At 36.1% G+C, this 62,057-nt stretch overlaps 2 protein-coding genes across 2 annotated transcripts; one reads left to right on the top strand and one right to left on the bottom strand.

Moving 5' to 3' along the window:
- Window positions 1–3,206: 3,206 nt before the first annotated feature.
- On the bottom strand, window positions 3,207–47,873 carry adgra3 (adhesion G protein-coupled receptor A3). The gene is made up of 19 exons (XM_026268332.1): window positions 46,782–47,873; window positions 39,314–39,385; window positions 31,420–31,491; window positions 26,911–26,982; window positions 25,583–25,654; window positions 25,123–25,283; window positions 22,414–22,627; window positions 19,722–19,886; window positions 17,817–18,018; window positions 17,514–17,663; window positions 15,730–15,891; window positions 14,669–14,851; window positions 13,691–13,898; window positions 11,891–12,099; window positions 10,661–10,785; window positions 9,412–9,535; window positions 9,077–9,222; window positions 7,830–7,925; window positions 3,207–5,037 (listed from the first exon to the last, which is right to left on the bottom strand). The coding sequence occupies exons 1-19, from the start codon at window positions 47,000–47,002 to the stop codon at window positions 3,588–3,590; spliced, it is 4,104 nt and encodes a 1,367-aa protein (XP_026124117.1). The 5' UTR covers window positions 47,003–47,873; the 3' UTR covers window positions 3,207–3,587.
- Window positions 47,874–50,744: 2,871 nt separating this feature from the next.
- On the top strand, window positions 50,745–54,558 carry gba3 (glucosidase, beta, acid 3). Its single transcript, XM_026268331.1, has 5 exons — window positions 50,745–50,978; window positions 51,275–51,499; window positions 52,217–53,025; window positions 53,149–53,272; window positions 54,092–54,558. Exons 1-5 carry the CDS (start codon window positions 50,903–50,905, stop codon window positions 54,286–54,288), a joined length of 1,431 nt encoding a protein of 476 aa, XP_026124116.1. The 5' UTR covers window positions 50,745–50,902; the 3' UTR covers window positions 54,289–54,558.
- Window positions 54,559–62,057: the final 7,499 nt, after the last annotated feature.

Below are 62,057 nucleotides of genomic sequence, written 5' to 3'. Positions count from 1 at the left end.
ATATTTAAAATTATTATAATTTTTTATTAATAATAATATCATTCATTATAATAATATTCATTTACAAGGTAAATGTAATGTAAGTGTGAGTTCAGGGTCAATCAAAAGAATGTATCAACATTATCACGAGGTAAACCATCGTAGAATATAATATTCAAATCAAAAAAGAAAAAGAAAAAAAAAGACAATGCTGTGTAAAGAATTCTGAATTTGAAACAAATCAGAATTAGTGGTGTAAAAGAAATAACAGTCATCGGCATAAAAATGTACAGTAGAATTCAGGCACATTTGAGGTCATTCGTTGGAAAAAGTAGTTGTCCCAGGGTGGAACCTTGAGGAACACCTTTTCAACAATTACATAATTAGACTGAAAACCTAAGTAAACAACATACTGATGCCTGTTATGAAGAGAAGCCAAAGATGGACATTTTTTCAGATAAACCAATAAAATGTATCTTTAACTCATTAAACATTCTATTAGAATTGCTTAAAAATAAGTTTCTCAAAAATGTGTTCTCTAATAGACCGAATAATAGAAACTGGACAATAATTATTCACATCAGTGCAAGCCAATGGCAATAAATTGAAACTGAGCATTGCACAACAAATGATCACATGTATCATGAGTTCACCATCAATTCCAGCATGCTACACGCTTGCTTTAAACTGATGGTGATCTAACTCCAGATCTGTACACTTGTGCTCACAATCCCATCCCATCATGTGTTTTGGGAGCAAGACCTCCATAATAATGGTGTCAGGTCTCCAGAATTATTGTCTTTGACCCCTGGCCCATGTTTTGCTTGAGGAGCTGGATGAGAGAACATGGTGTAATTTATCCTCATCATTTATTAATTCCACATCCATTCATTTCCCAGATCAGATCCATGATCCTGATCCACCATCCGCCTCCATATCGGCATCCTGCTTCTGCAAATCTCAAATCATCAGGGTGCATTAAAGAATTATAACAGCAAGAACAAATGGGTCTGCTTGTCATCAGACGCTCTTAAAGAGAATCATAATATCACAGCAAATATGATTCGAGTACAGTATTAACTATGCATTAACTATGCATTAAAGAGGAGGAAGCTTTCATGTGAAATCTGATTATATGTCTGCTACATCACGCCTAATTAGTCAACTGTAGGTAACTGTATGTTCATTTCTACACTTAAGTCAAGCTAATACTATCAGGCACAGATGGGAAAGCATAGAAGATATCAATCGTCATCTCTGAGACAAGCCTTAAACACACTACCAGATGCTTCTAAAGCACATTTGCCAAAAGTCAAAATATGCAAATAATTAAATGCTGACATATTCTGATATATGCAGATCTGGTGAGCTATATGTACCTTTTTTTCAGGAATCTTTGATAAATATAAAGTAAAAATGGACAGAATTTATTTAAAATAAAAATATTTTGCAACAACATGAGTTATAAAAATCTAAGTAACTTATCTTAACTAAATAAAAATATAGTTTTTTTTTTGTTTTTTTTTAGAAAATTGGTACAGTAGTGTATATTGTTACAAAAGTATAAATTATGTTTTTTTTTATTTTTTTTTATTGCTTTCAACTCATCAGAATTCTGAAAAAAATATCACACTTGTTGCAAACATACATATATATAAACATATATATGAAGAATTATTTTATACACACGATATAAAATAATTCTAATATGTTGATTTATTTATATATATATATATAATTCAATTCTGATTCCTTAGAAAAATTATGCCTATATATAGAAAATGTTATGCTTTATTGAATAATATTATTAAAATGACATTGAATCATTATTCATCAATCTTAACATTCATATTTACATCCTAGGCAGGTACTTTCTCATGACCAGAAGAAATCTGCGTATTGTGAAAGCAATAATCTCAATTTTCTTCAATGTCTGGAGCACTATTGATACACTGCCTAATTGAACAAAGAGAACCCCCTGTGGACTTCATTAGTACCCCTCAACTCACAAAGTATTGGCTGTTAAAAGACAATGCTAAAAGTTGCATTCTGATACACTATTTTTAGCTACAAGTGTGTGCAAGTAAGGCATTATTCTATTTTCTATAACTCGATCCTGTTTTACTCTGCCGGGAAGGGCTCGAGAGTCTTGTGGCAAGTTAGACAAGAAGGGGGTAGAAAAGGTGAGGCTGCACTACAGCAATTATATTCCCATCACCACTAATGATGACAGGCAGCCCGACCTGAGAGTCAGCCATCAATCACTGCGTGGGCATCCAGCTCTGGAGGCAGTGCCCTACAATTTCTTGCCCATCGAACTGGTTCCAGCAAAGTGGAGAAAAAAAAAAAAAAAAAAAGATATGCCAGATATGCACCTCAATTATAGCCTCTATGAAACAGACATAATGGCACAATGTGATCCCAATTACTCCAAACCCGCAAGACCTGGAGGAAACTCTCAGATGAACACACCTCTGAACTTAGAGTCGAGATGAAGTGGACTGCCTAAAGATTTTTTTTAATGATGGCCACAATTATGTGAAAACACAGAAGATACGAGATTCAGCCAACATATACTCAAAGGGCAGCATGTCATGCATCTTCACACACAATGTCAGAATGACATACAAAATTGGTGTAAAGGATGCAAATATAGACCATTTTGAACATTATTCTTTCTGGAACTAGTTTTTAAAACCATTCGGACAGAAATAATAAAATAAGAGGAAGCTCTCATATGTACTCACCTTTGAACTCGGAGATGAGATTAAGTGAGCTGCATATATATATATATATATATATATATATGAACAAAACAAATACTTTTAGGGCCTTTTGTTGAAAACTAATCAAAATCATCAAATAGGCTTCCAATTACTTAAAACCACCATTGCTAAAGGAAGCTCTCAAATGTTGGGGTCTGAACTCCCCTTTGAACTCAAGAGTTGAGATGAGTTAGGTTGCAAAAAGAGATGTTTTATTATTTAATGGCTGCAGCTGAATTAAAATCTTGTTTAATACAGCATGTGAAAACACATCTGAATATAAGAGAGTCAAGCCAAAATATTCTCCAAGGGCAGCACCTCATGCATCTTAATGTACAATTCTTTCAGGAACTATTTTCACAAACTGTACCAGATCAAAATCATAAAATAAGCTCCCAGTTACTTGAAACCGCAAGGCAACTCTCAGATGTACTCACCTTTGAACTCAGAAATGAGATGAAATGGGCAGCGTAAAGAGATTTTTTATTATTTGATGCCCGCAATAGAACACAATCTTCTTTACTGTGTGAAAACACATTCGAATATAAAAGAGTCAGCCAAGATATTCTCAAAGGGCAGCGCATCATGCATCTTCACATACAAAACGTCAGAATAAAATACAAAATGGGCTGAAAGGATATAAAAATAGACCATTTGTAGACCGACTATAATGCAGCCAAGTGGTAAACCATATGCATTTGTAGGTATTTTCATAAACTTTAAAACACAAACTCTTTCAGGAACTATTTTTACAAACCGTACCTTTCAGATCAAAATCATAAAATTAGAGATTCACAGTTACAGGTAAAAGTCAGATTTGTGGTCTCTGAGAAGGGAATCTCGCTACACAGTAGTTTCATGGTTCCACAAGCCAGTCTTAATGTTCCCAGAACTCTCCACGTTCAGGGGCGACAGATTCTGTAGCCTCTCAGAGTCTTTGGCAGGACCGTTTTGGCACGCTAGGTTCAACCCGTAGGACTTGGGCTGCACCTCCAGTTCAACAGCGAGGGGCTGTTTTGGACAGTCGTTAGTTTGGCTGGTGTCTTCGGTCCCCGATCCGTCCCCTCTTCCGACTAAGCCTCCATTACTGATGCCGTTCCCCACGTTGTTGCTGATCCCGTGCCCAAAACTGTTATTCGGGCGGACGCCTCCACCTTTGGCGAGGTGGCGTGAGCGGCGGGGCACACTGGTGCTGGCGTCGCTGCTGTCCTGCTGAAGTTGGCTCTGCTGGCGCTCCCGGTAAGCCAAATACGCTGCCCGTCGACTGTTACGGGCCTGCAGGCTTTCGTGATGATGGTGGCGCTTGTGCGAGGCACTTTGCACGCTCCCCTCCACACTGGTGGGAACATCGTATGAATACTCGCGCAAAACCGTGAGCCTACTGGCCCGATGAGCTCTCGCACGGTTCTTGTGGTGTCGCCCTGAATGCCCGTTGATGTTTGCGCTGCCCGTTCCTGACAGATTGTTGTTGTTGACTGAATTGGGCCGATATTGGACCTCAACAGGTGCGATGTGCATCTTGATCTCAATGTCGACTGAATGTTCAGTCAAGCTGTTGTCTAATAACGCCGTCCCATTGGCCGTTGAAGGGGCCGGTTTGCATTGAGCTGCTTCCACTTGCAGATTGGTCAGTTTACAGCCTTGGGTGGAGTTGCGGATGCTTGGTGCACTCTTATTGGTGCACGAAGATTCGGCGCTGCTGGCTGGACACTTTGCAGTTTCACTGTTTCCTCTTGCGGTCAAGACAGAGCCTCCGGCTCCCGCGACTGGTAAAAGCAGGGAATCGATCTGAACAGCGTAGTTGCGGCGAACCAGGCAACAAGCTTGTGACCAATGACGCCGCATGTCCTGACGGTTCACACAGTGGTGCGCCACAAGAAACGCCCCGAGAGCCAAAGCAGTGGCACCAAAGAGGCAGGCGAACACCAAATCTGCCGGATGCTCCTGGGACACTGCAAGAGCTCCAAACACCCACAGAGCGACATAAAACGCAAGAGACCCTGCCACGCCGATGAGCTGGGCCACAAAAGTGTGTTCATTCTCCAGAGCCGACATCGGGACCATTTGCGCGGCATCTGCGGACGAGGACTCCAGGTGGGCCGGTGGGATTTCGGACGCTTCGGCCACAGAAAGGTGCTGCTGCTCCTCAGACTGTTCCTTGAGCTCGAAGCGGCGCTCGGGATGCCGGCGGAGCTGAACGAGGATGCTCAGGAAGTACATGCAGTCCACAAAAACGATGAAGGCTGCCGGGCCATAAAATGCACCAAGACTGGGTTCCCATGCCATCCAGCAGCTGCGGAAAGACAACAGGTGTTTTTTTAAAGTCTATAGAAATTAAACATCACCCTATTTATTTTCTAAATGCATATTGTTGTTCGTAAGTGAGCAATTAAACTGTGTTTGTGATACAACAATTTTGCTGACATAGTTGTTGGATAGTCCAGTGAAAATACAGACTTCTCTCTGATGTATGCTGGACTTCTCCCAAAATTGAGTCCATTTTAACCCGCCCCTTTCTCACAACAACTGCAAGCTCATTCTGAATGTATTGAAGTTCAAAACTCCAATAAACTAAAACACCTTCACAAATACATCCACAAAACAAAAATTGTAATGGTTGATTATTTTCCATAATATAACGATGATTATGGTCACCCTTTATTTTAATCTGCCAATACTTAGGTTAATTACACTATAACAATACGTCAAATTAATGAGCAACATGTGCTTACTATAAGTTTAGGGTTATTTTAAGTATTAGTCACTTGTAATTAAATATTTACTGTTATAACTCTTTCAAATACCTATAAAATATGTATTAAAAAAGTCATTTTAAAATAAAGCATCACAATTATTATTAATGTACATTCATTTTATTTTTATTGCAATATCAGCAAATACTTTATCAATGGCAATAATAATAATCATAATATACTATTCTAAGTGTTCACATTAAACATTCACAAACATTTATCTAGGACTGTTCAATTATAACAAAAAAATAAATAAATGGTTTATTATTTCCAATTATATTATAATAGTGAATTATTTATGTAAATATTATTATTTTTTTTATCCAATCAGCATCAAAGATTATATTGAGGCCAATTACAATAATTACATTAATATTTATTTTATGCCATATCAGTCTCAAAATTTTTATCTATTGCAATAATAATAATAATAATAATAATAATAATAATAATAATAATAATAATAATAATAATAAGAAACAACAACAATTAAACTACTTACAAAATTAGAAGAACTACATAAGATTTGAATGTTTTTAATGTTAATCAATAGAATTGACAATATAATAATGATGTAGTGCTGGTATAGTCTGTTATATTCTTTAAGACTTTAAGTCTACACATCTAAAGCTAGCGGAGAACTTTTTTCTGAGAACTACTTTATTGCGGTTTTAAACTTCAGTAAATCAATGTCACTTTTTCCTACCTGGCAGCATTAAAAAAATCAAAAAGAAAATTTAATTGTGCATAAAATATACACAGAAGAGCGCGAGAACACTCCCATCCCGTTATAAATCACCGCAGCCGTCACTCACCGCAGGTCTGCTCTCCAAAAACTAGTTTTTACATTAAGTATACATAAGCTCTAAAGTTTACACTAGTGGTATCAAGGGCTTCATCTTATCAGAAAAGTAAAACACTTGTGAGGCACTTCTGAGTTCTGTGACGCTCGGCAGACCGTTTTTTCTTTTGTCACGGTAGCGTGAGATTAATTAAACCCCAAAGATCTCAGATGGTCTGGATTTTTAAATTAAACCATGCTGTTACACAATCCAAACAGCTGTCACAAGTGAAAGAAGGGAAGTGGGAAGCCAACACACACACACACACACACACACACACACAAGGTGGGGAGCCCAAAGTAGAGCACCATAATTAGGTTCACACAGCTTCAGAAGAACTAAACTGCTCTCTGCTTTATAAAGTATTATTCTGCACGTTACAGAGCACGGGCATTAGGCTCCAGTGACAGCAGAAGCAATTCCTTGTGACAGATAAAGACTATGAATTGACAGGAAGTGTCCACGGGGGGATTTGAAAAGTGCCTTGAGGCAGATACAGGCTGGATCTGTACAGTCTGTCGTTAATAGCAACGAAGTTAAGGAAACATATTACACCATTGCATTTTGTTTCAAATAGTTTGCATGAATCCAAACACAAGAAGTCTAACTGATGACACAAAATCTGTACATTGCAATGTGTGTTATATATATATATATATATATATATATATATATATATATATATATATATATATATATATATATATATATATATATAACAGCACAAATAAATACAATAGAGTAAATATACAAACAATAAACAGTGATTTTCATTTTATTTTTAGGTAGGTCTAGCATAAGTTTTTAGGTACAGAAATTGAATAAAGTAATCAAATGTAAAACAGCATTACATGTGGGACTGTATAAACTAAAGTTTATTCTTTATTAAAGTTACAAAAGCTTTTTAATCAAGAGCAGTGAGTGATTTCTTTGTTGTTGCTGTTCGATTAAGACACTTTAAAAATCACTTTAAGAGAATGCAGTGATACAGCGGGCATAAGTTCAGCCGGTTATGTCTGCTGTAGGATACTTACCAAGACGAGCATTTTGACATAATTTTTGTCTGAATTTGTCCATTTAAACACAATACTTCAGAGAGAGATTAATATTTGTGCGCATTCTGAGGCGCGGGTTTGCGCACTTCGGATGAGTACACGCACAAATCTTCTCACTTCGCACACGTGCTCACGTCCTCTGGCTCTTAGATGTTTAAACTGGCAAAGCTTAAATGAGTTTAGTTTAAACACATATTAACACATGCTGTTCAGATCTCATCTATGAGCGCGCGATATCAGCACCCAATGTGATGACGGAATAAATGAGTGCTCATATTCCAGAATACGGGATTCACGTTGAACAAAAGTGAATAATTTGATATGATATTATATATATATATATATATATATATATATATATATATATAAATTAAAGCTCTAGCTAGAATTTTATTGAAAGGGATAGTTAAAAACACCTTAAACTCTAATACTTACTAAGGTGCATTGACTTGACTGCCGTAGTTCTTGATGTTAGCTGCAGCTGTTATTCCACACACAATGATGGGTATGCCTCCACCTATTAAGTAGAATCTGTAGAAGTAAAAAACAATGACAGTTACTAAACGTAATTAGTAAGGTATTATATATCCTCATGTTAGAGCATTAATGCTGGAATACACAACATGACTTATAAGAGCTGAACATATTTTAAATACACTAGGTTTCATACACTGGCTCTGACTTTGGCAACTAGTGTCGATGTATAGCCACTTTCCAGACTGCAAATCACAGCTAAAATTGGGCAAAAGTTATGTTGCGTATTCCAGACTTACAAAGGTATATTTCAAAAAAATATATAAATCAAATACTGTCATAACCAGTGTTTGTTACTGGGACTTATATCGATTAAAAATAAATTGAAATGACTGACAAAGCTAAAATAAAATATAAATATTAGATGAAAAACTTAAGAAAACAGAACATTTGAAATGTTGCATTGGCAACTAACTCAAAATAATTTTAAGCACAAAAATTATTCAAAATTACAAAATAAAAGATAAACAAAAATACTATATATTAATATTATTTTATAGCATACAATGACAGATGTACAAACATTACAACTAAAATCTAAATAAAAACTGAAAATATAAAAATGCAAAATATTAATAAATACTGTATAAATGAGGTCATGTGACTATCAATTAAATGCTTATGTTTGTGTGTCATAAGATAGTCTTGAGGCTGGATACTATAATGCTACACAAATAATATTTTAAAACAACTCTAGTCATAATTCACTCATCGTCCATACAATATATACAATGGCTAAAACACTAATATATATTATATATATATATATATATATACACATACATACATGAGGATGAGTAAATGACAATGTTTTTAAGTGAACTATCCCTATAAAGGCACATCATTCTAAAATTAATGTACAATTTTCATAAAACAGCCCTGTTTCTGTTGCATTTTTACTGACACCAAGTGGTCAGCAGGAATAACTCATTTTAAACCAACACAGTCTTGCCTTTTGAGCAATTTAAGTGTCAGAGTAAAGTTTCCTAAAATAGATCACAGCATGTGTGTTTGCTCACATATCGATCATATAAATACAGATATATACCGGCTCACATATTATTCATATAAATGATTAATCATTTATAGCTATTATATGATCTGTTTTACTTATTTGTACATTTGTTCCTCTCCTCCTCCTTCATTACCTCAGCATAGGTCTGGGTGGAGGCGGAGGCTCGTCCAGCTCCTCGTAGCGCTTGGCCTTCCGCGTCACCTGTTTGTAGATGTTGCGTGCCGTTACGCCGGACCACAGTGCTGTAGCCAGCGTGGAGTAATGCAGCACGATCCCCACCTTCAGCACACGACATTCAAAAACATAAGAGCTCTCCACAAGAACAACAAAAATGATAATATTCTCAAAATAGTAATGTAAAGTTGATAGCAGTACTGCAGGTCTGCCTGTCAACTGAGAAACATTTATGAAGATTGTGTAAATATTGTCACCTAAACTCTGTATATGCACAGAAAAGCAGGCACATACCGCTTGACAAACGCTTGCATTGTACGTTTGGTTGATGCCGCCCACAAACACAGCACAGGTGAGGAGCATATGTGAGCACAGGTTAACCAGCATGTGCCAGCACTTCTTACTCACACGCACCGACCTGCCAACACATGAAATATCGCATTAAAACCAGCATATTAACAACTTAAAGGGATAGGTCACCCAAAAATGAACATTTGCTGTTAATTTACTCTCCAGGATGTGCATTAGGTGACTCGTTCGTCTTCTGTAAAATATTTTTTTTTTGACTGAAATCGTGGCTCTTAGTGATTCACTGAATGCAAGTCAATGGCTACCGTCACTTTGGTAGTGAAAGAGCAGGAAACACAAAAGTAATTCACGCGGCTCCTGACGATATACACTAGTCAACATTTGAAGTGGATCAAAACCTTTCATCAAAGTTGTCTTAAAACCGAAAACCTAAATGCGTTTTGTCTTAGGGCAACTTTTTGATCCACTTTAAATTGATTATCACAAATCAAAATGATCGGTCTGTGCAAAAAACTTCATATTACTTACAACATTATCAGATGTGATCCATGGCTTCAGACAAATGGGGTAGGTTTTTCCGCAAAATTAATCTTTCGGACAGTTCGTTACAATGAAACGGGTTCAAATTACCAACTCACCTGTTCATTTACATTAGACGTCACCTATAGGCAGTTATATTAATAAAGCACCCAATAATGACCTATAACGTGAATATTTTACTTAACACCAATAAAGACCTGCTACTGGACTAATGGTGATGATGTTGTAAATACTATTCAATTTCTTGCAAAACCAATTGTTTTGCTTCGTAATAACCCAATGTATCATCAGGAGCCACTGGTACTCATTTTGTTTCAGCAGCTGTGTGTTTTTTTGGTTCTCAAAATGACGGCAGCCATTGATTGCATTCATGAATCACCAAGGATCATGGTTTCAGCTAGAAATCATCTTCAATTTTTCATTAATCTTTCATCCTGGATGGACTGAGAGCTAGGTGTATTAATTTTGTGTTGCCTGCTCTTTGACTACAAAAGTGCCGGTAGCCATTGACTTGCATTGGTTTTGAATCACTAAGGACCACAATTTCAGTAAAAAAGCCTCTTTACTGTTTTACTTTAGAAAAACAAGACACCTAATGTACATCTCAGATGGCCTGAGGGTGAGTAAATAAATTTTTTTTTTTCATTTTATGGTGACCTGTCCCTTTAAAAAGAAACTTGACCCCAGCACTTACTTGTGGTGGTAGATATAACTGACTATGACTGACAGCAGGCAGAGCACCAGGATGATGGCTGTGGCGTAGATAACAGGGTGAAGAGGTTCGAAGCAGTACGCGTCGTTCCCGGTTCTGTTCAGATCCTGTTAGAAAAGAGGATTTCAGTGAATTATATCTGCGAATGCATTTCTACATCAAATAATTTAGATTTGTTTTTTTCTTGTTCCGGAAGATGTGTGAAAAAAGAAACCGAACCGAGAGCTCACGGCACACATCAACCATGAAGGAAAATCAGAAGAAAATTGCACAGCAGATCAATCCAGCAGTAAAAATCCTCCATTACCATCCTGCAGATCCTTATTACTACTTCTGGTCACACAGCAACATCAACAGTATTTCACACACGGACTATCATGTAGTGCATTTATATGTACAGTAAATACTGCTTAGCCGTGTTATTTTCATATTGTTTATATACTATCAAATTATAATTTTTTTTTAAATTAGCTTTTATTTTTATGTTTTCAGTTTACAAGTTAAATGTGGTCTAAGTTTCATCCATTTGCTATGAGCTTGTCATTTTTGTTTTGTACTTACTATTTCCATTTAGTCTCGTTTTTATTTCAGTTTTAATGATTTTAGTGATACTTCAAGGCAGCACTTCTAATATTAAAATATTTTACCACCCTTTATTTTTTTTCCTATTTAGCCTAAATGTATTTTATTTCAGTTTTAGAAATTAAAAAAACTTTACTTTTATTTCCAAATTGTCAATGCAACATTTCTAATTTTATACATTATTTTAAATTAACAAATTATTTTTGAATAATTTAAGAAATTGTCATTTTCTTTATATATATATATAAATTTGTCATTTATATTACTTTTTAATATTTTACTTGTTTGTGCTTTATTTCAATTAAACAATATATATATATATATATATATATATATATATATATATAAATATAAATATAAATATATAAATATAAATATAAATATATATATATATATATATATATATATATATATATATATATATATATATATATATACACACACACAAACAGTTTTATTTAAATTTCCACTCTTAAAATCAATAATGACCACTATGATGTTTCTGTCACCATGGACCACAAAATAAATTGTCCAGCAAAATGTACAACATGTGTGCCAAGTCTTCGAAAGCCCTACAATAGTTTGTTATGAAGAAGAGACTGAAATGCGTGCCTGGTTTGTCTCTCTCACCATCAGTAAAGCGTAGTTATTAAGTGAATGGCAGGACATGGTGGTGAAGTTGTCGTCCTGATGGAGGATGTGGCAGCCGTCGCTCTGCCAGCCGCCCTGTCCTCCCAGCAGACTGAAGTTCCAGAAGGAGGGAACCGCGTCCGAGCCGTGCAGGAAGCGCCGCAGGCTCACGTTCACTGGACTCTGCAGGTTCTTCAGCGGGAAGCCCTCTAAACAACAGCAGGATGGATGCTTAAAGGGTTAGTTCACCCAAAAATAACTCACCCTCAGGTCGCTCCAAACCCGTGAGACCTCCGTTCATCTTCGGAACACAGTTTAAGATATTTTAGATTAAGTCCGAGAGCTCTCAAGATGAACGGAGGTCTTACGGGTTTGGAACGACATGAGGGTGAGTTATTTTGGGTGAACTAACCCTTTAATCAGTTCGTGTAACAACACACACGAGTTCTGGTTGTGGACCATCTTTGATAGTACTCTTAGAAATCAAGGTTATTATTAACATTTATGGTTCCATGAGGAATCCGTAGAACCTTTCCATTCTACAGGAGGTTCTTTGGTGGAAAAGGTTCTTTAAATGTTCTTCAAACTAATGTTTCTTTTAACAAATGTTAATTGAAAGGTTCTTTGGGGAACAATAATGGTTCTTCTATGGCCTTTTCAAACCATTGTTCTTAAAGGTTTATGATAAAAATAGAGTTAAACAATAGAGCCAAGTTAATGTTTAGTTAGGAAGTACACACAATGAATCCATGTGCATCGCTTGTATTGAAAGACACTTTAAAGAGTGCCAGTACTCCAGAGGCAGATCTTAGACATTCGGTCCATATCAGCTTCTTCTAAACTCTGCAGCTTTACAAGGGATTGCGATCTGTTTCTGCTCCGCTTAGGCCTCTCGTTGAAATCAATCAGTTTTCCCCAGCAGCTCCCTGTGCTGTAGTTTGCCGCCCCCTCACACTTCAGCCGCTCTCCGGCAGCATTATTGCTCTGTTCATGACACCATGCCTCTTTACCTGCTTAAAGCCACAATGTGGGTGGGATGTATTATAATAGTGCTGCTGTACAGTAAAGATCAAATCACAAAAGAAGAAAATAAAAAAATATATATATTTTCAATGTTGTAAATAAAACAAAGAATACTAGAGAATGTTTTACCAGAAAATATAATGTTAACTCTTTCCATTTAAAAGTGTCATGTTTAATTCAGTGTGTTAAATGCAAGACGCAAAATCTAATTCGACACCTATTCTGACCTGGTGCAACATTTTCTAGAAAAATGTGCAAAATTTTTGCAGAAGCACTTTTGTGTTTTATTTAAAAACTTGAAGATATAATTAAACCTTTAGTACCCTTGGTTATACTTCTGTACAAGTGTTTTTTTTTTTTAGTATCACTGATACACTAATATAGTTTTTGTTAATGTTTTGAATTAGATTTTATTTCTAAATGCTCTGTTTTAACCTCTAGTCTAGTTCTAAATCCATATTGGTTTTTAATTTGTCCATTGATTTGTTAATTAATGCACTAATTTGCATTAACTGTTGTAGGCATTTAAGAAAATACATTTTTTAGTTTTATACTTATGTTTGAATATTATTTGTTTGTGCTTCGTTTCAGTTTAATATGTTAATTATGAAAGACGAAAGAAAGAAGTTTGTGTGATTTGTGAACTTCATGTGTGGTAATTTGTCTGTATCTTTGACTATTGTATTTTATTTTGCTTTCTAACCAGGTAGAAATATTGTATAACATCAACAATGAGGATCTGTCTGCTCTGTCCCGAGGCGCTGAGTGTGTTCTTACCGATCTTTGTGAGGATCACAGGTGTGACCACACTCCTCCTCTTACTGCCGTCGCTCAGGAGGGTGGAGTTGCCCGTCGGAGGAAACAGTTTGCCGTTGCGGAAAGCCAGCAGGTGTAGCTTATAGACGGCTTCATCAGCCTGACCCGAGCTTCCCAGAGACGAGAAGAGAGACGGGGGAAGCTGCAGAGACGCCTCCACGACAGTGTTCTGCAGACGTGGAGATGCAATAACGTTAATGTCAGAACATGATGGATATATTCCTGCTTCCACAGCTTTATTGGAGTTCTCGCTTTAAAGAAGCGCTCGCTTTATGGGTTATGACAAATCCACTATAGGTACAGGAAGTAGACAGCGATAGACAGTGTTAAGCTGCAACACCGGTTACCACGGCATCGTTTACATTTTTTATAGTAATAAAAATAATTCAATTAGAGAACAGTCACTGCAATTAAAAACTGAATGACCGAACGTGCCAAACGGATCGGATTTTATTTTTGACGTGAGGAGAGTGAGGGGAGACAGACGAGACAAAAGCAATTTATTTAGTTTTGAAACTAAAGGCAAAAACGCCTGTTTGGAAATATTTTGGGTTTCGAAAAGCCTGTTGACTTTTGCCGTTTATCTAAGGTGACTTCTGAACATTTGTTTCTTTTTTAATTGGTTCCAGTGTTTTGATTTTTATCTACATTTTATCTATATATCTAAATAAAAATAGGCTCAGTATATATGACCCAAAGTAACTAGTAACTACTTGAGTAGATTTTTTTTTATCCGATACTCTTTTACTCCTACTCAAGTAACTATTCAGACTAGTACTTTTACTTTTACTTGAGTAAATATTTCTAGAAGTACTTTTACTTTTACTTGAGTACAGTTTTTGGGTACTCTACCCACCTCCGATTATCGGTGCGGTCACACACTAAAAACGTCCTCACCGTCACAACCCTAACAGGAAGGACCAGAGACACAATGCTTACTTTGAGAGCCAGTGCAGACAGGGTGCTGGTCACGTTGCATTTGAAGCTGAGCTGGCGCTCTGGGTTGATGTCGGGGTCTCTGGGTGTGCGCTCCGCCGAAAGCTTCTGGAACAGAGTGCAGGTCATTCCATTGAAGCTGCTGGCCTTGATGGCATGAGCCTCCAGAGCAATGTTGGGAGAGTTCTGCTGAAACAGAGGGTTACAATATCATCCACATGTTACTGTGAACACCGGCTCCCCTTAAACTACTCTCCAACAATCTACACTTTCTTCTTGCTTTTATTCAGCGTGGATGCATTCAACTGGTGAAAAGGGACAGCATTTATAATGTAACAAACATTTATATTAGGTGTTTTAACTATGTACTGTGTAGAATGTACTTATTTTGGTTATGAAGGGTGTGATCTGGTTGATTTGGTTAGGTTTAAGGGCTAGAAGCTGATTTGAAAGATGTAAATACAGAAATTAATTATAGGATTATTTAGATTTCAATGTCAGTACATAGTGGCTAAAGACACTCGATATAAAGTGGGTCTAAGATTTCTGTTTAAAATCAATTAAAAATGAATTACAGATAACACATAAATATGAAGCATTCATAAAAGCCAGAAATGTTTCTTGAGCAGTAAATCCATGTATGATTTCTGAAAGATCGTGTGACACTGAAGAGGAGTAATGATGAAGAAAATACAGCTTTGATCACAGCAATACATTACATTTAAAAATATATTCATATATGAATTAGCTTTTAAAAACCTTTCACAATATTACTGTTTATCCTGTATTTTTGATCACATAATTGCATCCTTTGGAAGCGGAAGTAGTGTTACCTATATTTTGGGTTTTAAAATGGTTTAAAATGTAAAGGGTTCAATAGTATATACACTTTTTCCAGATTTAATGTTATATAAACTGTCCAACTGCTGAAAAAAACAACAACTACTGAATTTATTATTTGTATAATCTGCACACATCTCATCTAAACATACTAACACTATACTGTGTGTGTGTGTGTGTGTGTGTGTGTGTATATATATAAGTGGTTTTCTCACAGTACTCACGGTAGAATAGGCCAGAGCCCCGTTACTGATTCGGAGTAGGGCGATTCTCTGCAGGGACTCAACGATTCGAGAGCAAGCTCGCGCCTCCCTCTGAGCCATCCATAACACTCGCTCATCAGCCAGCATCAGATTACTGGAGATATCCACCATCACATCTCCCAGCTGAGAGAGGAAACACAGTTAGAGACAGCACTGACCATCCCTCCAGGCCCACAAACACACTCCTGAAATCAACTGAACATCACATCATCATCTCATCAACTGAACAACACAATCACATTCAGAAAACTGCTAATGAGTTCATGTTTCCCGGAAGAACTAAAACGTGTTTAGTGGGACGCGTCCGCACATTGCGAATGTTATCAAAAAACAACGCTGCAAATGCTGGATTGATAAAGGCCTGTTCTTTGTCCTAAACAAATTCACATAACTGTCCCAGGACCCAGGTGGCCCGCAGTAACGTGGCTTTGAACAGGTCGTTCTGACTCCGAGACACCCTTTATACACAACAGCACTCAGGAAGGACTTTCATTCACTCAAGCTCTTCCAGTTAAAATAAATATTAGGCACTTTAAGTAAATTTTAGCATAACAGACTTTATTTTTCAACAGTGTGATAATGAAGCTAACACTAATAAAAATTTAGTTTAAAATTTTTTTGAACTTTTTCAGTAATTGAAATAGAGCTGAAATAAAACAATTAAAACTAAAAAATATTTAATTAAATCAGTTACCAAGACAGCATTTCTAGTTTGTTAGTTTTAACTGAAGTACTAAAAATAAAACCAAACCTGAATGAATGAATTAAGCTTTTATTAATTTTATATATTCATTTTCAAAACTGAAAAAAAAAAAAATACATTCTGTGAATTCTGACTAAAAATAATGCAGAATTAAAAATACAAATAAAAATATCTGATGAAAAACTTAAATGAAACCATTTGAAATTACAAATGTCAAGGGCTGCATTGGTAAATAACTGAAAGAAGTTTAAGCTTAAATTAAACAAAATCAGAAATAAAAACTATCATTATATAAAGATTACATACATACTGTGAATGCACATTTGGATTGGAGTTATTTTTCAAAATATAAAATGTAAAGATCGATCACACTTTTAAATTCTCAAACATTTAGAATTCTCCTAAATACCCAAGTTTTGGAAGACCGTGTGAATCCTGGTCTTACACTGAACAGATGAGGATGTCAATAAAATAACAAATGTCTTGATTTTTGGCTAATTGTAATTGTTTTTTTGTCATCTCTAAATTCCCTGGATCTGAGGCCTTATGTGATTTGTGACCCTGCAGCACAAAACCAGTCAAATAAAAACCAGTAAAAATAAAATAAATGTAAAAAAAAACTTATTTTATGTCAAAAATCATTATGGTATTAAGTAAAGATCATGTTCCATGAAGATATTTTGTTAATTTACTACCGTAAATATATAAAAACCAAATTGTTGATTAATAATCTGCATTGATAAGAATTCATTTGGAAAACTTCAAAGGATATTTTCTCGATATTTTGACCTCTCTGATTCCAGATATTCAAATAGTTGTATCTCGAACAAATATTGTCCGATTCTAACAAACCATGCAACAATGGAAAGCTGAATAAATTAGCTTTTGAAAAATTGACACTTAAGACAAGTTTTGTGGTCCACGGTCCACAAGAAGTGTTTATGTGAGAAAAGTGTTAGACTTTTGCATTGCAGTGAGGGAATAAAAAAAGATTATTCAGACCCTGTACAGGCCCTATATGACTTGATTTCATTTAACTCGCCTCTTTATACTTCTCGGCAAACTTGCCGATCTTCTCGATCATCTCGGCTACAAAGATCACATCCACCTTGTCAGAGAAGTTGGGCGCCTCTGCGGTGTAAGCCAACAGCTGCTGCGCCGTCTGGACCGCATTGGTCAGATTCAGAGGCATCTGACGTACGAGAAAAAAAAGAAATAAATGAAGATCAAGAAAATGAGACGGACACAGAAGAATGAAATATCATGTCTGACATAAACCACAAAAAAAAGGTGCATGATGAGGATTAAACACAGAATACTGCACGGCACAGTTACACTTGTCTACCTGATTGATGATAAAAAGCACACGCGTGACGTCTTTCATATATTCACAGCGTGAGTAGTCGTCCTCTTCCCACTGTCCACTGCGGCCACATCGCCTCCACGCGCGCCGGTCTTCTGTCGAGCTGCCCGAGTAAATGCCAGCTCCGCTCACCTGCCGTTTACAGGGCAAGTACGCCGTGATGCCAGCCAGTGTCCGAGGCCATCTGCACACAGACTCGTTCAATGCATGCTCATGCACAACAACAAAAGCACCAATTTGCACTGTAATATGTATCGCTTAGATCTGTTACCACTAGAGTGCAGCGACGAGCTAAACAAATACACTGGTTTGATATCTTCAGCAATGTATACACAACTGATTCACTGATCCAAATCTATCATAATCATATTTATACTGTTTTTAGCTCTTTCAACACCTTTACTAAAGCAAAGTTTAGAATCTGGAAGATTTGTCTGAAAGAAATTACAACTTTTATTCAGTAAGCATGTATTAAATTGACCAAAAGTGACAGTGAATACATTAACAAGTAATACGATTTATACTTCATCTGAAATCTGAATAAATAATCTTTCCATTGATGCACGGTTTGTTAAGATCGGACAATATATGGAAATCTGGAATCTGAGGGTGCAAAAAAATCTAAATATTGAGAAAATCTCCTTTAAAGGGGGGGTGAAATGCTATTTCATGTATACTGAGTTTTTTACACTGTTAAAGAGTTGGATTCCCATGCTAAACATGGACAAAGTTTCAAAAATTAAGTTGTAAGTTTGAAGGAGTATTTCTGTTCCAAAAATACTCCTTCCGGTTTGTCACAAGTTTCGGAAAGTTTTTTTCGAGTATGGCTCTGTGTGACGTTAGATGGAGCGGAATTTCCTTATATGGGTCCTAAGGCACTTCTGCCGGAAGAGCGCGCTCCCGTATAGCAGAGCACTGAGAGCACAACAGACATTCACTGATCAGAGCGAGAGCGTTGCGAAAAGTCACAAAAGAAGTGTGTTTTTGGTTGCCAGGGCAAGACAACCCTGTACAGATTACCAAAAAAAAAAAAAACAGCATTAAGGGACCAGTGGATGGAGTTAATTTTTACAGAGCATCAACGGAGTTGTGCAAGTGTTTGTGTTTGTTCCGTGCATTTCGAAGATACTTGTTTTACAAACATGGCCCATTTTGACGACGGATTTGCGTATCGTTTATTTCTTAAGGATGATGCAATCCCAACGAAAAAGGGTCACGATCGTGTGTTGGAACCGCAGGCGGTGAGTAAAACTGCTTCAAATATCTCTGCCTCCTTGTTAGTGCGTCCCCTCCCATGCCGGAGACCCGGGTTCGAGCCCCGCTCGGAGCAAGTCGTTGCTGCTGCTGCTATCGTTCAGTTTCAGCCTCGGGATCTGATACTGGATCATAAATAAACGTCTGAATCTGACTGTTAGCCATGGTTTGTTTTGAATGATGGGTTTTCCCTCAAGGTAATGTCACAGCTTCCAAACGCTCTCAATGCAAAAGCCTACTGGCGCTCGTGATTCTTTAGCTCCGCCCACATGTCACGCCTCCAGGGGCTCGTGTTTTTCCGGGAAAAATCGGTACAGACTATCTTTCTCTTATGAATATAATAAAACTAAAGACTTTTTGGAGTTATGAAGGATGCAGTACTACTCTATAGGTACTCAAGATTAACAGGATATTGAGTGAAAAACGAGCATTTCACCCCCCCTTTAAAGTTGTCAAAATAAATTCTTAGCAATGCATATTACTATTTGATATATATATATATATATATATATATATATATATATATATATCAAACACAGCCTTGGTGATCAGTAGAGAAGTTCAAAAGCACTGAAGTTTTAGCAGCTCTGAACTGTGCACAGCATCATGTGATCAGATGTTCACCTGACTCACCTGTAGTCCCCTTTGTTGTTTGCGACCCGATCTGGCAGGCAGTATTTGGCAGAGCTCTCCAGGACCACGATGTGGACCGTCCTGGTGTTGTTTCCTCGACTGGTGCGCACGCGACACTCCCAGTCCCCAGTGAACCCCGGCTGGATGTTGGAGATAGTCAAGGCGCTGTGTGAGGACAAGTCAACATTATGAATTCAGAATACTGATTTTTGTATTTCACAGTGTCATTGTCAATTGAAACTAAAAGTAAAACGTTTACAAAACTTCTGAAATTAAGCTGAAAGAATAAATTATATATAGAAAAATTATATATATATATATACTATGAAAACCTAAAATATAAGAAATGTTTTTTTGAAAACTAATTGAAACAAGTCTTATAAATAAATGAGCTGTAATAATTTAACTACAGTTTTTGCTGGATAACATGTCGATTGATCTCAAAGAAAAATCAAGATTACACGTTTATCACTCAGTAATACACACACACACACACACACACACACACACGAACACATATACATACAGTAGTCAATATTTAAAGTGGATCAAAAAGTTCAAAGCTATCCTAAGACAAGAACGGGTATTGTTTTAGGTTTTAGGACAACTTCAATTAACTTTTTTGATCTACTTCAAATGTTGAATACTGTACACACACACACACACCCACACACAAATAGAATTACTAAAATTGAAGCTAAAATATACAAGAAAACAAAAAATATGAATATTTTGAATTAGTTTATATTTTTATAAATACTACAATAGTACAAATACTACTAAAATAGCGCCAGTATTCACACAGATGCTTTGGCAGGATATACAACCTACAGTATTGTTCAAAATAATAGCAGTACAATGTGACTAACCAGAATAATCAAGGTTTTTAGTATATTTTTTATTGCTACGTGGCAAACAAGTTACCAGTAGGTTCAGTAGATTGTCAGAAAACAAACAAGACCCAGCATTCATGATATGCACGCTCTTAAGGCTGTGCAATTGGGCAATTAGTTGAAAGGGGTGTGTTCAAAAAAATAGCAGTGTCTACCTTTGACTGTACAAACTCAAAACTATTTTGTACAAACATTTTTTTTTTTTCTGGGATTTAGCAATCCTGTGAATCACTAAACTAATATTTAGTTGTATGACCACAGTTTTTTAAAACTGCTTGACATCTGTGTGGCATGGAGTCAACCAACTTGTGGCACCTCTCAGCTGTTATTCCACTCCATGATTCTTTAACAACATTCCACAATTCATTCACATTTCTTGGTTTTGCTTCAGAAACAGCATTTTTGATATCACCCCACAAGTTCTCAATTGGATTAAGGTCTGGAGATTGGGCTGGCCACTCCATAACATTAATTTTGTTGGTTTGGAACCAAGACTTTGCCCGTTTACTAGTGTGTTTTGGGTCATTGTCTTGTTGAAACAACCATTTCAAGGGCATGTCCTCTTCAGCATAGGGCAACATGACCTCTTCAAGTATTTTAACATATGCAAACTGATCCATGATCCCTGGTTTGCGATAAATAGGCCCAACACCATAGTAGGAGAAACATGCCCATATCATGATGCTTGCACCTCCATGCTTCACTGTCTTCACTGTGTACTGTGGCTTGAATTCAGAGTTTGGGGGTCGTCTCACAAACTGCCTGTGGCCCTTGGACCCAAAAAGAACAATTTTACTCTCATCAGTCCACAAAATGTTCCTCCACTTCTCTTTAGGCCAGTTGATGTGTTCTTTGGCAAATTGTAACCTCTTCTGCACATGCCTTTTTTTTAACAGAGGGACTTTGCGGGGGATTCTTGAAAATAGATTAGCTTCACACAGACGTCTTCTAACTGTCACAGTACTTACAGGTAACTCCAGACTGTCTTTGATCATCCTGGAGGTGATCATTGGCTGAGCCTTTGCCATTCTGGTTATTCTTCTATCCATTTTGATGGTTGTCTTCCGTTTTCTTCCACGTCTCTCTGGTTTTGCTCTCCATTTTAAGGCATTGGAGATCATTTTAGCTGAACAGCCTATCATTTTTTGCACCTCTTTATAGGTTTTCCCCTCTCTAATCAACTTTTTAATCAAAGTACGCTGTTCTTCTGAACAATGTCTTGAACGACCCATTTTCCTCAGCTTTCAAATGCATGTTCAACAAGTGTTGGCTTCATCCTTAAATAGGGGCCACCTGATTCACACCTGTTTCTTCACAAAATTGATGACCTCAGTGATTGAATGCCACACTGCTATTTTTTTGAACACACCCCTTTCAACTAATTCAACTAATTGCCCAATTGCACAGCCTTAAGAGCGTGCATATCATGAATGCTGGGTCTCATTTGTTTTCTGAGAATCTACTGAACCTACTGGTAACTTGTTTGCCACGTAGCAATAAAAAAATATACGAAAAACCTTGATTATTCTGGTTAGTCACATTGTACTGCTATTATTTTGAACAATACTGTACATTTTTCTTCCTTTTCTTTAAAATGTTACTTTTCTTTTCTGAGTTCTGGTGTTTTCAAGCACAATATTGGTAGATCAAGTGTGAATTTGTGTTTCAGGTATATATATATCGTCATGCTCCAAGGCAAACACAGCTCACAGTGTGATTCACATATATCTAGTGTGCAGAAACGTCATTCTGCAGTCAGTATTGGGTTTGGTATCTCCTTCACGACTGGCTTCTATTACCTGGCTATTAAAGAGCAGTTCTGCACCATGCTTTTCTCGATGTAGATGCCCTGAGTGGCATCAGGCTCCACCATCTTCCCGTCCTGATACCACAGGACCTGCATGTCCTCATCCACGAACGAGGCCATGCACTGAAACGGCAGGCTGTCTCCCTGGAAGACGATCTGATGCTGGGACGGAGTCATCTGGAACGAGGGAAGCTCGAGAGGAGCGTCTAAAATAGAGAAGAAACCCTGTGGTGAGCCACAGATGACTGCTATGTGCAAAAGCTGACATTAACGAGTGATCCGAGAGCAGTTTTATTGTAGTTCTTGCACAAGCTATGGTTACAAAAGTACAAAATCAACATAAAGGGAGGCCCAGACCAAGACTGAAGGTCTTTTAATCACAGGATTACTTTGCTTTTGGCCGAGGAGAGCGTGTCTGTACTAGTAAAAGAACAGGAGATTGATGATTTCAGAAACCAATCATGTATTCTCTTCCACTCATTTAGATTTTAGACTATTAGAAAAAGTGTCATTTTACTTTAAAAGATTAGAGATTTAATGTGTGACTGGTCATGGAAAGCCAAGGTCTGGTTACTCGTATCAGACTACAGGTTGCACAATGTCATTAAAATATAACAAAATAAGGCACTCGTCTCATTTCATCCAGTTTAACAACAATTTAGGCAAAACCTGACCTATTTGTTCATGTGTGCAGTGTTGTTATTGTTAAACCAAACTTAAACTATTAAAACTGTTTTTATGATTTGAGATCAAGCTAAATTACAAGTTAAATGAAAAACCTGAACAAAATTAAAATGTTACCTTAGCAGCTAAATTCGATACAGTAAAAAAAAAAAAAAAAAAAAAAAAGAAAGAAACAAAAAGCTCATTAAAAAATTACAATACAATAAAAAAACTGGTATTTAGCTTTTGGATTAAACAGTGAATGTAAGCATGTAGGCATATATTATGGGTTACAATCGCATTACAATGTAACATTGAAAAAACTAAAAATATTTTTAAAGCAGAAGTTAAAAGTTACTAAACTAAAAATTAAATGAAAATCACAAACTAAGTAAAAGGGATATTTTGATTAACCCTTTACACTTTACAGTTAGTGCTGCCATACAAATACACTTACTTGTAGATTTAAAATTCGACACATTCTACATAAACAAATTATTCACATTTATTGTCCAACTACAAATATTTCAGCAAAATGTATACTTTAGTCAGAGTTATTGCGCTCCTATTTCTTTGAGCTCTGTCTGTTTGGCACAAAGCACTCATTCTAAATGAAGTCTGTGGAGATTAACAGGGAATCGCTAAAGCAGAAACTCATGCACTTCTGACAGCAAAATGGAAATATTTCCATTGTTTTTTTAACATTTACAGCTGGAGAACATACCTGTGCAATGTAAGTAATGCATTAAGGAAAACAGCACATCTCAAACACATTAAACAGCACGTCTCTGTTAGCCTCACACGCAGCCTTTCTGTCAGAGCTTCTAACGGTTTGAACTGAAACTAGAAACTATAGGCTACTAGAGAGAAATAAAACGCAGAAATCATTCAAATGAAAAAAAAAAAGACACGCTATGATTGGTTGAACTCTTCATCTTTATCTGTTGCTTGTTTTGAATACTACACGTTTACAGGCGTCAATAGATTTTAGTTTCAGTATAAAACAGCAGAAGTGGACTGTGATGGTGAGTAGTGCTGCACGATATTGGAAAAAAATTACATTGCCATATTTTATTTTTCTGCGATATATATTGCGATATGAAATCTAATCAAATTTTTTCTGACAAACAAAAATGGGGTGAGCACACTTACATTCTCATTTTAAATTATTTAAACATCGACACCATCGTGTCAATTGATTCAATTGAATCAATTGACTCTCGCGCGCACTCTCACTCTCACTCTCTCTCTTCCTTTCTCTCTCACGCGCGCGCACTCTCTCTCTCACGCGCGCACTCTCTTTCTCACGCGTGCACTCTCTCTCTCTCTCTCACGCGTGCACTCTCTCTCACGTGCGCACTCTCTCTCACGCGTGCACTCTCTCTCTCTCTCTCTCTCTCTCTCACTCGTGCACTCTCTCTCTCACGCGTGCACTCTCTCTCTCTCACGCGTGCACTCTCTCTCTCTCTCACGCGTGCACTCTCTCTCTCTCACGTGCGCACTCTCTCTCTCTCACGAGCGCACTCTCTCTCTCGCTCTCTCTCTCTCCCTCTCACGTGCGCACTCTCTCTCTCTCTCTCACGTGCGCACTCTCTCGCTCTCTCTCGCTCGCTCTCTCTCTCTCCCTCTCACGTGCGCACTCTCTCTCTCTCTCTCTCTCACGTGCGCACTCTCTCTCTCTCTCTCTCTCTCTCTCTCTCTCGCTCTCACGCTCTCGCTCTCACGCTCTCGCTCTCACGCTCTCGCTCTCACGCTCTCGCTCTCACACGCTCTCACGCTCTCACGCTCTCGCTCTCACGCTCTCACTCTCTCTGCCCTGTCAAAACTTTCACTCTATGATGGTTAAGCTGTGCAATCAATCCGCGAATCACATTGGTCAAGGGCCGGGGAGCAGCTGGCCCGTACAGTTAATGAATAACGGATCAACTACGACAGCCTACATCGCACATCCTGCATCCACTATTGTGGATTCGTACATCGCGATATCGATGCTTAAACGACACATCGTGCAGCCCTAATGGTGAGTGTGTATTCTTACCACAGGTGAGTGTTTGGGGTCTGAGCGAGGTTATCAGCTGACCCTGCAGGGAGCGAGGGAACGAGCAGCGAGTCTCCTTCACCCCGATCGCCTTCTCTTTGATCCAGACCACCAGCCATCGCAGGTTACAGTCGCACAGAAGATAAGGGCTATCAAACTCCCTAAAAATGCATGTTCCAAAATCATAACAACTACATCAGCGCCATTGATAAGATCACAAGAACATTCCCTTCGACAGAGTGTGTGTCAACAGTCTGAGGGTAAACTTTCAACATGTTTGAAGACATGCCAAGTGTTACAAAAGCTTATCTCGAGCATTTAAGTTAATAAATACAAAGAGTGTAAACATAGACATTAATAAACTTTAATAAACAGCAATCTCCATTTTATTTTAGGTGGCCATTTGTGCTTCCATTGCCATTTTGTGTACAAATGATGCAAAACGAAACCAAACACTTACAGTATTTTCAGAGAGCCGAGGCTGTCGAAAATCCCTTGAGACAGTGAAGAAAACTTGTTCTCCGAAAGGTTACTGCAGTAAAAAAAGGGAGAATTAATGAGTAAAATGTACCGTGCTTAATTAAAACTGATGTATCATGAGTAATTTTTTGCACTGAGAAAACTGTAAACATCAACAGTTAGAAAAGAAATTACAAGCAACGTGGAATTAAACATGAAAGTTTAAATTTTTATTTTCATATATTTTATTTCTGTTAGTTGCAACATTTCTCAACTTGATTTAGTCTTTTTTGATGCACTACAATAAAATACAAAAAATACTAAAAACATTTTAAAAAAAAACTTGCGCTGAATTAAAAATGTAATCAAAAACTATAAAACAATGCACTTAAAAAATACAAACAAATTTACTAAAAAGTTAACTTAAAAACAGAATATTTATAAAAATAAATTAATAAAGCTATAATCTCTATGTATCTTTGTGGTACTAAATTAAACCTGCTTTGTTTCATTTACAACTTCATTTACAAAGTCTAGTTTTTATATTGTTTAATGTGTCTTTGAGTTAGTGCTGATAAATTAAATGGATTACTACTACTACTATTATGAAATATTACACACTGCTCTGGACATCTGTGAAAACTGCGCAAAAATTTTTTAATGTTTTGTGGACAACTTTCATAACCACTCTCATATTTGCTGAAAAAAAAAAAAAAAAAAAAAAAAAAAACTTAGGCCTGTAATTCTGGTCCCATTTATTCAAGTGGGATCCATTAACATATTAAACTAAAAAGCCTCATTACAAACGGTTTATGTTTTCAATTTGTCCTGTATACCCTTGACATCACATCTGTTTGGGGCGCAATCTGTTGAGTTTCAGCTGCTGTCTTAATTGAAATGACTGGATCGGCTGTACTCTTCACCTTCAGCAGGTGAAGACGACGCTCACGGGACGGCTGCGTTCACACGCTCATCTAACAACACCTGTTACCAGCTTTAGCTTTCTGTGAAGGGTAATCAGGCTAATGAATCTCAGCCAAACACCAATGACTTGTGTTCTCATCATCACAATCTAATTTGAATATCTGCAGATAAACAGACGGACGGACGGACTGATGAGTATAATTTGCAACGCATTATAAGATGCATGGTGTTTTACTTTAAAATGGGTGAAATGTGCATAGTCAGATTAATTTTACACTAAAAGCATGTGACTTAGTTGTTATGAATGTGGCTTATTATGCATGCATTTATTTCTCTATGATGAAAAAGTGGTATTTCGACAAATTTTCCATTTCAAGTTCATGTAGAGACAAAAACACGACTTACAGTTTAACCAGGTTGGTCAGGCCTTTAAAGACGTCCACATGGAGGCAACCGATCTGGTTTTTGGACAAGTCTCTGCAAGGTACAAGAGATAAGAGAAAGCGTTGTGTAAACTCATACAGGCATGAACTATTATCCAACATTTCTTACCTGGATTTGTCCAAATATAAAGCATTTCAGAAAACTGTGAACGGAAAAAGCTAAACACATGCAATTTGCAACATGATGAAATATTTTAATACTCTTCCTATCGAAATACCAAGGAAGTCTATTTCTGCAACTGAATAAAAAATGTAAAAAGGTACTTGCGACTTTTTCACTCACAATTATTATTTTTTCAGAATTGTGTGACAAATATGTACAATTCAGATATTTTCATGTAATTTGATTGTAAAATTCGCAATTGCGAGAAAAAAGTCCGAATTGCGTTAATAAAATACAAATAAAGCTTTATCGCCTCAGGAAGAAATTAAATGACAGATTTATCAAATCGATTATTATAATCCAACATTATTATAACAATAATTATTTTAACCGCTGAGCACCAAAACTAATAGCATTCTGGTCTTGAACAGCATTACTTTAGTGTTATTTATATTCAGTATTTAAAAATATTTTAATTAGCTTTTATTTGTATATTTTCAGCATTTTTTTTAGTTCTTTTTTTTTTTTTACATGCTTTTGCAATTTTCATTAGCAATTTTTTATTTCTAGGTTTAATTTATATTTATTTCAGCTTTACTTTCAGTAATTTTAGTACTTCAGACTTATTTTAAGGCAACATTTGAAATTCTGATTGAGGGTTAAAGTAAAACTATTTCATAGATTAATTAGATTTTATTTCAGACTTATTTAAATCCATTATGACAATAAACTATACATTTAAATCGGTCTTGATGGAGTGCAACAGCATCCATACATCCATGTATAACTGCCTTTGTGAAGCAAAACATCCCTTATAAAATATCATGAGACACTTCACCAAACAGCCAATATATTTTTTCTAAACTGACAGCCAAGCAACCATTGCATCCCAGACAAAACATAATTATTCCTGTCAATCCTGCAGTCGTTCCAGTCTTCATACAGGACACAGCATGTTTTTGGCAAAGGTCTCTAAACCCCATTTAATCACTCGCTTTCATGTCAAGCCACATGTTTCAGACATACAAGCATGAGACATGAGACGAAATACAGCACTTTGATTTATAACAAGCTTCACTAACATTCAAAAGCATAGTGAAGTGCATAGAAATGATTATAGAATGACAACAAAAGAAGAAAAACTAGGATGCATCTTAGCATGAATTAATCAGTCCAATCCGTACGAGACAAACAGCATGAACGGTCTAAAATTTGAATTTAATGGCAAGTCCCATAATGTGGTTTTAGCGTAATACAAAGTCTTTGTGCGCTCCTGTATTTGACTCATGTGACTCACAATGGAAATGGAAGTGACTATCATACCAGAGGGCTTAACAGCAGCAGGAATGCAAAGCTCGCAGTGTGGATGAAGCCCTTGGATGAATAGTTATTCTTCATTGTCTAAAATATTATTTGTTACGAATTGTACTAATGCAATTCCTGTGGGTGATGCACACAAAACTTGGTACAACATTAATCTGAAATTTGACGTTACTTCCTGGTATCCTTGCATACTGTTTATAAACGCCATACGAAACATTATTTTTTTCATTATTAAGTCCCTTCTGCTCACCAAGGCTCCATTTATTTCAACAAAAATACAGTAAAACTATAAAAAATATTTATAATTATTATTATTATTAAAAATATATTTTCTATTGTAACATTTGAAAATGTAATCCCATTGATGTGAAGCTGAATTTTCTGCATCATTACTAGTAGTACTGATGAGTTCTAAAGGTTTATGTGACACTGAAGACTGGAGCAATGATGGTGAAAATTCAGCTTTTCATCACATGAATATTTCTTTTTTTTTAATATATTAAAATAAAATACTTTTTTTTTTTTTTTTCTTTTAGATAACACATTAAGATATTATCATCTCTCACACAATTATCTTAAGCTAATGCATTTGGTAACTAGCATCAGCAATTCTTTTAAAGTTCCGGACACTTTAACAAAGTAACGTGGACTATGAAACTGTGAAACTTCATCTTATGTACTCTCTCAAAAGTCTTGGATGACAGCAATTCTTTGAGAGCGGAGCTGCATACTTCTCCATTTAGCCAGCCAAAGAGCAGTTTATATTGGCAAGGAGTGAGTCATATTACACGCCAACTCTCGCAGGAGAACGTATATAACCGACCGCTCAGCACATATGCTCAAAACACCGAACAAACTCTCCTTTCTTTCTCCAACTCTCAATAGTTCTCTCTCTCTCACACACACACACACACACACACACACACACAGAGAGAGAGAAGCACTGGCATGTTAAAGTCGATAGCATCAGTCAAGCTGTGCACAGTGCTGTCTGGACATCGTCCATCTGGAGTGAAGAACTGCAGAAAGATGAAGTCTTATTTCTGTGGCTGCACACACCCAACCGTGAAGCGGTTTTTACTCGAATCAGAGCATTCCGCAACAGAGGTGTCAACCAGTGCTATTTCAGTACTACAGAGATCTTATATATATATATATATATATATATATACACATACACACACACACACACACACACACACACACACACACACACACACTTTTATAATTTATTTATATAGTTATATTATTAGATTGATGAATATATTCCTTATGACTAAATTAATTTTTATTAGATCATTTTATTATTTTTTATAAAATCCTATAAACTTTTTTTTTTATTGTTACAGCATTTTATTACTTGTATGCAGTATTTCAGAGTTATTTTAGTGCATGAATTTAAACAAAAATAAATGTTGCCTTGGCAATGAGCTGAAATAAAATAAGTTTAAGATTTCATCTCAGTTAAAGTTTTTAAATTCAAAGTAATACTTTTTTTTATGGTTTTAGTTTTAGGGGCTGTTTCCACAACACAGTTTTGGGGGGCTTAAAAAAAGCAAACTTCTGAATAACCGGTAAAGTGTTTTTTGACAGATGATGCCGATATCTTGGAAAGCAGGGGGCTGATAACCGATATAAAGCCGATATGTTTTTATTATTATTATTATTATTCATATTTTAAGAAATGTTTAATCATTTGACAATGAATAAAAACATTTAGATGACAGTATTCTTCACAAATAAATAAATATTAAATACAACATTCACACGCAATCGCTTTCGCAATAATGCATTCAAACAAATGTAATCTTACAGTGCTACTTCATCTGTACCTCACATACTCTGGCGCAAGTTTAAAGTTTAGAGCGTTCAATTCACATGGACCGACCGTCACGCAGAGAACACGTGATCATTCTGGATACACACTTCACAAGATCTCACAGCTGGATTCGACTAAGTTTGCAAGGTTTGTGAAATTAAATGTTCATTAGTCATTCAAAGATTTGTTTAAATTATATAAATACGAGAAAGTACTATAATGTTTACTTTTCTATTACTAATAGTAATATAATAATATAAAAGCAATCATTTATTCCTTATTTAACCATTCTTTCTGATTATTAGACTTCTATTCGTATTAGACAGGACTGTTAATGACAACGACGGACAAGAGAGAGAGTGTGAGCACTGTGTGCACTCAGGCACTGCTGCTCTCAGCACCGTCAAAATAAAAGTCCTGCCTCGAACACATCGGCCAAGCAGAAAAATATATTTGCCGATTTTAAATAAAAGCCAAATATCAGGTGATATATTGGCCTTGGCGATATATCGGTCGACCACTACTTCAAAGTGCAAGTTAAAAAAAACAAACAAAAAAACTATCATCTGGACTCTGAAAAGGTTTTTCAAAGATTTCAAAAACACAAAAGATAATAATATTTTCTGTTTATGTACAATCACTGTCATGTAAACATACCTTTAGTCTACTATAGTAACTCTGGTGTCAACGACACATTTAAAGCTGCGGTAGGGAACTTTTGACGCTCTAGCGGTTAATAAACAGAACTGCTTGTGTCTTGCGGAAGAACATCGTAGCCGGATCTACTTCTCTCTGTTTATGTCTATGAAGAATCACAAAGGTACTGGGTTACTCCGCCGTGGTATCCCCAAAGCAATCTAAAATAGTCCGAATATAAACACTTATTATAGGTGCACCCTAGTGATTCAGGACAAGCCAAAAACACGGTTTGGAAAATTGATTCATGTTGTACTCGCTTATTATATACATTTTTCTACATTTTGAACACAAACAAAGTTACGGACCGCAGCTCTGATTGGTTAGTTTATACCAGGAGCGATGGAGTTTCTGCAAATGGCAATAGGACACTGGGAGGAGCCAGAGGAGCTTGATTTTTTCACAGATTATCTGTCTCATACTCTACTGTCAGGACATAATGACAGGTTTAACAAATATGTAAAAAATATATATTTACAAAAGTTCCCTACAGCACCTTTAACACAGAAGCGAGACAGAATAATACTTACAGTCTTTTGAGGGCAAAAAGTCCATAAAAAGCTCCTGGTTCAATATTTGTGATTATGTTGTTCTTTATGTCCCTGTGAAGAAAAAAAAGAAGTTTTAGACTTAACGTTATCAAACACTTATAAAAATGGCCTTTGGTTTATTTTAAACATGAGCCAAACTGAGCCAACCCAGCCCTATAATATCAGGTTATTCAAAACTCAGAAAACATGCCAGTGGGTATAACACTCAAACCTTTTGATGCGGTGACGTGCTGTAGCTAACAGCCATAAGCAAATGCACAGCCCTTAATAAATCACTCTCGTTTAGCAGTGTAACGTAACATGTGGACTGGAAGCTCTTCAAACGCAGTAACTCAATCAGCAAAATGAATCAATTTAGGTGATTCAATAACATCCTGATGCACTGCACATTATTATACACCAATGATAGGAAATTACATACTGTAATCTACCTATGACTACTGTAATATGGCACTGAGATATAATGGGGCACTGTTATACAGCAGAAACTGACTGACCAACACTGACTGAGCGTAAAACAAATGAGCTTTCAACAATCCCAGAATCCGATATAAGAGGAAAGGAAGATAAGTTCAAAGGCTCCGGTCACTGATACCCAAAGCCCACACCTGCACCAGTTCAAAACATCATCACAGAGTTTCTGCGTCAAAGGCGGACTAAACATGCAAGACTCTTTGAAGTCGCACCATTTGTGGTTTAAGGGTGGAATGGAGGAGCACGCAATACGAGAGAAGAGAGATTAAAGGTGAAATTAGGAGTTCTCTAAGAACAGTAACATTTAAAAACATGCCAGGGTTTTATAAAAATGTGAAGCACCACAATGGTTTTCAATATTGGTAATAATCAGAAATGTTTCTTTAGCAGCAAATCAGCACATTAGATTGATTTCTGAAGATCATGTGACACTAAAGACTGGAGAAATGATGTTGAAAACTCTGATTTGATCACAGGAATAAATTACATTTTACAATATATTCCAATAGAAAACTATTGTAAAAATATTACATTATTTTTGAGCAAAATAAATGCAGCCATGGTGAGCATAGACTTTTTTCCTGACCACAAAGTGGTAATGGTAATATCATATAAAAAATGTGATGAATCTAAGCATATGCATCTATTTAATTTTTCCCATTGACAGCAAAAAGTACATCAACAACAAGGTTCACTGTCTTTAAAAACGGGCTTTATCACAAAGTGCTTTTAATAAAAAAAAATAGAACTACAATGGTCTTTTTTTTTTTCTTTTTTTTTCTTTTTTTACATGTACCAGAGTAATACCATGGTATTCTTTCATGGTAGCTTGGTATCACCAATTAACACTATTACCATTAACACAATATTAAGAATGCATTTACATTTTCCATTTAGAGAAACATTCCTGCTTACTATTTTACATTTTTTGTTTAATAGTCATTGCGTTAAAGTAATAGTTCTAATTAATTTATAAATGTCATTATTTACTCATTCTGATATCATTCTAAACCCATATGTGGTTACAAAAAAAGAAAAAGTCAAACAGGTTTGGAAGCACATAGTGAGTAAATGACAACAGAATCCTTAAGTCAGGTATGACACGACACTCTTCATTAAGAAATATTTTCTGAAACTGATACTCAAAGTTTTCACGTCAAGCAAACATGGATATGGAAAAGCCGTTTCTTTCTGTGGGAAAAGACATTTACACAGAGAAGATCTGCTGGAGATGTAGGTCACAGTGGGCAGTTCTCTGGAGTGGAAAGGCAAACACACTTCCCAGTAGCACTGCTCATAAACTTTGCACAAAGGTCAAGGAGCGAGGGGAAAGAAGGGGGAAACCGTACACTCAGTCTAAACACTCCTCAGCAGCTTCCCACAATACATTAAAACAGGCTTTGAAAAAAAAGATGACATTTTCAAAATTTATGTGTAGTCAAATTTCAACACTAATATGCTGGCTTCTCGCCATTACCTGAAACAATATTGAAGCATAAAAGAAATAAGTCATCCTAATAAATCATTCGCCATAAAAGCAGTTCACACGAGTCTTCGAAAAATCACATGATGGCTCTGTGTGACGAATGGACCAACATTTTAGATATTCACCACCAATCTCCAGTGAGCTGTTAAAAGGATAGTTCAACTCCATATTTATAATTCTGTCATCATTTACTTTTAAGATATTAACTGAGATATATTTAGTGAAATCTGAGAGGTTTCGTTCCCTCCATTTAAAGTTAATGCATCCAAAAAGGTAATCGTAAAATCAATACAAATAAAAAAATTTTGGAAGAGATGTAATTGCTTACGATGAACAGCCATTATTTAGGCTTTTATTCACGTATCAATAATGACTGACACATAAATGTCACATCAAATATGGTAAACATGGAAGCTCAAATATGCGCGATGTGTACGATTCTGAGATTTATTCTGATGCACAAGTGTTTTGAGTTTCTGCGTTAACCATTTTTGATGTGATCTATGTACAAGCTCTGAAAAGTCAAGATATATCACCAAATAAAACCTACATAAAATTTTTACATCATAAAGCGTGATCATGTCTCTTCACGAAATGTATTAAACCGTCTGAGTCACATAGATTCATTTTATGACGCCTTCATGATATTTTTGGATCTTCACCGTTTTGGTTGCATTACTTTTCTTAAAAGAAAAACTGAATTAACTGATTCACTGAAAGGTTCTTACTGAAAACTTACTATTCAGAGCCACAATAAGAAGTCTGTTCTTACAGGACTTCAAACGACTTAAAATAAAGGGCACAAGTTGTATGAACAACATTTTCATGATGCTTTTTGGTTATTTTGGATCTTGAAAGCCCCATACAGTTTCAGTACATAAACAACTTCCACATAAGTCAGTCATTCAGGTTTAAAACAACATTTAAAATGTTTCATTTTTAGATGGACTTTACCTTTAACTGCTTATACCTTTAATAAGGCAGGCCTTTCATAGGGTGTTAGGTGAAAAATAAAGGCTTTAACCAATTTTTCAGTCTCTAAGAGTGCGCACACACACACACACACACTCCAACACACTGTCACAGAGACAAAGAGCCAGAGAATAATGTGTGAATCAGACTGCTGACATCTCTGGCTTCAGCGTCATTCATTAGAATGACAAAAGCAGCGCTGTGCTCTGGGCAGAAAGGATCGGAGCGAGAGAGAAGTGTTAAAACAGAAAGCCAGAGAGGACACAGAGGGAAAAGCACTGGAAGGTAACTGTGCCGTGAAAGCCCAGACGCAGAAACCCGCCGAGCCGTCAAGAGAGCGGAAGATGAATTCCTCAGGCTTTCAAAGCGTGTGAAGATCAAAGATGTTTACACTTCCAACGTGTTCTAAAGAAAAGGCTTCAGCTCTTTTTCCACTGAACTGTATCATTCTCCAAACATAAGAAGAGGGAAGAATCCCCCTTACATTATAAACAGAATGATGCACAGATTGAGTCTTGAATCAACATGACGCTTTGCAACTGGATGAAACGCTCCAGTTGGAAGCTCTCAGTTCCTCACGCATCTCTCAAGACGACAAGGTCTACAGGCTGCTGGAACGCAGGGTTCCTGAACAATCACAACCGTAACCGACATCAATTACTTTTGCATTCAAGCAGAACACAAGTCGACAGTCCATCTGTTTCTTTGTTGCCGGAGATGATTCCCAGATCTCACTCAGCCCAGGAAACTGAGATAAGGGCCAAGCTGTAAGACCTCTTCATTTGGTGGAGCCATGACATGTGTACAAATCTGGTTTCACAAGGTGGAAAGTGAAGTGCTTAGATGCCTGTGATGCTTGTGAAATTGTCCAGGGGGACATGAGGAGTTAATGATAAAGGAAAAGACAAATTTATGAATGAATCTATAATAAAATTGTGTAAAATTGCTCAAACTTCCATTTTGGAAAATTAAATTTTAAATCTATTTTAAAAGTATAGAAATATGAATGTATTAAAGGGTTACTCCACCCCAAAATGAAAATGTTGTCGTTATTCACTTACCCCCATGTTGTTCCAAACCTGTAAAAGCTTTGATCGGTGAGTGATGTAGAATAGAATGACTGCTGCACCTGACAGGACGCGTACGAGAGAGAGCCCCGGCTGCGCGCACTCACAGTCTTCAAACAACACGAGCGCAACAAGTTTACATTGTTTACTGTATTCTTTCAATTGCTCTAAACAAGTATTTTGGGTGACCTTTTTTATTGAATGCTAGACATCAAGTTGTTGTTATTTTCATCTGAAATAACTTTTTTTCAGTAAGCTAGGCCCTATGTGTTCAGTAAGCTTGTTTCATGTGTTTTCAAGGCTTCAAGGTTTTATTGAATGCTATCTCTATACAAATGCAAAGTAATGCATTCTTAGTCAGTCTTTTATTTTGTAATTTTAAGAGCAATAAACATATATTGCAATGTTAAAGAATTCATGTTTTTTTCATTCAGATATGTAAATCAACATGTATAAATTGTTAGTAGTCAATTAATGGGGAGATAATCGAAATCGAATCTGTCTGAAAAAATTCATCGTTAGATTAATCGATGCATCGAAAAAAATAATCGCTAGATTAATCGTTTAAATAACAATCGTTTATCCCAGCCCTAATTACAATTATAAAATCACAGTTATTATTAACGATTATTCTATCCTGCTGAAAAAAACAAACCCTGCTAAAACCAGCCTAAACTTAGCTGGTTGTTCCAGCTGGTCTCCCAGCCTGTCCAGTTAAGGAATTGGTCAAAACCCCTCTTAAACCAGCCTTCTGACCAGCTTTGACCAGCAAGACCAGGCTGGATGACCAACTAATATCAGTTTTAGCGGGTTTTTTTTTATTTATTTAGATTTTTTTTTTTTCAGCAGGGAAATGCACTGATAATATTTCATGTGTCCTTTAAACAACCCCCACTGACTATACACTGATTTCATTTAACCAACTATGATAATACAAAACTTTTGTTTTGTTTTGGTTAGTGTTTTGTCATCTGTATTCACATTACATTTTCTAAGTGACAATTTGTTCGCAAATTGGAAAAAGCCAATCAGATTGCACAGTAAATTTGCTCAAAGATCATTAATAAATACTGAAAACTAACATTGCCATGCCATTTTCAACATGAAAATTGGTGAAAACAATACCAATTTATGTACATTTTTCTCCATCGTATTGTCACAGGTAGGAAAAGCACATTTATTCTTCAAACACAATAAATCCATTATTGAAACTCAGTGAGATTTTGATCACGGCACATTTGGTAATACAAACAGTACAAATGGCTTGTGAAAAAAACACACATTGTCTCATCTATATGAGACTTTCATGTAAGCAGAATATTGCTGTGGAGAGATCACTCAACATCATCAGCGCTTGTGCCGCCATCAGTGAGCGTGCACAGGGTTGCCAGATTGCACAAATTAAATAAAACTTTTGGGCAGAAAGTGTATCCTTAAAGGAGAAAAACTCAGTTTTGAGGCTTAAAGCTCTTCACATCTGACAAACATAAGCATGACTATAGTGAAGACGTGTTAGCAATGCAAGATAATGCAAAGGCCAAATTAAAAACACGTTTCAGGATACATAACGAGCCATCACATCGCTTCATAACATTACGGTGGAACCACTGATGGCAGATGGACTATTCTGATGATGCTTTTCATACTTTTCTGAACCTTGACAGTATAACTTACTTGGCAGTCAATGGGACAGTCATAAGCCTCCCGGTTTTCATCCAAAATATCTTAAATTGTGTCTGAAGACGAACAAAGCTTTTATGGGTTTGAAACGACATGGGGGTAAGTGAATAACAACAACATTTTAATTTTGGGGTGGAGTAGACCTTTAATAAATAGTAGTTGTTGTTTTATTTTTCAGCAAGGATGCATTAAATTGATTGAAAGAAAAAAAAAAAACACTTATAATGTTACAAAAGATTTTAGTTTTGGTACACTTTATTTGAAGGTGTCCTTGTTACAGTGTAGCTATACATTGAAGTATTGAGTAATATTAGTTAACTACACACAAACTGGTTAGGGTTAGTTGCCCATTCAGTATGCACTTGAGCATATTACACATCAAAGGAATAACTTACTTTAAAATATATTCCGAACGAAAACATGTATTTTAAACTGATAATATTGAAGCAGATGTAGCCTTGGTTTTCAAAAACATTATAACTGACTACAATAAGCCACTTTCCCTCTAGAAATACCAGGAACCTAAATGATGAAATGTATAAGTTTACAAACTGCCCTGAAATACCTTATCGAGACCTGGAGTAAGCACATGGAAAATACATCCTTAATAAAAGAATTCCTCACAGATGACTTAAGTAAAGCATTTCCATGTTTCTCGATCCATAAATAAGTCTCAAATGGAGCAAGCACAAATAAATCAATGCTTTCTTTAAATAAAGAAACTTCTGGAATGAGCCTATTGTGTCAATGCCTTTATTCTGCTCTTCTTTGAAAGAAACCGGTTCTGTGAACTCGTCTATTGGTCAGCGGGTGCTGTTCATTGTAAATCTGGGTCATGTATAGTCAAGCAAACACTATAAGGGGAAGTGCACCTAAACAGCAACACTACATACAGCATTTCAATGCACAGCCTCTAAATTTAGCTCCAGCATTTGACCAGCGCTGCTACAGTGAGTGACTCTGAATCTCTTACAGAGCAGAGAGGCAAACCAATGCCAAGATCAGACAATTGTGTTCCCTGAACCCAACAGCTATAATCAACTTTCACTTGACCAGCCCCCTCAGTATGACCTCCTCGAGGTCACCAAAAGCCTTCCCCGGGACCTCACTTTCTGCTGGACAACATTAGCACCTTGTCCACTTCAGATGGAGGAACAGTCGGCTTTGAACCGTCCCCAAAAAACAGTTGGTCTAAGAGCAGGAAGACCGAATGTCCACACCAATAAACATTTCTGAACAACTCAGAATGCCAAAAGTGACTAAACGAAACTATATAATTATTATTAATTAATTGCTTTGAGTTGCAATCATAATATATTTAAATAATCCACCACAACACCAAGACAAATAATCAAAAGGCATTACTTTTTCACATCAGCATTTGATTCTCAAACCCTTGTGGGAAAGAGGTGCACTTTAAGAATGTTTTGTTACTTTAAAGTACACATTTAATAAATCTATTATCGTGATTTAAAGTGGTACACTTATTTTGATGTGATGATTGAACATCCTAAAGCACATGTAAAGGACTTGATTATAATTTTCAAAAAGGTTAATACATTTTAAATGCAGTAAATCGCAACCTAATCACAAATGTGTAACTACAAATATATGTTATTAGAAATGACATTCAAGTGTATTTTAATTTAACAAATGTAATTATGCACACTGCATCATTATAAAATCAGATATTAAGATGTACTCGAGTGTCAAAAAAACTAATTGCATTTAATATAAATAATAAAAAAAACATTTTCATTTAAACCGCAATTAACGTGAACATTTGAAATCATTACATTCATTTCAGATTTAAGCATATTCTTTGAATAATAATACATGTAATATTTCCGTGTAGAGTGGACATTGAGCTTTTTTAGCTTGCAGACCTTTTTATGATCAAACTGCGACGTTATACAATAGCAAAAGTTGAAAAAAGAATAATATAAAAAAGGCATAAAAGGCTGGCATAAAAGTATATTATGTCCATCACAAGTCCTCTCTTTAAAAGTATGATAAAGTGTACTTTTTTTTTTATAAGGGAAAAATAGGTCTGGAAGTAGTCTTTAGATAAAGTTGATGTAACCACTCAGAAATGTTCTTAATCACAATCTATTAACAGTGTATAAGATTAAATGTTCTAAAATAGAGAATTTAATAAATAAACTAAGAGAAAAGTAGCACAAATTAAACTTACAGTCGTTCCAGTGAAGACAAACCAATGAAAGAGCCATTCAGAAGTTCCTGGATTTTATTGTTACTCAAAATCCTGTGGAGAAAACAAAACAGATTGATATGAAAAATCATGTGATCCCAGACAAACAAAAATACTGAACTTCAACTGTAAAACTGAACCAGTTATTTTCTTGCAACTTCATCCTCAAATTCATATTCTTCACCCTCTGGTCTATGGATAAAGTACATTTACATTTACATTTATTCATTTAGCTGACGCCTTTATCCAAAGCGACTTACAATTGCTATATATGTCAGAGGTCGCACGCCTCTGGAGCAACTAGAGGTTAAGTGTCTTGCTCAGGGACACATTGGTGCCAACCAGTGGATTCGAACCCAGGTCTCTCCGACCAATGGCATGCATCTTATCCACTGCGCCAACACCACCCCACAAAGTAACACATAGTAACACACAAAAACATTTTGCTCATTGCATAACATTAAATCATTCATTGCAGAAGCTTTATTACCAAAGTGACCAGGCAAATACAAGGCCAAGGCAGCTGAAAATACAGTAGTCTAGCTAAGCTCTTAATCATCAGAAAGAAGCTTCTAGCAGCTGAAGATACAATAAGATATGGACAATAACATTAGCAGCCAACTGGGGTAGTTACAGGTCTGTGCTGGTAACCAAAAGGTTTTATGGACTGCATCACCATTGTGAACAATGAAAACCGGACGGTACTTGTAGTAAGTGTTCTGTAAACAACAACAAAAATCTTACGGCAGAAAGCACATGGATTGATTAAACACATGTATCCTATTTGAGCACGTCTGATTCAGTCCAACAGTAAAGGCCTGGAACAAATCGGATGTTGCCTTGCTTCAATTTTGCAGACAGATGACGGCTAATTGGTGCTTTAGTGGCTGCTCAAGAAAACAGCAGAAAATCTGTTTTGCTATAAACCGTTACAATGCTAAACACAGCCTTACAAATCACATACAAGAAAAAAAAACATGTGCGATAGATACATAATGCTCTGCATTTAACTTGAAAAAAATGAAACAAAAGTTTCTAATTTCAGGTCCAATTGTTACTATTATTAACTAACTAAACTATGAATTTTGTCTCAATAAACTCCTAATTTACTGTTTATTAATAGTTAGTAAGGCAATTGTTAAGTTTAGGGGGATCTAAAATATGTGCATGCAGAATAAGGCATTTATATGTGCTTTATATATGTACTAATAAAAAGCCAATATTATAGTAATATGTATGCTAAAAAGCAACTAGTTAATATTGGTCCCTAAACTAATGTTAGCTAATTTTAGCAACTTTTGTAGCAAGAGGTTACCAATTAAGCTGTCATTTGTTAACACTAGTTAACTACATTCAATAATGTTAACTAATAATGAACAAAACTTCTACAGCATTCATAAATCTTAGCTACTGTTTATCTCAGCATTTATAAAAAAAAAAAAATTTCAGATCAAAAATTGGATCATTAGTTTATGCAGCATGAGCCAACATGAACAATCAGTGTTATTATAGTATCATTCAGATACTATTATAGTTTTTTATAAATAAGAGTAATTATAAACTAATATAAACTAATATAGACGCTGTTTGACACTCTCCAACCAGATTAAATCAACCCGTTTATTCTCCGCATTTTAATTAGACTTTTTCTTGCAATTTAATTACTTTTTACTCATAATTTAATGAGTTTATTCTCAACATTTTATTTGGAACTTTCTCGTAATTTTGCGAGTTTATTCTTAACATTGTATTTTGACTTGCTCAATTAAAAATTTTCGTTTCTTGGAATTTAACTTTTTTCCTCAAAATGTCAAGATTTTTTTTTCACTTTTTCTCTTAATTAAATGAGTTTGTCCTCAATTTTATTTTGACTTCTATTTCTTGAAATTTAACATTTTATCTCTGGATGTTTTTTATTTTTTATTTTTTTATTTTTTATTTTTTTGCTTGGCCCTAATACTCTTCTGTTTGTGTGTGTATTATTTTAAGTAACTTTCTTTTTATAATAACCCTGGTAACAATACATTGGTTATTGCCTTGACTAACAACGAGCAATGTTAACAAATCAGAACTTATTGTAAATTGTTACCGACTTTAGAAGTTAGTTTGTCTGAGACAGTCAAAAGAAACCCAGCTAACATCATACATCCAGTACATCGCTGAATCATGTTTGTTTCTGCTTTCCGAAGCCAAAACATGGGGGAAACATTTTTCCGCATGTCTCCTCCATTTTGTGTAATTCAGCAGTAAACAGTGATGTTCATTCCAGAGGAAACACCACAACTGTTTGTGGCTGGCTGCTTTAGGGACAGTCGTACCGGATGCGGTCTCTCACGCTCACAAACTCTTATCCACAGGTCCCGGCCAGGCTGTTATTATTACGGGGTGCCGAAGGATGACTTTATTACAAGCTTGGTCTACTGAGACAGCCTACATATTTTTCTGGCTTTAAGAACACAAACAGTTCCTATCCTCTCCTCACTTGAACTGATTTCCAAGCTCCAGATGTGCAGCGCATTAAGAAAGAGTGTGTCCCAGCAGGACTGAAAGGACGCATTTACTCAATGTAAAAGTCAACAAGAAATCAAAACTGACACCGTTTACTCTCTTCATACACATTCCTGGACTTATTGTGCAAGATTCAGTGTGTCATTCAAGAATTAATAAAAAATAAAAAATACAATTCAAATCACTTGCTCCACCTCCAAAACATCTTTCCTTTTTGGCTGATGTCATCGAGGCCGGTTAGGTTTCAACCAATAGGAGCCAGATGTATCCTCCACTACAGTTTCCAGTATTGATCATTCACTTTTCACAATCTAATAAGCTCTTAATGGATCAAATCAAGTCACAAACTGTATTTGTATTAATTAAATATATGTATTTAGTCTCGATTCACTTATTATGTTTTAGGTTTTAATAAACAGGGACGAGGCTTTATGCATCCTAACCAAATCAAAATCTTGGTTCACATTAAAACATAGCCAGTCTAATATTTGGAGATATGCTCTGCAATAGGCCAAAAAAAATGGATACAAAGCCAAAACTAACACATTTAAAGCTTGACCTTTATGCAACAGAATAACATGTAGACCATACTATAGAAAGAGATTATCATTCATGTTCATTTAAACTGAAGCCAGATTACATACATATGTAATGGTTCTTACCTGTCTGCAATTACAATTGCATTTTTGTTTTATCTTTGTGTTTCACTCTGGGTGACTTAAATTGCAGCTTCCCAAGCCTATTCCTCGCCAAAAGGAGAACGAAAAAAGCCTGAGAAGATTCTGACGTTTGTATGGATAAACATGCCTTGTGACTCTGATCTGTGAGCGTGATACTGATATTAAGGAGCCATTCCCCTCTCCCTCATGATTACAGTACGAGCCCTGGAGAATTACTGACACAAGCTCCCCAGGACAAGTTTAACAGCTTCTACAACATTTGACTGAGCACCCGAACCAACACACTGAACGAGTGGCTTTCTGAATCAAATGTGACATTTAATAAATCACAGGATTCATTTAATAAAAGCAAGAACAATGCAGAATCTATTCAAAGAAACCTAAAAAATTTGATCATAGTTTCAGAAAGAAACTTTACTTATTTGAATCAGATTAAAATGAGTACACAATCCAGAATGCTGCTATACTTTATGCAGCCAACAGAATTATTGTGAATACATCATAAATGTACATGATCTACCAATAAGACATATGTTTATGTGTCTGGTGGGCAAGAATGAGGAATAGACCTGATGACCACTCGTCTGGGACAGGACATTCAATCAATTAGCATTCAAATGAGCATCTGGCTAGGCACCAACAGGTCTCCTAAACTGGAGACAGATGGTGTAGATATAGCCTTATCTTGATTTTCTGCAAATATGTAGCGACCAAACAAATAATGCTTATGGAAAGCAAAGAGCACAAAACGGTTACATAAATTCTAAATTGGACCAAGTTCTTTCTTCTGCAAGTCCAGATCTTCCTAAACAAACCAAAAACTTGGACTACATTGAAACAGCCGATATGATATTTGGAAACATGCTCTGCAGCCGGCCAAAACAAACTGCAGACAGATTATTTCTCAGTCTCATAAAACGCAAATAATTACATTTAAAGGTTGGCTTAATGGCTTATTGTTCTCTCAGCAGATTAAGCAATGGAAGAAAGTATTTCATTCTTTGTTACTTGACCCATGGACGTTGTGTTCACTATTGCTGCCAAATAGCATTTTAAGCCGACTTGCAACCATGAAAGTCCAAGGCAATCAAAAAACTATTAAGGAACATTTCAACGCTTTTCTGAAATCTCACGCTGCAGTCACCAGGTGTGCTTTAGGGAGGAAAGATCTCTCCAGGTGTAGCTTTCAACACTCGCTCTCCGACTGACTCACATAAAAGACAGCTGCACACACATTACACACACGATCCGTTTACAACAGAAACTGCTATAAACTGATCCCAAGCGCTAAGAAACAATGTCACCGCCGGGTGGAGATTTAGTAACTTTCCTAAAGCCATTTACAAGATCTATTTAATAAGCAGTACAGCATAAACTCTCAAACTCCATATCCAAGCATAAACGCTGCACTGAAGAAGCAACAGAGCTGTTCTTCCATATTGTGAAGTCCATCTTAGTATTAAGGATTACTGAACAAGTAAAAATGTAGGAGAAGGACTTTTTATTCTGTAATCCCTATTCCCTACTGAATGAAGTGCAACAGAATTTTTGATTAATCATCATTTTGATTAAAATAAAAATGAAACATGGATGAATCATACACAATAAGATCGATAACTTTCAATCAGAAAATAGCGGGAATTTCCATTTCATGCTGACTTTAACAGGATTGATGCTTTTTTAAGTACTGACTACCAACCAGAATACAAAAAAATAAAATACAATCAATTACAATTTACAACGCTGTAAACCGGAGAGCCTTTTTGAAGCCTTGTTAAAAGAGTGGCACAACAAAACTGCTAACCCCACATACGCATGAGAAGGAAAGGATTTCCCACACCAGGTTTAGAAAAGTAATTGATTGTCTGGGTCAAAGAAGGTCAAAAGAAGTATCTCATGGATAACTATTGCCTGGAAACACCACATTCGGTCATAACCTGCTTAGTTTGCAAGGCATAAACACCCTCATCCTGTCTGTAAATAGCTCAAATGTGGCATTCATTCATGTGCCAAACCAAGCAACTGAGACACCATGAGAGATGTTTAAGTTTGGCTGTTGTAATGCGGAGACTTCCTGTACAGGGCCTGAGAACCGAGAACTCGACTCTGCTGAATTTTAATTAGCATTCTCATTGAATGGGACCAGCTCACAAAGCTTCACCATAGTGTAACGCTGAGAAACAGAGCATCAATCTAGGGTTCCTAAAACAAATATCAGTTTGAGCAGGAATTGTTTTGGAGGGCTAAAACACTGATGTTTAATTTGGGATTCTTCAATGGCGCGTTTTGTCTGTTTCAGCATCCATTTCAACAGGAAAAAAACATGTTAGCAGTGTGGACGCTATACACTGTGACCAAAAATTATGCTAGAAAAGCAACATTTTTTGGCTAAGAGTTGGATTACTCCTGAGGAACTTTGTTAGGACTGGTTCATCAACTAACAGTGAAGAGAACAGCTAAATCACCCAATTACCTAAATTTACTTTTTTTGCTTAAATGAAAACTTCAATTTCAGTTTTGCCTTGTTAAATCAGAAATGAATTCACACACACCTAAATCGAGGCGTGCTATCAGCGTACTTCCCCCGGTCAAAGTCTTAGCTTTAACATGTGTTCTTCGTCCCTCTGCAAACTCAGCCATATGAAGACAGACGAAAGCACCATTCAGGCTTTCAGACATGCTTGATATCCATCTCTGAAAGACACCGTCATCATGTGTGGGCCGCTTTTCATTTAAACCCACAAGGCTGCACCACCAGCCACTGACAGAGCACAGGGGAACGCTAAACCAGTGGAAAACATCAATACGGTTTAAACTTCAGTGTGTAACGTTACCAAATATTTTTGAGTAGCCCAATAACAGGAAAAGATCATACTAGTTTGCTTATATCTAAAGTATAGCCATGCAAAACAACAATTGCAAAAGATTTGTAGACATTATGGCTTCCAAACAAGACACACATTGGCCTTAACAGGCTGTATTTTGAGCAAACAAAAATTTGATTTCACAATGTAGATAGGATAATGTGTATGAATTGATTAATGGGATACAGGAAACCACAACTTTTTTTTGGGAGGGAGAGGGGGGGGGGGCGACCACAAACACGACCGAATTGCACATTTTATTTTCAAAAGGCAGATAAAAGATAACTCACGACTGATGTGTAAAGAAACTAGTGTACAGCGAAGATGCTCAACCATATATACACAAGCATCTTTGAACAGTTTTTCAGCCTTGATTTGATAAACTTCAGATTGTTGCTAGTCTGGCCTGTTAAAATGACAAATAAGTGACCCAAAATTAAGTCAAAATGACCAATTAAAATGCTATAAGTGTTCATCGCTAATTAGCCATGCTCTGTTATTAAAACCAGCCTGACTGTATCCACTCTGTAATGTTTTAATCACAGTTCATTAATAAAAATCACAGTTTCAATTTACAAAAAATTATAAATAGCATATGTCCTTCATAAAAAGTTATAATTGCTTTTACATTTAGGTTTATAACGTGTAGTCAAACAAAAAAAGTATTCAGACAACAGATATCATTATTGATTTGTATTTACTATGTAAGTGAAGATAGCAAATTAAAGTAAACTGTGACATATTACACCCAGAAACGCTTCATACAGTGGACTACCAGTAAAACTGATACAAACCATTTGATCTGACACTTTGACCTGACCATGTTCTGTTTCATACCTTTCTACCAAAGTTATCTGACAAGATCAAGATGAATAAGTAATGATTAAGTTCCATGAAATACAGTAAATTTTCTACTGTAAATATACTTAAACTTCAATTTTTCAATATTAAAATGCATTGCTAAGAATTTCATTTGGAAAACTTTAAAAGGTGATTTTTATTTCGCAATATTTTGATTTTTGATTATTATTTTTTTGCACCCTCAGATTCTAGATTTTTTTATATTTATATCTTGTCCTGTCCTAACAGACCATACATCAATGCAAAGCCTCTTTTCTAGCTTTCAGATGATTTCTTAAATCTCAAATTCGAGAGATTGGCCCATATAACTGGTTGTGTGTGCAAATAACGCAACTTAAGGCACTTAGTTTGATCTGTTTGACTTAAAAACTCAGACAAAAGACTTACAAACTACTGCTTGTGTTTCAGACGTTTTTTCAGAAGGACCAGAAGGCAACACATCGCAGGAGTGACCCCTGTGATGACTGGTAAAGGGCATTTCTGAGATACATGACCATGTTAAAAGGGTTAATGTACTGTAAAGTAGTGTTGACTTACAGTGAGACTGTTCTGTTGGGGAATGATTCGGGTGAAGGCACCTGATGGAGCTCCATGTTGCTGCAGACCACTTTTCTGTCCAGCGTGGCCCCAGACGGAGAGCTTTTCCCCAAACTTCTGGAGCGTTCATCATATGATTTACATTCCGTGGATCCCGCAGAGCTCGCGCTCCTGAGCGGCACGAAAGCCAGGAAAAGGACGCAAGCAGCGCCCAGCGACATGACTCCTGCCTTCGCTGAGATTCACACAGGAAGAGGGGGTTATATTAGCATATAAATAGCCCGGAAAGCCTTTTGTGGTTGTTGTTGTTGTGGTTTATATCTAAACACGACGAATATTCGTCAAAAGCCATCAAGCAGAGACGCGGGTCAGCGCTGTTTTTAAGTCATGGTCAAAATACTGACTCGACGCAACACTTCGATCAATCAATGTATCATGGTTTGTGCTCTGCACATTAAGCAATCCTCAAAGAAGCGGTTGAATATCCTCTTTTGTTTCCCATAGTATTCGTTTTTACACCTCCACGAGCCCTTTCCGGTTGATTTTCCGCAAGTTCCCTCTGTTTTACGCGAAGGAGCGCTACTTTAAATCGTTACATTGTCTTTGTTTCCAGTCGAAGTGGAGACCTCGCTCCTCCGCCGAGCGACAGCTGCAACCATCCCGAGATAACAGACTCACGGAAATCTGATCGCAGAACTTTTCTTCTGCACTCTTATCATTGCACATGTGGGTTCCAAAAGAGTTTCGAGACTGTAGTTCTTCTACGATTCCATGCAAGAGCTAATTAAGCACGATATATCCGCGTGCCAAACAATAAAACCATTCTTGAGAAACTGAATGCGTGAAGTTGCTTTTCACTTTGTTACTGCTCCGGACGCTTTTCCAAAGACCCAGGCGGAGAGTGTAACCCAGAGCCCCAAAGCTCGACCCGTGGAGAAACGCGTGACGGTGTCCAGCTCCGGAGTGCACAGACTCTATGGGCTGTTCTCTGAGCCTTGGGCTGCAGGATCCATGTTCCACTTCCTCCCGTGACGTCATCACAGGCTGGGTCTGAACTCCAGTCAACACCGATCCCGTGAGTTCAGTCAAACCACTGCTGCTGCCCGATCCTCACATTTAACAGATACTCAACAAGTCAATGGAATATGTCCTTGATTTCTGTATTCATTATTATTAATAATTATTGTAATTCATAATTATTATTATTAATATATTTTTTATCCATATCTTCCATTCAAGGTTTTTGGGATCTGTTCCTACTCTGTCACATGTTTTTCATGAAGTAGACTCACTTGTTTGTTTAACTATTAATAAAAAAAAAAAAAAAAAAAAAGGTACAAATATTTATTTATTTATTATTATTATTGGGAAATGCTATTGATAAGGTTTTAGTCTGCTTTCTTGCCAGGGTTGTCCATTTTATTTATAATTTATGTAATTATTTAGCTAGTGCTGTCAAACGAATAATAGCATCCAAAATAAATTTTTGTTTACGGAATATATGTGCTTGTATTTATAATGTATATATAAATACACACACAAGCATATATATAGCCTATTTAAGAAAATTATGTGTGTGTGTGTGTGTGTGTGTGTATCTATCTATCTATCTATCTATCTATCTATCTATCTATCTATCTATCTATATCTATCTATCTATCTATCTATCTATCTATCTATCTATCTATCTATCTATCTATCTATCTATCTATCTATCTATATATATATATATATATATATATATATATGTATAGTATAGTAACTATAACGAGGCCTATATAGTAAATTAAATTAAGTAAATTAAATAAAATAAAACTGTGTTTAAAATGACAAATATATATATATATATAACTGACCCACTTCTGTGGTTGGCCTACTGTAGGAAATGGGACATAGGGAACGTCTCCGTTAAGATCATAGCTTTCCTTTAGAAAGGAAAACAAAATGCAACTCAATACAAGGATGTTGGTTCATCGTGCAGGTTCTCATTTGTTTTTGTGGCCCTCACAAAAGGCTCTCTTTACACTGCTGTGCTAAAAACAAGTTCAGACCGGTTGGCAGAAAACAAGGTAGTCCATAAGGGCTCTCATAGCAGATCAACCTGATGAGAACAATGCCTTGTGTGCAGTGTTTGTGACACTGAATCCAGTGGAGATCTCTCCGTTTCCTCTGCAGGGAGCATCAATCTTTCTCACATATTGTCATTTTGATCAGGACAGTTTAGAAGTCATGTGTAGAGAGGACTGTGCCGCATGCAGGTCAAATGTCTTTGTCCTTGGGCTATTCTGTTTTCATTTCCATTAGTAATATTTGCTTTTTAGTCTGAAACTTGAGATGCGTTAAACATTTGTATTACTAAGATACGGAAATATAACCACTAGTGGAAATATTAAAACGGTGTACATTTGTTAATTCCAGGCAAGACCGTATGAACTGTGAGAAATGTATTTTTTATTAAATAAAAATAAAAAATCTTTAAAAAAATCAAAATAGAACTTTTAAAAGATTTGTTGGGTGTTGCGCTGGATGTGCGTGATGATGTCAGGCGCTAGGCTATGGAAGCGTATGGGTAGCAATATTCAATTTGGGATGTAATATGTAAAATGGCAATGCATTTCTGTATTTACATTTACATTTTCCAATACATTTGTGCAACGTTTGGTGCAAAATGAAAATGAAAATTAAATTACATAATTTTCATTTGCCATTTCATACACCAGTTTTAATATGTAAAATGAAAACTAATTTTAACCCTTTATAAGTTGCAAAATTAAAATGAAAATGTATTACAGAAATGATTAGATATGTCTAACATGTTCAAGAAATAAACTGTGGCAAAATTATGATTTAAATGCTATTTTTCTTAAATGCATTAACACTCTCAGTCAAGACACTTACGATTGCATTTTCATTCAATGTCCCACAATGAATGTAGCAAAAATCAATGTGCACATTGAAAATGCATTACGAGCCGACAAGAATTATGCACGAATTATGTGCTACAGCTACATCTGATTAAAATATTATGCTAATGAACAGTGAGCAGTGGTTTCAGACATTACAGTGCTTAACTCACACTGACTCTTATTCTGCCTGAAAGAATGAAAAGACCGAGATGAAGGTGGAGCGATTCGACCAATCAGATGAAAGCAGCGCTTCAGCACCGCCCATAAGTACAAATGAAATATTGAAGCCATAAACCGAAATTATCAAAACGTACACAGACCAACTGTCTTGTCCATGTTCTCTCACTTGAATCCTCTTCTTGTGATTTGAGTCTCTGACCTTCTGCAAGCCCCGTCTTGTTCACGCAGTGATTGACATGGTGCGAGGGGGTGGACACGTGATCGGCTCAGCTCGTGATGTGCACATTGAATTTTGCTACATTCATTGTGGGACATTGAATGCAATCGTAAGTGTCTTGACTGTGAGTGTTAATGCATTTAAGAAAAATAGCATTTAAATGATAATTTTGCCACAGTTTTTGCTTGAACATGTTATACATATCTAATCATTTCTGTAATACATTTTCATTTTAAATTTGCAACTTATAAAGCGTTAAAATTAGTATTCATTTTACATATTAAAACTTGTGTGTGAAATGGCAAATTACAATTATGTAATTTAATTTTCATTTTCATTTTGCACCAAACGTTGCACAAATGTATTGGAAAATGTAAATATAAATACAGAAATGCATTGCTATTTTACATATTGCATTGTCATTTTGCATATTATATTCCAAATTGAATATTGCTACCCATATGCTTCCATACTAGGCGTGCTGACGTTCAGCGCTGATTTCAAAGGGGCGATATGAAGCAGATTTGTTAATTCCAGGCAAGACCGTATGAACTGTGAGACATTTATTTTTTATTAAATAATAATAAAAAAAAATCTTTACAAAAATCAAAATGGAACTTTTAAAAGATTTGTTGGGTGTCGCGCTGGATGTGCGTGATGACGTCAGGCGCTAGGCGTGCTGACGTTCAGCGCTGATTTCAAATGGGCGCTATGAATCAGAAGATACGTGCAGGCTTTAGTAGGAAGCGAGCATTTTATTTAGTCCTTTTAACAGTGCGATAACATTTTGTAGTTCCACTTCATCATCGTCCTTTAAAATGTCTGTACTAGATGTCACCGTGTTTCCACATGACTTTGCGTGGGGAGCTGCGACTGCTGCGTATCAAATAGAAGGTAAAGTTTACTCTGGTGTTCATGTTTACTGTAGTATTCCACACAGCGCACTGAAACCACCAAATGCTTATCGACTTTATGATTTGATCTGACTCTTAAATGTACCTTGCAATAGCCTGCAAACACCATGCTAGATAATATCACTGTGTGTCACAGCACTTCAGTTTTTTAATGTAATTTAATGTAACTGTTATTCTGTAGCAGTCAAATCTTCAACTTTGTTATTTGGCAGAAGTACATAATGAAATGTGATTATGTATAATGTAGGTCTAAACTTTCAGCTGAATGTCTTGCAGGTGGCTGGGATGTGGATGGCCGAGGCCCCAGCGTGTGGGACACATTCTGTCATGCCAAAGGAGGGGTGTTTGAAGACCATACTGGAGATGTGGCCTGTAACAGCTATCAGCTCTGGGAAGAGGACCTGAAATGTATCCAGCAGCTGGGACTCACCCATTACCGTCTGTCCATATCCTGGTCACGGCTCCTTCCCGACGGAACCACAAATCACGTCAATCCAAAAGGTGATCCGGGGAAAATTAGGCTCGCCGTGTGAGGTTCAGAGCTTTCACTGACGGTCAGAGGTTCTGATTTCACAAAGACGTTTGAGTAAATAAAGAATCAACCCTTGTGTGTTTGTTTTGCTGGGCAATCAAAAAAAAAATCAACTGGGAATAATTGTTTTACACATTTTATAATGGTTAAAGTTAATATGAAATTGAAATTGATGATTCTTATTTATTCATTGAATAAAATGAAATTGCAGTAATTAGCAAAATACACCAGTCCAATCAATTTCCAATAGACAAAATCAAGTTCTGCTGTACAGTAAAAAAGGTAAACTGTTCTGATTTCAGTTATTTGCCAGGGTGAAATTTTCATTTAGTTTCATGTGATGTACCAAAATAAAACTAAACTAAACTAATAAATAAGAATTAGTAAATTAACAAAATACAGACACACAAAAAACGTAAAAAATTACACAAAAAATTACTTAAACTTGAAAGTATAAATCAAAACAAAATAGAAAAATGTAATAATGTAATCAAAATATGAACAATAGCTATAATAGTATATCAATGATACCGAACACTGCAATAAGGAGAAAAAAATATAACAATTTTAATTTCATACTGACTTTTTACGTTCTGGAATTTTTTATGGAAGAAAAAAAAAAAAAGTTTTCAATTTCAATGAAGTTTCTTAACTGTGTATTTGATGCTTTTTTTTGTGACCCTCAGGAGTGGCGTATTATAACAAAGTGATAGACGACTTGATTGCTTGTAACGTGAAGCCCATGATCACTTTGTACCACATGGACTTACCACAGGCCTTACAGGATCTTGGCGGATGGAGCTCGACAGAGATTGCAGACATCTTTGAAAGTTATGCCAGGTTTTGCTTTAAGACCTTTGGGGACCGAGTGAAGCTGTGGATCACACTGAACGAGCCCTATGTCTGTGCCAAGCTGGGCCATGAGGACGGGACCTTCGCCCCTGGGATCAAAGATCCAGGGATATCAGTCTACTTGGCGGGTCATAACATGCTGCGTGCCCACACCAAAGCCTGGCATACTTATAATACTCATTTCAGGCCTTTACAAGCAGGGCAAGTATCTCTTGCCCTGAACAGTGACTGGGCAGAGCCGTCAGACCCGGGCTGTCCCAAAGATGCTGCAGCCACTGAGCGCTACAAGGACTTCACTCTGGGCTGGTTCGCCTGTCCTGTGTTTTGCACAGGAGATTACCCAGAGTCCATGAGGGCCAGGATTGAGTCCAGGAGCTTGGATCTGGGATACAAGCAGGGCTCAAGGCTACCACGTTTCTCAAAAGATGAGCCCTCTCCTCTGGGCACGGCGGATTTCTTTGCACTGAACTATTACACGTCTAGGAAAGTAATAGATTTAAATGGTGGTAGTAAGAAGAGCGAGCTCAGTTTTGTGGGAGATCAGGGGGCAGAGGGTGTCGTTGACCCATCGTGGCCCATTTGTGGGGTGCACTGGTTGGCCGTTGTTCCCGACGGATTGCGGAAATTGCTCAAATATATAAAGGTGTTTGCATTTATTTGAACGAGTGTGTGAACTTTTTATTTAATTGGGTTTATATTCATTTTATAGAGGTGTACAGTATAGTGGCATATTAACGAAATCATATAAATGTGCATGTTTCTTCAGGACGCGTACACCAGTCTGCCAGTTTATATCACAGAAAACGGCTTTTCCCAGATGGGGCCGGTTCAGATTGAAGATGCCGACCGTTGTCGGTTCTATCAGGACACTCTGCAGGAAGTTGGCAAAGGTACTGTCATATAATCACTGCTCAATGTCTAATAAAACACAGAGAGCAGAGGTCATTTTATACAGTTGGACTATAATACCATTGTGAAAAAGTGTTCTTTTTAACTGTGTACTTGTAGTGTACTTAATATCTTGAAAGTATTTAAATATATATTAGCAGATAATATAATATTCATAAAATAAGACAGAGTGCACATAATAAAATCGAACACTAAACATCAGATTAAACTCATGTAGAATAGACATTCATAACTTTCTTAACACTTTTAAAGAGCACTTTGTAATCTCAAGTTAAAAGATTTATTTTAAAGAGCATTTAAGCCTTCTTTTGATTATCTTTTGTTGTTTTAAAGCAGTAAACTTATGCAATTCTATTGCAACTTTTGCATCGTTATCATTGCAATATTATAATTATATTTAAATACATGATGTACAAGTTTGAGTAGAAATGACTTAAAGTTTTTTTTTCAACTTTAACCATATTTCAAAGGCAATAGAATAATTATGAAATTACAAATAAAGTCTACTTTTAAGTTCGAGTCATTATATACAGTCAAACTAAAATACACTTTCATTTAATTAATTAACATAGGTGTCTGAAAACCTTACAGGCAGTAATTCTATTCTTTTAAAGTATATTATTGCAGTCATAAATGTAACTTTATAAGTGCACTTTATCACTTCTGTAGTCCTACATTTGTCAAATTCAGTTATTGTAGCTTTGAGACCCAAACTAATGGAAGTATTTCAAATAATAGAAACTATACTCTGACACGAGCTCTGTTCTGAGGATGATCCGAGTGATGTGTTTGTCTTCCAGCTGTCAGTCAAGATGGAGTGAATGTGAAGGGATATTTTGCCTGGTCTCTGCTGGATAACTTTGAGTGGAGTCACGGCTACAGTGTGCGCTTCGGCCTGTTTCATGTGGATTTCTCTACACCTGAGCTGAAGCGCACCAGTTACCGCTCGGGCAGAGAGTATGCTGCTGTGATATCCAAGCATCGCTCCCAGACCTAACCCAAGAGCACTTCATTCCTAACACATTAAATCTTGAAGAAGTGACGTCTAATGTACAGTAAATCCCATAGTTAATGGGATAATGATGAGCCTAACAGTATCAAAAGTGGTCACTCTACACAAAAAATTATAATAATAATTGCTGTGAGTCACACAGTACTATAACCACCAGCGGCGCCAGGGGGGGTCTTGGGGGGTCTCAAGACCCTGCCAAAAAATGCCTTGACCCCCCATTTGACCCCCCAGCCTCTTCCTGATTAAAAAATATATATATTCGGGATAAAGATCCAAAAATGTTTCTCTTCAAACTACGCAGAACAATAATAAATAATAATTATTTCGACATTAATTCATACACTGAACCGAGAACTGTTTCTGTCGTACGCGTCCGATTCGAGAACCGATGAGCTGATGATAACTGCGCATGCGTGATTCAGCGTGAAGCAGACTGACACAGAGCGCAAAAGAACCGGTGAACCATTTTTTTTCCAGCTGGTTTATTTGATCGAATTGTCCGAAAGAACCGGTTCACTTGAGCACCTGCTCCTTTGCCCCTTAAGTGCCCTTTTGTCAAAGCAAAATTTCCTCATTTTTTTTTGTAATAACATAAACTTTTGTGAATGCCTGCCCACGCCCAATCATAATATTATTACAATTTATTAATAATAATTTAGCCGTAAATAAAATGACCAACATGATGACTGTTCACCTGACTACGACCTCATCCAACTGGGAAGATTCCTCATGCTGCACGCGCATTTTTTAATTGCTAGAGGATATTTTCAACATCGTGGCAGCTGGTAACTGGTGTTTCATTCTCAGCTAAGTGATTTTGGTGTTTATTTACTTATTATTATTTTACAAGAACGATGTGATGTGAGAACATGCAGATACGTTGTTTATATTGCAGTGTGTAGCCTGTAGTCAAAGAGTATAGAAGTAACTTCTATACTCTTTGCTGTAGTGTAGAAGTAACACTAGCGTGCTGTTTGAGGGAGAAAAGTTTCACATGCATCGAGGGGTCTGGTCTTTTTTATGTTATTTGAATAAACTTTTATTATGTTACAGTACTTATTTATTTTTAACACGTAAAAATAATTATCACAACACTGGTTAGGCTTATTCAGATTTCCTCATTCTCTGAATTATCATTATAAAAATAAAAACAATTCAGAAATGAATTAAAATATAATTTTATTTCTACAAAAGCAACAGTGTTTACAACAGCAAGACCACTTTAGCCTGTAAACTCAATAATATCTATCTGGAAATAAATTTAAAAATATCGATGTCAATAAAAATGCATAATATACCTGACATGAAAGTGCAGTGTGAAGGATATGAATAACAAATGTAGCCTGTCATTTGTTTACATTGCAAAGGTGTTTTTGTTGTTTAGTAGCAGAAATATGCAGTTATTAGCCATGTCCACTGTATTTTTTGTTGGTTTTCATGAGACCCCCCTTGAAAAGACCAGGACCCCCCAATTGCCCCCCCAATCAAAATTGTCTGGATTCGCCACTGACTATAACCAATGTTGTTAAATTGAAGTTTGATGGTCATTTAGTATGAGGCATGAAGCAAGAAATCTATTCTATGGAATTGAAAAACAAACAAAAAAAGCATAATCAGGAAAAATAAATAAATATGGTGAATTGAAAAAGCTTGGTTGACCAAGAATTCCCTGTAGACAAGTCATGATAGATGAGTATTACATTCAAAGACGATAAGGTTTCATTTCCAGTGTTTTGTTGATATACACTGCCTCTGTGTGGTCCAAAGTGGTATTACACTTGGCTCAGCATTTTGGGCATGCATCCTTTATGTGCATTTAACAAACACATGGTGTAAGATATGTATGAGATATGAATGTAACAATTTGTAGTAATTTACATGAGGCCATGTAATATGCATGCAAACTGAAGTTGTGTTGACTGGACTGCACTTGTAAATACTATTGGGAATGAGGTTTGTCAATGGCGTGAAATTATGCTTCTGCTCTAATGACTGACCCTGGAACAGACGTCACTGCATCATCTAAATGCATAATATGAGATCCCAAATCTTTAAAACGAGAATTTAGAGACTATTCTTTGTGGGGGAGAATGAATATTGTAATCTTGTAGAGTGAAAACTGTTTTTGAATCAGAACACAACATTGTGTAGGGATTTTTAATCCACGTGTTCCAGTCCGAGTGGCAAATATATGATTATAAACAGAATGTTTCTCGACTCTGAATTAGTGCGTTTAATTGTAACATTCAATCATTTTTCCCTGATAGACATTCGTACAGATCGAGGCACAGTTTTATTGGACTGTTATATTTTGACAGGCCTTATGAAATATTCAGTAACAAGGGAACTCGTTAGATTAATATAAATTAACTGATTAATTTAGCTGAACTATTTCTAATACGAAGGGCCCTATATTAAAAACCTGGGTTCTGTGTTTCAGTCCCAGAACAGGTTTGTTAAAACATGGAAATATCTTATCTTTCTATCAATATTTACTTGTTTGAACCCTGCTGGCTGAGAATCCTATCGTTTCCAGCGTCTGTGTCAGTAAGTGCTGATTGATTTGGCTCCAGTGTTGGGGGAGAAGTCAGCAGGGAGTGAAAGACGGTCCGGGGGAATAAAGAGGTGGAAACAGAGATATCCTGTGAGATATAGACAGTGTCAATGAATAAACCACAGAGGAAGAAGAAAGACAAAGCATGCATGAGAGAGAATCCATTTCAAAGTGCTTTGCCTAATAAAGTCAGATGCAATTCACGTATTGTGAAGTGAAAAGCTGCTTGTTTGAAATGACATATATATATATATATATATATATATATATATATATATATATATATATATATATATATATATATATATATATATATATACACACACACACACACACATATATATATATATATATATATATATATATATGTATATATATTCATGAAGAATTGAATTCTTCAAATTGTTGCTACTGTTAAAATACAGATCTTTGCATAATATTGCTTTCTCCAGTAAAAAAAAAACAAAAAAACAATAATAATAATCTTGTCTGAATCTGGAGAGAAATATGCACAGATTAAGCTGAATTTACAGGCAAAAACATTCCAAAACAGTTGTCGTTGGGTAATTTCTTTTTGGCAAATATTAATTTTGATGTGAACTATTCAACATTATATCTAAATGAATATGACTGATGGCTTCCACTATGAATTCATCTGAATATGTCTACGCTGTGTATAGTCTACACATAATACATAAAGACCCATATGTCACATACTTGTTTATTTCTGCCACCATATTTGTATTGTCTAGCTTTCCATTTGTAATCAAAATTAGATCATACTTGAAATTGGAATTAATATGTGCAATCTTCGGTCAGTAGGCATTCACAAAGATGAAATATATTTTCAGGGAAACATAAAAGATAGAGCTGTATGGGAGACAGCAATACAAGTAAACTCTCCCATACTGTCGTGACATTCAATTGAGTGACTACAGCCTGTTTGGACTGAAGTGAATGGGAACTCTAATGGCACAATTACAAGCGATTCGCCGTTTCTGCTGGCATGAGGACTGTACTTTCAGCAGCCAGTTCAGCGTGGCATGTACATTTTCAGTTCCATTTAGTCCTGAATAATAGGCACTCGCTGTGAACGGTCATCATCCGAGTGGCTGAAAAAGGCCTCCCTGGGGCCCCAATAATGACAGGATTATATTCTCAATTGATACTGCAGACGCTTTGTTTGTATAGGATCGGTAAAAAAATAAAAAAATAAAACTCGTAAGCTTTAGACTAGGAGACTAGCTTTAGACTAATAGTATAACAGTGTAGCTTGTGGAGAAACCATAAGCAAAACACAGCTTTAAGCTATGCATAAAATAGGCAATTATATAATTATTAGTCCTTTCAAGATTAAATTACGTTTACGTGTGTGTGCTGTGCATATTTACTATGTTTCTATAAATACAAACACATGCATGTATAGATTTAAGAAAATATGTTGTTTATATATTAAACATTTATATATAATATAAAATATGATAATATAAATGTATATGCATGTCAATATTTTCAAAATATATATCGTATTTGTGTGTATTTATATATACATAATAAATATACACAGTTACACATACATAATATTTTATAGGCTATACAAAAACTTTTATTTTGAATGCGATTAATCGCAATAAATCGTTTGACAGCACTAATAATTATAAATGTGTTGTTAATTATATTATTATTAAATTAATTTTAATATAAAATTTATGTAAAAAAAAAAGTTTTGAATTAATTTTTGGGTCACAGTTTCAAACGTAATTTTAAAGCCTTTAAACATAATTTAGATCCGTCTTAACAAACCGATTCACTTGAATGAATCAGACTTTCGAATGCTTCAGTTCAGAGACAGGACTGTTTAGGATGAACCGATTCATTAGAGTGAACCGAACTTTCCGGTATTACTTTAGGACAAATCGATTCACTAAAAGAATCAGACTGCGCTACGTTTGAACAGAGGAAGAACCGATTCACTTGGATGAATCAGAGGTTTCGACACTATGAGAGTGCATTGGATTCTCTCAGCTGAGGAGATAAAATACAGCATTTGATCGCTACACAGCAACTCCTTTGATCAAGTAGCTAGTTACTAAAGAAGCTGAACTATGTGTGACGCTGTTCTTTAAGGCTACTGAAAAATAGATAGCATCTTTACTTTTAGTGGGCTGCTTCATTACTGGACAAAGTGAATTTCTTAGTATTTTTGTCTTATCTAAAAAGAACCAGAGGGGTGTCCTGTGGCACTGGATTTTACAAAAAAAAATTACAAAAAAAATTGTAATGTTTATTATTATTATTTTTTAAAAATGTTTTTAAGAATTCTTGTCTGCTCACCTAGCCTGCATTTATTTGATCCAAAATACAGCAAAAGCAGTAATATTGTGAAATATTGTTACTATTTAAAATAACTGCTTTCTATATTTGAATATATTTTAAAATGTAATTTATTCATGCGATTTTTAGCATCATTACTCAAATCACATGATCATTCAGAAAAGATGCCTATATTCAGATTTGCTGCCAAAAATAGATAATTATTATTAACATGTTAAAAACAGCTGAGTAGAATTGTTTCAGGTTTCTTTGATGAATAGAAAGTCCAGAAGAGCAGCATTTATCTGAAATATAAATATTTTATACATGTCTTTATCATCACTTTTGGTAAATTTAAGACATTTTTGTTAAATCAAAGTATTCATTTTATATATAATTCAATTTTTTTTTTTTTTTTTTTTTTTTTTTTATTATACCAGGTTGGAGTTATGTACTGATTTTCTTTCATGGACCTCCTGAATTAGCCTTGGCCACCCCATCTGTTCTTAAATCAAGATACATTTGGAGTGGGGTACTTGAAAAGCAAAAAATGGCATAGAAATTAATCTAAATTAAATACGTTTATGCTCAAAACAGGAAAACAACAACAACAAAACAATCTGCCAGAGAGGTAAGAAACAAACAAACAAACAAAAAAAGTTTGTCTACTGAATTAAGTTTATTTTTCTTACCCCAAGATTTATTTATTTATTTATTTTCTGGCTTAACCCTAAACTAACTTATTTTTGATTGATTGAATGATTGATTAATCATCGTACATCATCTTGCTTCTGAAGTAAATGTGTATTCATTTTCATTTTGCTTCTCAAGTAAATGCATCTTGAGTTAAGAATGTTTAGATTTTCAGGGAAGAAAAAGTACTGAGTAAGAAATGCACTTTTGCAGTATGCTCACACTTCACAGCCTTAATGAATATAAGATGCTTTTCCATCCCATCACGGACGACTTCAGATGCTTGACCAGACCGACTGCTCTGTTCCCTGTAACTCTGAGTCCATTGGCATGCAGGTGCGTACAGGTAAGCGACAGTCATCCATACGGCTGACACATGGAGCTATCAGCCGAGACAGTGACTGATGGCCGTAAGTGGGGCACTGGGAGTGATGCCATGCCGGAAGAGCTTGTCCTGCGGCCCCCCCATGGCAGATAAGAGATGGATACCACCCTAGATGGTGGATGGACGGGAGGAGGGGTAAGACTGTGTGGCTAAACCTTGAGAATAGATAGCTGGTGAATTACAGCCTCTCATCTTCAGATGTGATGGACGGGGCTGTGGAAAATGCCCGGCGGAGTGAGTGCCAGCTGCTGCTGTTTGGTACTTTGGCAAGGACAGCGCGTGGCGTCTGACATGTGATGGACTATCTGATCAGCGAGCTTTTCTAAAACATTGGTTATATCTCATACCTTCCAAGTGACTCACTGTGTCTCTTTACCCCTTAAAGGAACAGTCCACCCCAAAATAAAAATGGTCTAAAAATGTCCTGCCCCTCTTGTTTGTTTAGTCTAGTGTCAAACGATTAATCGCATTCAAAATAAATGTTTTTGTTTACATAATATATGTATATGTACTGTGTATATTTATTAATTATATATAAAAACACACACATATAGTATATATATATATATATATATATATATATATATATATATATATATATATATATATATATATATATATATATATATATATATATATATATAATTTTTTAACATGTATTTATATGATATTCATATAATTCCTATCATATATAAATATATTTAATATATAAATATAACTTTTATATCTTTTTCTTAAATATATACATGCATGTGTGTGTGTGTATACACATAATAAATATACACAGTACACAAACATATACTATGGAAACAAAAATGTTTATTTTGGATGCCATTAATCGCAATTAATCATTTGACAGCACTAGTTTTGTAATAAGATTTGGAGAAATGCAGCAAAACTTGTTTGCTAATGGATTCTCTGCAGTGAATGGGTGCCGTCAGAATGAGAGTCTAAACAGCTGATGCCAAGATCACAGCAATCCACAAACAATCCACATGGATTAATCATGTGAAGTGAACTCTCGTTCTGTTGGCACCCATTCACTGCAGAGGATCCATTGGCGAGCAAGTATTGCTACATTTCCCCAAATCTGTTCAGACGAAGAAACAAACTACATCTTGGATTGCCCGAGGGTGACTATATTTTCAGCAGATTTTTATTTTGGGGTGAACATCAGGTTTTCAGTTATTATACATGCACCCGAATCATTTGTTTATAATTGGACTGATGGCTTTCAGACTGAAAAGCCTTTATGTAAGCACCTCAATCAATAAGAATGAAATTTCAAACAGATTAAATGGAGTATTGTAGACTGGAAATAACCTGATCAAGACGATAATAGTAAGCATATAAATGCATATTTCGGATTCAATCTGATGTTTTTTTTTAAGAATTTGAAATCGCTTTAATTGTTCGATGAGAATAAGAGCATGCAAAAACAAACATCTGTTGAGAATGGAATAATAAATCAATAACTGGTATGAAGGGTAAAGATCTAGCATGAATGGGAAACTAATATATATTTTAGCATGGCAAAGTTTTGGATAGGCTGATGCAGATTTTATGGAGTGAAGCATGCTAATATATGCTAAATGAGTGTAATGCATAGGATACTGTAGAGAGATGAGTCACCTCTGTAGGGGAGCAGAGAAAATCCTCCAGAGACAATGTGCAATCAACATTCTGTCCTCGTCCTTCACATCCTCTTTTGCCTATAGCTTCCGGCTACTGCTTTATAATCCGGGATTGCTTACCTGCCAGCCAACCCGTATCTTCACGTCCCACTCACTGAGCGCATAAAGTCTTATA

The sequence above is a fragment of the Carassius auratus genome, chromosome 7, assembly GCF_003368295.1.
Source record: "Carassius auratus strain Wakin chromosome 7, ASM336829v1, whole genome shotgun sequence".
NCBI classification, from domain to species: Eukaryota; Metazoa; Chordata; class Actinopteri; order Cypriniformes; family Cyprinidae; genus Carassius; species Carassius auratus.
Note: the sequence above shows the minus strand (reverse complement) of the source record. Positions and strands in the feature narration are given on the sequence as shown.

Excerpts from the sequence above, each read along its gene's own strand:
- adgra3 (XM_026268332.1), bottom strand. The coding sequence starts at position 47,002 with ATGTCGCTGGGCGCTGCTTGCGTCCTTTTCCTGGCTTTCGTGCCGCTC. Across the intron at positions 26,983-31,419 it reads CTTTTTGCCCTCAAAAGACT|AGACTTGTCCAAAAACCAGA; the intron begins GTAAGTATTATT and ends TGTACCTTGCAG. Across the intron at positions 25,284-25,582 it reads CTCGGCTCTCTGAAAATACT|GGAGTTTGATAGCCCTTATC; the intron begins GTAAGTGTTTGG and ends ATGCATTTTTAG.
- gba3 (XM_026268331.1), top strand. The coding sequence starts at position 50,903 with ATGTCTGTACTAGATGTCACCGTGTTTCCACATGACTTTGCGTGGGGA. Across the intron at positions 50,979-51,274 it reads TGCTGCGTATCAAATAGAAG|GTGGCTGGGATGTGGATGGC; the intron begins GTAAAGTTTACT and ends AATGTCTTGCAG. Across the intron at positions 51,500-52,216 it reads AAATCACGTCAATCCAAAAG|GAGTGGCGTATTATAACAAA; the intron begins GTGATCCGGGGA and ends TGTGACCCTCAG.